At 44.6% G+C, this 72,089-nt stretch overlaps 3 protein-coding genes across 4 annotated transcripts in view; 1 reads left to right on the top strand and 2 right to left on the bottom strand.

Moving 5' to 3' along the window:
• Positions 1-5,116: 5,116 nt before the first annotated feature.
• PGAP3 (post-GPI attachment to proteins phospholipase 3) lies at positions 5,117-24,562 on the top strand. Its single transcript, XM_056547802.1, has 8 exons — positions 5,117-5,327; positions 10,041-10,138; positions 17,841-17,993; positions 18,663-18,725; positions 18,851-18,912; positions 20,765-20,901; positions 21,304-21,508; positions 23,997-24,562. Exons 1-8 carry the CDS (start codon positions 5,162-5,164, stop codon positions 24,055-24,057), a joined length of 945 nt encoding a protein of 314 aa, XP_056403777.1. The 5' UTR covers positions 5,117-5,161; the 3' UTR covers positions 24,058-24,562.
• Positions 24,563-40,466: 15,904 nt separating this feature from the next.
• PNMT (phenylethanolamine N-methyltransferase) lies at positions 40,467-67,369 on the bottom strand. 2 transcript variants are annotated; one of them, XM_056548405.1, is made up of 3 exons: positions 67,244-67,369; positions 43,677-43,884; positions 40,467-40,998 (listed from the first exon to the last, which is right to left on the bottom strand). In XM_056548405.1, exons 1-3 carry the CDS (start codon positions 67,248-67,250, stop codon positions 40,560-40,562), a joined length of 654 nt encoding a protein of 217 aa, XP_056404380.1. In that variant the 5' UTR covers positions 67,251-67,369; the 3' UTR covers positions 40,467-40,559. The 2 variants fall into 2 exon arrangements, with proteins under 2 accessions (XP_056404380.1, XP_056404379.1); XM_056548404.1 differs by lacking the exon at positions 67,244-67,369 and adding an exon at positions 46,833-47,125.
• Positions 67,370-70,972: 3,603 nt separating this feature from the next.
• Positions 70,973-72,089, bottom strand: part of TCAP (titin-cap) — a 3,480-nt gene continuing 2,363 nt past the window's right edge. Inside the window, exon 2 of the mRNA XM_056548407.1 lies at positions 70,973-72,089. This exon is cut by the window's right edge and continues 1,072 nt beyond it. The gene's annotated coding sequence lies outside the window, so the exon portion shown is untranslated.

Here is a 72,089-nt window from a genome sequence, read left to right as displayed (position 1 = left end):
ATATATATATATATATATCAGGGATGTGGAATTCCTATCGCCCGACGCCCGGGACATGGAGTTTCGGGCGCCGGGCAGGTGAATTTTTCGGACCCTTAGCCCGGCTTCGGGCAAGCAGGGCCGGACCTGACAAGTGCTGTGGTGCTCTGCAGTCTGTATAGAGTGGGCTCAGGACTCCTGCCCGCTCCATACTCTGCAGCCCCCGGCTGTGGAAACTTGCGTCCTCCGAATCAGAGCAGGGGGAGATGAGAAGCTGTGCACGTCCTATGTTCCCTGCTCTGCCTTCTTTCTGCCATGCAGACGTGCAAGGGGGAGATGAGGCGGCGTGACTTCTTGCTCCCCGTGCAGACCTACATCCTCTGCCTTCGCTCCGCACAGCTCTAGCTTTGAAGAGCTGAGGAGAGTAGCGGTCGCACATCTGCATGGATCGCAAGTTTCCACCTCACACCGCTGCTAATAACTAGCATGAGGCGCTCAGAGGGGTGTATGGAGCGGGCTCTGGACTCGTGCCCGCTCCATACTATGCAGCCCCCGGCTGATTTCAGTAGCCGGGGCCGCCGCTAATAGCCAGCATGCGGCGATCGCCGCGGCTGGCTATTAACCCTCTAGATCGCCGTTGTCTAAAGGGACCTGTGAATGCTCCCTGGTGGGCTAGTGGGGTGGATCGCCCCTCCACACTATGGATGTAGCTGGAGGGCTTTCCTCTGCTTCCTGCTGTCCCGTGGCTCTGTCATTGATAGATCCTTGTCACGATGCCGGCTGGCAGGTAGTGGATCCTCTGTGCCAGAGAGGGATTGGCGAGGACCGCGCTAGTGGACCGGTTCTAAGTCACTACTGGTTTTCACCAGAGCCCGCCGCAAAGCGGGATGGTCTTGCTGCGGCGGTAGTGACCAGGTCGTATCCACTAGCAACGGGTCACCTCTCTGACTGCTGATGATAGGCGAGGTACAAGGGAGTAGACAGAAGCAAGGTCGGACGTAGCAGAAGGTCGGGGGCAGGCGGCAAGGTTCGTAGTCAGGGTGGATAGCAGAAGTTCTGGTACACAGGCTTTAGACACACAATACGCTTTCACTAGGCACAAGGGCAACAAGATCCGGCAAGGGAGTGCATGGGAGGAGGTTAGATATAGTCAGGGACCAGGTGGAAGCCAATTAAGCAAATTGGGCCAGGCACCAATCATTGGTGCACTGGCCCTTTAAGTCTCAGGGAGCTGGCGCGCGCGCGCCCTAGAGAGCGGAGCCGCGCGCGCCAGCACATGACAGCAGGGGACGGGAACGGGTAAGTGACCTGGGATGCGATTCGCGAGCGGGCGCGTCCCGCTGTGCGAATCGCATCCCCAACGGCCATGACAGTGCAGCGCTCCCGGTCAGCGGGACTGACCGGGGAGCTGCAGGGAGAAAGACGCCGTGAGCGCTCCGGGGAGGAGCGGGGACCCGGAGCGCTAGGCGTAACAGTACCCCCCCCCCTTAGGTCTCCCCTTTTTTTTGTCCGGTGACTGCCTCCCCTGGGATGAGGACACCGGGAAGGAATGGATGGTTTCCTCAATGGCAGGCAGTACAGCAGGAGTAGGAATGGGGAGGGAGGGCAGAGGGTGAAGCTTGGCACGGGGCAGGGAGACACAAGGACGGGAGCCATGAGGGGACACAGAGGCTTGCCTGAAGGGACTGGGAGGGGGGGAGAGGCATTTTCTGTGGCAGGCAGAGTCCCTAACGACTTTAGGGGGACCGGATACAGGAGGAACCACAGGGTCACGGCAGGGAGTACTGGGAACTGGTTTAAGGCAGTCCTTGGAACAAGAGGGACCCCAACTCTTGATCCCCCCAGTGGACCAGTCCAGGGTTGGGGAATGGTGTAGAAGCCAGGGTAGTCCAAGGAGAACTTCGGAAGTGCAATTGGGAAGGACAAAAAATTCAATTTTCTCGTGATGAGGTCCGATGCACATTAGGAGGGGCTCCGTGCGGTAACGCACGGTGCAATCCAACCTGGCTCCGTTGACCGCGGAAATGTGGAGTGGCTTGACAAGACGGGTCACCGGAATGCGGAATTTATTCACCAAGGACTCCCGAATAAAATTCCCAGAAGCACCAGAGTCCAGGCAGGCCACGGCTGAGAGGGAAGAGCTGGCTGAAGTAGAAATCCGTACAGGCACCGTGAGACGTGGAGAAACCGACTTAGCATCCAGAGACGCCACACCCACGAGAGCTGGGTGCGAGCGTGCGTTTCCCAGACGTGGAGGACGGATGGGGCAATCCACCAAAAAATGTTCGGTACTGGCACAGTACAGACAAAGATTCTCTTCCTTACGGCGATTCCTCTCTTCCAGGGTCAGGCGAGACCGATCCACTTGCATGGCCTCCTCGGCGGGAGGCCTAGGCGCAGATTGCAGTGGAGACTGTGGGAGAGGTGTCCAGAGATCTAAGTCTTTTTCCTGGTGGAGCTCTTGATGTCTCTCAGAAAAACGCATGTCAATGCGAGTGGCTAGATGAATGAGTTCATGTAGGTTAGCAGGGATTTCTCGTGCGGCCAGAACATCTTTAATGTTGCTGGATAGGCCTTTTTTAAAGGTAGCGCAGAGGGCCTCATTATTCCAGGAAAGTTCAGAAGCAAGAGTACGGAATTGTATGGCGTACTCGCCAACGGAAGAATTACCCTGGACCAGGTTCAGCAGGGCAGTCTCAGCAGAAGAGGCTCGGGCAGGTTCCTCAAAGACACTTCGAATTTCGGAGAAGAAGGAGTGTACAGAGGCAGTGACGGGGTCATTGCGGTCCCAGAGCGGTGTGGCCCATGACAGAGCTTTTCCAGACAGAAGGCTGACTACGAAAGCCACCTTAGACCTTTCAGTAGGAAACTGGTCCGACATCATCTCCAAGTGCAGAGAACATTGCGAAAGGAAGCCACGGCAAAACTTAGAGTCCCCATTAAATTTGTCCGGCAAGGACAGGCGGAGGCTAGGAGTGGCCACTCGCTGCGGAAGGGGTGCAGGAGCTGGCGGAGGAGATGATTGCTGCTGAAGTTGCGACTGAAGTTGCTGCACAATGGTGAATACTTCCGACAGCTGGTGGGTTAGATGGGCGATCTGTCGGGATTGCTGGGCGACCACCGTGGTGATATCAGAGATATAAGGCAGAGGGACGTCAGCGGGATCCATGGCCGGATCTACTGTCACGATGCCGGCTGGCAGGTAGTGGATCCTCTGTGCCAGAGAGGGATTGGCGAGGACCGCGCTAGTGGACCGGTTCTAAGTCACTACTGGTTTTCACCAGAGCCCGCCGCAAAGCGGGATGGTCTTGCTGCGGCGGTAGTGACCAGGTCGTATCCACTAGCAACGGGTCACCTCTCTGACTGCTGATGATAGGCGAGGTACAAGGGAGTAGACAGAAGCAAGGTCGGACGTAGCAGAAGGTCGGGGGCAGGCGGCAAGGTTCGTAGTCAGGGTGGATAGCAGAAGTTCTGGTACACAGGCTTTAGACACACAATACGCTTTCACTAGGCACAAGGGCAACAAGATCCGGCAAGGGAGTGCATGGGAGGAGGTTAGATATAGTCAGGGACCAGGTGGAAGCCAATTAAGCAAATTGGGCCAGGCACCAATCATTGGTGCACTGGCCCTTTAAGTCTCAGGGAGCTGGCGCGCGCGCGCCCTAGAGAGCGGAGCCGCGCGCGCCAGCACATGACAGCAGGGGACGGGAACGGGTAAGTGACCTGGGATGCGATTCGCGAGCGGGCGCGTCCCGCTGTGCGAATCGCATCCCCAACGGCCATGACAGTGCAGCGCTCCCGGTCAGCGGGACTGACCGGGGAGCTGCAGGGAGAAAGACGCCGTGAGCGCTCCGGGGAGGAGCGGGGACCCGGAGCGCTAGGCGTAACAATCCTGGCTGGACCAGGCTCTATCAATGGATCGCAGAGCTGACAGATCAATTAGTTCAATAGAACTCTATTGATCTGTATGAGGAATCTAATGATTCCTCCTATAAGTCTAATAAAGTGTTAAAAAAAAAAAGAAAAAAAAAAAGTTTTAATAAAAGTTTAAAAAAACACACATTAACCCTTCCATGTTAAAAGTTCAAATCACCCCCTTTTCCTATATAAAAACATGCAAACATAATAAAAATAAACATATTTGGTATCGCTTTGTGCGTAATTGTACGACCTATTAAAATATAACATTATGTATCCCGTACGGTAAATGTATAAAAAATACCAAACCACAGAATTGCAATTTTTATAATATCCCAGAAAAAAAAAAGTTAAAAAGTGATTAAAAAGTCAGATCAACACAAAATGGTACCGAAACAAAAAACTGATTATGGCGCAAAAAATTTGCCCTCATACAGCCTGGTATGTGAAAAAAAAATAAAGCTACAGGGGTTAAAAAATGGCAATTAAAAAAATTCAAAAGAGTTCTGAATTTTTTTCTAATTTGTAAAACATGACGAAAACTATACAAATCTGGTATCTCTGTAATCAGGCGACCTAAAGTATGAAACTAACATGTTACCTCAACCACAAGGTAAATGGCGCAGAAAAGAAAAACCACCAAATCTGCAAAATTATCTTTTACTATTTCAATTTCACTTCACCTATTTTTTGGTTCAGAGAATATGTTATTGAAAAATTAAAAGGCATCATTATAGTAGGTAGTTATGGCTATTATAGGGCGAGGAGGAAAAAACGAGAGCGTAAAAGCGAAAATTGGCCCCGACAAGTGGATCGTCATGAGGTACAAGTAGATTTTGCTCCGTTTTATTCCTGTGGACAAGTAGTTTTTTTATAAAATTTCCACACCCCTGTATATATATATATATATATATATATATATATATATATACACAGATGTGAATGCAAGGTGCAGGTGTACAGCCTGGATGTAATGGGAATCTGCTCTCTGTCCGGGCATGATGGGAATTGTAGTTTTGCAACAGCTGGAGACCCACAGGTTGGAATACACTGGCATTAGTGTGTGCATATTGTAATAGTTGTCTCCATTATGTTACTAAAATGACATCACAATTCTTACAACTATTCCCCAGTGGAGGCAGCAGTGTTCAGCGTGTAAGCGGAACCCTAACGCTGGGTCCCGTTTTCCGGGGGGACGATATTGACAACCGGACTCACAGTACGGAAGTGGCTTCAGAGGCGGAAGCGCCGGTTTCCCCCGGTCATGGCCCCGTTGCTTGTATTGTTCCTGGCCGGGGTGGCAGTCGCTTCTCGGGGTGACCGGGAGCCTGTGTACCGGGAATGTGTGTCTGCCTGCGAGCAGAGGAACTGTACCGGGGCCCGGCTGCAGGATTTCCGGGCCGAGCAGCCGCTGTACATGAGGCTGACCGGTGAGAGGCGCTATGGGGAGACCTCCGGATGGGGGAGGGGGCTTCTGCAGGCTCTATACAACCTAGGGGGCAGAGCTGGTATTGTGTGCTCCTAATACTGGAAACGGGGACAGACTGAGGGGGATATTTAGCGCCACACCTGTCCTGAGGTTGTGTGTGGTATTACTACTGTGCTCCATTCACTTCAATGGAACAGAGCTGCATTACCACACGCCACCTGAGGACTAGTGTGATGCTGTTTCTTAAAGGAAGCAGCTATGTTTTCCTTTATCCTGCATAATCACTTAACCCCTTGAGGAAACAGCATTTTTTGTTATTTTTTCCTCCTCAACTTTTAACCCCTTTATGACCCAGCGATTTAATTTTTTTTTTGCTTTCCCTCCTCACAGCAGGGTGTCTCGTTGTTATGGCACGGACCCAACCCGAGGGTCGGCATCTTGTCCGCTCACCTGCCACGTCACGGGTGGCTTTTGTTTTGCGCCACCAATTGTACTTTGTAACAACACCTGTCATTTTAATTGAAAATGTTCAGCAATAATAAGTGTTATTTGTAGTGGGGAAAAGTGCTGAAAATTTTCCAAGTCCCACCCCTACAATTTAGCGATTTGGGGGATTTTTGGTTTTACACAGAGCACTTTACGGTAAAACTGACAGGTTCTCTTTATTCTGTGGGTCAATACGATTAAAATGATTTTTACATTTTGTTCCGAACGCTGGCTGCGGTGGTTGTGATGTCACAGCCACGCCCCTCATTATCTCACACCACGCCCCTCAATGCAAGTCTATGGGAGGGGGAGTGGCGGATGCCACGCCCCCTCCCATAGACTTGCATTGAGGGGGTGAGGCAGGACATCACGACGCCCGCACCCAGCGTTTGGAACAAAATGTTCTGAATGCTGGGGCAGTGGAGTACCCCTTTAATGTGCCCAGTAGGTCCTGATATGTCCTCCAGAAGATCCTTTGCAGAATTCAGTTAAATTGTGCGCAGGAGGAGGGGCTTCACCGGCTCAATTTACATATTCATTGTCTGTGACTCCACTTCACTAGGAGGATGTGGAGTAGTTCCAGCCACCGCTCCATATAAAGTGCATTGAATGGCCCTTCATGCTTGTGCAAGCAACAATCTGCACTGCATACCAAGGGGGAAAATGGGTTATAGAAGAGGCTACAAAACCTGGAGTGGCCAAAGGCAGTTCACTATGTAACAAAAGGAGGTATAGTGCCAGCCAGGGTCTCTGCCCAGTATATCAGGTGAAGTGCCTCGTGCAAAATCCACCTACATGTAGCAGAAGTAAAGTGACATGAACAGTGCCCCGTTACAATTGTGAGGTGGTATCGTGCCAGACCCAGTGTTCTATATAACAGAAGGAGCTCAAATCCCAGCAAGCATTGCCCATACCAGGGTACCCACAGTCAGTGCCCCATGTAACAGCAAGAGCTCAATTGCCATGAACAGTGCCCCGTGCATGTGTCATTCACAGTCAGGGAAAACCCTTACTAAACCCCCCCCCCCCATAAAATAGTAACATTTATTGTGTACTGTTTAAAATTTGTAAATAATAAAATGATCAGCGGTATGTAAGGGGTTAATCTGGGAGAGTAATTTGACTTCTCCACTCTGGGAATAATGTGCTGCCTATATACACACACTGTTGTTGTGCGCTCCTGACTGGATATGACAGCGCTATATCCCTACTGTTATATACCACTATGCCGCTGGGTTAAAACATGAACTGATAGCCTCCCCGACGTTTCGCTGACGAATCAGCTTTGTCAAGGGCTGTGAGGTTGTTTATGATTTAATGCCTTGGAACCTTCAGGGATCTTTCTTTTGGTGTCAAGCAAATCCACAGTCAGCACCCCATTACAACACTGTGGGGGTAAGCCACTACCCAAACCAGGACCAGCCAAAGTCATTGCCAGCCACAACTGGTGCCCTGTTACATCAGTCAAGAGATCAATGCCCAGCCATATTGCCCCAGGCCCAGACCAACCACAATCAAGGTTTTCTATATAAGTAGAAGGTGACATCCTCAGTGCCCAACCAAGGCTAATTAAGGGGTAGGGAAGGAAATACAGATGGGCAGGGTTGTATTTATGGCTGGGCGATATACCGGTTCATACCAAATACCGAAATTTTTGTGCTGCAAGATATGAATTTTAACCCATACCGGAATACCGGTTTGGCCCCTCTCCCTCGGGAATAAATGAGTTATCAGCCCAGCGCTGCGGTGTCCCCATCGGGGAACTAATCATATGTGGCCCGCGAGCGCTGTTATGTGCCCCCCCCCCCCCCCAATTAATTATCAGCCAGCACTGCTACTCACATATGTCACCTGCAAGCACTGCCCTCCTGGTCCTCCTGTTTGTTGTGACCGCTGGCGCTGACACTCTATATCAGTGGTCTTCAACTTCCAGATGTTGCAAAACTGCAACTCCCAGCATGCCTGGAGAGCCAACGGCTGTCCGGGCATGCTGGGAGTTGTAGTTTTGCAACATCTGAAGGTCCGCAGATTGCAAACCACTGCTCTATACTGTAAAAGGTAAACAAAATAAACTTTAAAGGAAAACTGTCAGATATTTTCTCCCGCACTATCTACAGGTACTGGCTGATAGTGCGGGAGACACTGATTAAAACGAGCCCTACCTTGTCCGGATCCGCCCGGCCATTGTAGTTTTATTATCCTTTTGAAATCTTCTGTAACTGGCACGGCCGGGGCTCCTGCAGGTTAACTGGCACTGACGTCAGCGGCGCTTATGAATATTCATCTCCCCTCCCACCAGTTCTCCCTCTCTTTGCCGCTCCTAACTGGGGGGAGGGGGGATGAATATTTATAAGCGGCGCTGACGTTAGTGCCAGTTAACCTGCAGGAGCCCCACCCGTGCCAGTTACAGAACATTTCCACAGATAATAAAACTACAATTGCGGGAGAACGGCGGCGCAGATCCGACTAAGGTAGGGCTCGTTTTAATCAGCATCTCTCGCACTATCCCACCAGTACCTGTGGATAGTGCGGGAGAAAATATCTGACAGTTTTCCTTTAACTTACCTTCCCCGTCGGTCCAGACTTGCTTCCCAGGGAGTGGAATGTCGGACAGCCGTCAGCCTATCACCGGCCGCAGAGATGTTCCGCCTCGGCTGGTGATAGGCTGAGCGCACTGTCATGTAAGAAGCCGGCCAGAGCTTTTTAGATGACAGTGGGCTCAGCCTATCATCGGCCGAGGCGGAACATCGCTGCGGCCGGTGATAGGCTGACGGCTGTCCGACGTTCCCGTCCCCAGCGTAAGGCTGACGTCGGAACATGTGAGTTTATTTTGTTTAACTTTTGCAGCCCGGGCATTGGGATACCGAATAGGGATACCGCACAGTATAGAGGTCAGCGCTGGCGGCCGCAACAAGCAGGAGAACCAGGAGGCAGCGCTTGCGGGTGACATGTGAGTAGTACCCCGATGGGGACAGTGCATAAGTTACAAAAAATACCGCGATACACCTATTTGGCCATACCGCCCAGCCCTAGTTGTATCTATACTAGATTATCACTTTACTGTAGAGTGACCACACAAATTAATTAGAAAGGCATGTGCAGCGAAACGCTTTTCATCTTGGTCAAATAAATATTTTCCACCATTCCTGCCATGTCCGATTTGGGTCCGTCAGCGGCATCCATATCTTGCTGCTAACCATATAGAAGCCTCTATCATTCTACTGCCACATAGAATAAGCTTGAGGGCTGCAGACAGGTCCCTACTTTCATTCATTCACCCTGATCATTGCTGTGTATGAACTACACAACTTACTGGGTAAGCGGCTGTTATCCCATATCACTTACCCTACCTCCGGTATTGTTTTACTCTATGGAGCGCTCCTCCGTTCTCTCTTAGACTCTGTAGGAAGGTTGGATGGTAAGTGACAGCTTTATGAGACAAGAAGTGAGAGCCCTGCTGGGGGCAGCAGCTCCAGAATTAAGGGAGCCCAATGATTGACAGCTTTATAATTCAGGAAGGCAAATCTGCAGTGATTAGCCCTTATGTATCAACTCTGTATAATACCTCACCAGCAGCCTTTTCACCTGACAGTGCCAGATATTTTATTCTCCTACATTGCTAACCTTACCGTGTATATCCACGTCCTCTCTAATGCATAGAACATCTGCTATTGAAAACATAAGGATCAAACCAGTCAGATTTTAAAAGGGTACTCCACTGGAAAACTGTTGGCACGCAACTGGTGCCAGAAAGTTAAACAGATTTGTAAATTACTTCTATTAAGACATCTTAATCCTTCCAGTACTTATCAGCTGATGTATGCTGCACAGGATGTTCTTTACTTTTTGAATTTCCTTTCTGTTTGACCACAGTGCTCTCTGCTATCCAGAGGATTTGCTCCTACTCTGGACAGTTCCTGACATGGACAGAGGTGTCAGCAGAGAGCACTGTGCTCAGACAGAAAATAAATTCAAAAAGAAAAGAACTTCCTGTGGAGCATACAGCAGCTAAGTACTGGGAGGATAAAGATTTGTAAATAAAAGTAATTTACAAATTGTTTAATTTTCTATCACCAGTTGGTAAAAAAAAAAAATGTTTTCCAGCGGAGTACCCCTTTAGCTTTTTCCTGATGGTATCTGACACAGTTAAAATACCAGACAGCCCATGACAGGAGTCCCTGACCCTGATTGTGGTCTTATTCATTTTGTCTGTCTTCTTTGTCCACAGGGTGGGTTTGCCTGGATGATTGCCGGTATCAGTGTATGTGGGACACAGTGTCCCTCTATGTCAAAGAAGGATTCGCTGTGCCACAATTTCATGGCAAGGTAAGTCCTGGGACAAGACAGGAATGTGATTTATAGGCTGAACAATATGCTGGATGCAGGGACAGAAATAATTATCCTAAACCAGGGATACATGCGAGATAGATGATGGCTGAATATTTATCTGTTTCTTACTTAGAGTACCTGTCATGATCTTGTAAAATGTTATAATCCTCCCAGTTTACTGCCGCTATGATTTTTTATAATTTTTTTAGTTTTATACCTTGATATTGCTCTGTATTTTCTGCTTAGTCTGTCAGATTCACAGACTAGGAAGGGGCCTTCCCCAGCAGGTGGGACATCATCTGAAGCCATACAGGGGAGAACTTCCTCCCTCACTCTGCTTCACACAGCCCAGAGCAGTTCAGTGTGAGATGAGCTATGATTGGCTGAGGCTGCATTCCCCCCCCCCGAAATGTGTGCAAAATGTGGGAAATGTGCTCTGGTCAAGTATGGAGACACCTAGTGGCAGCTTTTCTAAACACAAAACATAGAAAACTTAATTTTGTATAAGCACAGTACATTAGAAATACTTTCTTATTTACCATAAGGAGTGCAATAGCAAAAAATAGTTTTAACCTGTTAAGGACCCAGGGTGTACCTGTACGTCCTGAGTCCACTCCCGAAGTTTAACATAGCGGGTCAGGCCCAGCCTCTAACAATGGCCGGGACCCGTGGCTAAAAGCGCGCGGCATTGATCGCGGTGCCGCACGCTATTAACCCTTTAGACGCGGCGTACAAAGTTGAACGCTGCGTCTAAAGTGAAAGTATGCCGGTTAGCTCAGGGAGCTGTTCGGGATAGCCGCGGCGAAATCACGGCATCACGAACAGCTGACAGGACAGCAGGAGGGCCCCTACCTGCCTCCTCGGTGTCCGATTGCCGAATGACTGCTCAGTGCCTGAGATCCAGGCATGAAAGGTCAAGCGGCAGAATCATCGATCACTAGTTTCTTATGAGAAACCACTGATCAATGTAAAAGATCAGTGTGTGCAGTGTTATAGGTCCCTATGGGAGCTATAACACTGCAAAAAAAAGTGATTAAATATCATTTAACCCCTTCCCTATTAAAAGTTTGAATCACCCCCCTTTTCCCATTAAAAAACAAACAAACCGTGTAAATAAAAATAAACATGTGGTATCGCCGCGTGCGGAAATGTCCGAATTATAAAAATATATTGTTAATTAAACCGCTCTGTCAATGGCGTACGCGCAAAAAAATTCCAAAGTCCAAAATTGTGCATTTTCGGTCACTTTTTATATCATGAAAAAATGAATAACAAGCGAGCAATAAGTCCTATCAATGCAAAAATGGTACCGCTAGAAACTTCAGATAACGGCGCAAAAAATTAACCCTCATACCGCCCCATATACGCAAAAATAAAAAAGTTATAGGGGTGAGAAGATGACAAGTTTAAATGTATAAATTTTCCTGCATGTAGTTTTGATTTTTTTCCAGAAGTCCGACAAAATCCAACCTATATAAGTAGGGTATCATTTTAACCGTATGGACCTACAGAATAAAGATAAGGTGTCATTTTTACCGAATAATGTACTGTGTAGAAACGGAAGCCCCCAAATTTACAATATGGCGTTTTTTTTTTTTTCTATTTTGTCTCACAATGATTTTTTTTTCCGTTTCGACGTAGATTATTGGGTAAAATGACTGATGTCATTACAAAGTAGAATTTGTGATGCAAAAAATAAGCCATAATATGGATTTTTAGGGGAAAAATTTAAAATTTAAATTTATGATTTTTTAAAGGTAAGGAGGAAAAAAGGAAAATGCAAAAACGGAAAAACCCTGGGTCCTTAAGGGGTTAATGAAAGTACCTATTTAATCGTAAACATGCAAAAACCTGTCCTAGATACCTATGTCACCTGGTTATGAACAGGACAAACAAAGGCTTGGACATGCTGAGCTCCAACATGCCCATATGTGTGCCCTTTGTGATAGGGGACTAAGCATGGGTCAACCCTATTGAAATTTAACAAACTCGTCCTTCTTTCTCCTGACACCTGCCTTTTGGGGGAAAGTTGGGGTTTCACAATAAATATTCTCCAAAATCGGTGGCTTTGGCTGATTTATCTTTGGGGTCTAATCACACGTACAGTATCCAGCGCATATTTCATGCGCAGGATTTGAAGCGATGTTCAGTCATTTAGTTTACATTGAATATGCGCAGTATACTGTATGTGTGATTAAACCCGAAAGCTAGGTTTCCACTAGATTTTTTGTGTGCCAAAACCCCAATAAAAATGCCCATTCTGCCGCATGGCGTTTTTTTTTTTTTTTGTGAAAAAACACTGCGGCCATATGTTAGCTGCGAGTCAATAGGGAACTGCAAAGTGCCAGACCCATTTTTTTTTTTTTTTTTTTAAAGGGGCCATTTAAAAATAATATATTTGTTATAATTAATTTTGTTAAACTTTTTATTAATAATGTATTTTAATAATGTGTTGAATAAAGTGTGTGTTTTATTAACTTTTTTCTTAATTTTTTTACATTACATTTTTACTACTACTCCCAGCTTGGAATACACATGTGCTAATTGACAGATCGCCCCGGGTGTCACTTCTGACTTCCGTTGCGATCCTCCTGTATAATGTATAGATGCGGGCAACCGGCTGCTCTTCTATGGTCCCCTGCACTGCCGTATATATATATATATATACACACCTATTCATATTTCCCACAGAGCTGTGATTGGCCGGATGGTTCCAGCCAATCACAACTCTCTGTGGGAAATATGAATAGGTGTGTATATATACGGAAGTGCAGAGGACCATAGAAGAGCGTCCAGCTGCCCGCATCTATACATTATACAGGAGGATTGCGACAGTTGTCAGAAGTGACACCCGCTGTCATCTTTCCTTAACTGCAGATACTACTGCTTCCAACATGGAGCACACTCTGCTCTATGCTGGGAGCTGTAGTACCTACATTAATAGACAGCTCACAACAGGTGTCAGAAGTGACACTTGCTGCAATCTGTCTGTTAGTACAGGTACTATAACTCTCAGCATGGAGCAGAGTGTGCTCCGTGTTGGGAGCAGTAGTACCTGCAGTAAGGGACAGATCGCAGCAAGTGTCACTCCTGACACCTGTTGTGATGTTCCTGATCTGAATTTCGGGAATCAGCTGTGCTCACGGTTACAGAGCTGGGAGAACAGCTGATGCTGAGCAGTAGATATAGGTCGTATATCTACTGCCCAGCAAGAACTTAAAGTGAGCCTGCAATGTGTATGCAGTATACATATTGCTGGCTCACTCAACCCATTGCTGAGCTGTGAGCTGTGCACTATGCACCAGCCCATCAAAGAAAGAGTTAATTTACACTGCTGGGCAGTGAAGGTTAACCCTTTGAGCGGTATACGCTATATAAAGCTATCCCCTTACCTCCTGGGCGGGGGTGGTAACAGGCTGGCGTTATTTAGGCTGGGGAGGGCCAGTAACAATGGTCCTCGCCCACCCTGGTAACGTCAGGCTGTTGCTGCTTGCTTTGTATGTACCTGAGAATAAAAATACGGGAAACCCTACAGATTATTGTTTTTTTACCCCGCCATTTTTGCTGCTCCGGGTCTGTTGGGACCGCCACCTCTGTGGCGGTGGGTACCGGGGTAATAATTGGGGGTTAGCGCTAGCTGTTTTTGGGGCTAACGCTAAGCCCCGGCTTAGTAATGGATTCCGTCTACAAGACGACTTCCACTACTAAGCCTGAAAATTCAATTTAAAAAAAACACTCCCCCACAGCCCTCGTTAACCATTTTATTAAAAGAAAAAAAGTCTAGTTCATCGCCGTAATCCACCGAATCCGCCGCAATCCTCTGCATACACGGATCTGAAACGAGAAGAAAAAAGAAACACAAAAAATAGATTAGGACATTTTTGGCGCTTTCCGCTGGGGAGAGTGCCCATAATGCAATGTCTTCCCAAACAGAGAGCGTCCAATTGTTGCAAAACTACAGTCTTTGGCTGTCTGGGCATGCTGGAAGTTGTAGATTAGCAACAGCTGGAGTCTCCCTGTCTGGGAAGACACTGGCAGAAAGGTCTGTTCACATTATACAAAACGTACATTGTGAACACAGCCTCGTACTTACCACTCTGCATCCTGTCTGTAGCTCCGCCCCTAATGACATCATCACTAGGGGGCGGGGCTACACACACCCGACTGGGAGCGAGGGAGGTGAGGGGGGTCTTCTCTTCTATATACAATATATACAGCTATCTATAGATTGCTGTATAAAGTGAATACCGCCCAAAGGGGCTATAGGAGGAGGGAGTCCTGTCAGTATAGTGACAGGATTCCCTGCTCCAGTATAGTATACATGGGTACACTATGCATCCCTGCTATACATCACTCCTCACCTCCTTACACTCTGTGGACCGGGCGCTCAGCATCCGACCCACAGAGTGGTACCCTAAAGGCAGTGGGAAAACTGCCACAGGGGACAAATTTGACTATTTCCACCCACCAGGAAAAACGCCAGAAAAAACTGCCAAAACGCAGGAAAAAGCTGTGGCAGTTTTTTCTGGCGTTTTTTTTATGTATTTAAAAAAAAAAAGTGGAAATCTAGCCTCAAGGTGAATCAGCCAAACCCACCGATTTCATGCTGTGGATGCGCCGACAGCAGTCACAAGAGTGAGCTCTCTGCTGCGGCCGGGTAGCTGTGTGTGTTTGCTGCCATGAGCTGACACACAGAGCTACCCAGCCGCAACAGGAAGCTCGCTCTTGTGACTGCCATCGAAGCATACGCAGCATGAAATCCGATGTAGACGTGCTCCATGTGACCCTACCCGTAATAGGATTTTTCAGGGTTCTGACACCTAGTACCCTTGTCGATCAGCGGTTCAGTGAGCAATGGCTCTGGCATATACACAGTGAATGGAGCTGAATCTGTTGGCTCTGTCCACTCTCTAGTGGCTGTGGTTGGTTACTGCAGCTCAGCTCCAATTGAAGTACATAGTAACTGAGCTGTCGTAACCCAGCACAGCCATTACACACTTATGGAGCTGAAGATCCTGAATCCATGATCTGTGCTGCAGCTCGCATGAACAGTTATTGATAGCCTATCCTGAGCACAGGCCATCAAACCGTTTTCCATGTATTGGTAGAAATCAACAAGAATTATTATGAAATCTTATTAAAGGGGTATTCCAGGAAAAAACTGGCTCCAGAAAGTTAAACAGATTTGTAAATTACTTCCATAAAAAAAAAAAATCTTAATCCTTCCAATAATTATCAGCTGCTGAAGTTGAGTTGTTCTTTTCTGTCTGGCAACAGTGCTCTCTGCTGGCATCTCTGGTTGTCTCGGGAACTGCACAGAGTAGAAGAGGTTTGCTATGGGGATTTGCTTCTAAACTGGGCGGTTCCCAAGACAGGTGTCATCAGAAAGAACTTAGACAGAAAATAACTCAACTTCAGCAGCTCATAAGTACTGAAAGGATTAAGATTTTTTTTAATAGAAGTAAATTACAAATCTGTTTGACTTTCTAGAGCCAGTTGATATATAAAAAAAAAACTGTTTTTTTTCCTGGATAACCCCTTTAAAGCGCTGAACCCCATTATTTACACCTTGCAAAAGTGACAAAATAGGTTGGGAATAAAGCAGTAGTGAACTGCATTATAAATGACTTATTTATTTTTATTTCTTCTCAGCAGAAAGACACAGCAATCTGCAGTAAAGGGGGTTCTCCAATTGGCCCTTATGTTTACTTACCTTGACGATGCACTCTCCCTGCTCTTCGGATGACCAGCTGAAGCTACAGTATGTGGCTGTAGTGCAGTGTTTCCCAACCAGGGTACCTCCAGCTGTTGCAAAACTACAACTCCCAGCATGCCCGGACAGCCTTTGGCTGTCCGGGCATGCTGAGAGTTGTTGTTTTGCAACAGCTGGAGGCACCCTGGTTGGGAATCACTGCTGTAGTGGGTACAGAAAATCGTCTGCAGAACTGGGAGAGGGCGTCATCGGAGGAAGTAAATAGGGACTGGAGAAGTAACACTGGACTCTGCAAGGAAAGTATACTGTATTATTTTACACCCCTAGCAATCATTATTGTTTTTATTTAAATCCTAGAACCCCCTGCAAAGCCTCATATAAGAATGCTTTTGCAGTCAAAAGTGTTTATAAAATCTACCGTTGAATTATGAGCTTCCAGAATAATGTTTTGGGGCTTTTCTATTGATGAACTGTTCTTAAAGGGGTACTCCACTGGAAAACTTTTATTTTTTTATTTTTTATTAACTGGTGCCAGAAAGTTAAACAGATTAGTAAATTACTTCTATAAAAAAAAAAAAAATCTTAATCCTACCAGTACTCAATCCTACCAGCTGCTGAAGTTGAGTTGTTCTCTCCTGTCTGACAACAGTTCTCTCTGCTGACACCTCTGTCTGTCTCAGGAACTGTCCAGAGTAGGAGCAAATTCCCATAGAAAACCTCCCCTGCTCTGGACAGTTCCTGACACGGACAGAGGTGTCAGCAGAGAGCACTGTGGTCAGACAGAAAATAAACAACTCAACTTTAGCATCTGATAAGTACTGGAAGGATTAAGATTTTTCAATAGAAGTCATTTCCAAATCTGTTTAACTTTCTCAAGCCAGTTGATAAGAATTTTTTTTTTTTTTATGGAATACCCCTTTAACTTCACGGTCACTTCATTGTGCTGATCATTGGGGGTACAAGGGGGGGGGGGGGTCAGACTCCAATTAAACCATAGATTGGTGACCTACTCGAGAGAGAGATCAGCAGTGGAAAATCCCCCAAAATCCTTTGAAAGACACCTAATTCTCTTCACAAAGCACTTCCTTTTCTCTTTATACTAGGCAACGCAAGTGAAAAACACCCAAATAAACTGCAACAATAAAGAGTATAGTCAGTTGTAATGTTTTGTTTGAAGACTCAAATATGAAAAAAAAGGAACAGAGAAAAGCGCAACAATGTGCCGTTATTCTGGTGGTGGTATATAGATGTAGCTGTGCTCACCTTCTCGTGTTGCGCTCGGGACACAACACCGCACGTAGCTTGAATCCCTGGTATACAGGGGTCATAGGGTTCCGGAAGGGCTGCTCGCACTCCGCCGACCTTGAGGAAAGATCCTGGACGCCTGGTTTGCTGAGAAGAAATGCGAAGGATCTCTGATCCGAAAAAAGGTGGTGCCTTAGAGCGCTCCTTTCCAAAGGGGAGGGTGTGGAATTAATAGCCACACAATCGGAATGTAGATAAAAATCTGGAGATTTATTGCAGGTACAGTGCAAACATAGGATAACGCGTTTCGAGGGGTGGGACCCCCTCTTCGTCAGATCCTGATCTGACGAAGAGGGGGTCCCACCCCTCGAAACGCGTTATCCTATGTTTGCACTGTACCTGCAATAAATCTCCAGATTTTTATCTACATTCCGATTGTGTGGCTATTAATTCCACAACCTCCCCTTTGGAAAGGAGCGCTCTAAGGCACCAACCTTTTTCGGATCAGAGATCCTTCGCATTTCTTCTCAATGTTTTGTTTGATGCATAGAACTTCTACAGCATTTGCCCTTGTAGGCTGTCTGCACTTGGCATTGGTGCAAAACTACAACTCTGCATGCCTGGTAGTTTTACAACACCTGGAGGCACACTGGTTGGGAAACACTGCCTTATAGGGATATGCATATAGGTTGTGTAGACAGAAAAATCCCCTTATTACACAATTTTTGTTATCATTTGCAGTGGCCGTTCTCCCGGTTCCTGTTCTTCCAGGAGCCAGCGTCTGCCCTGGCCTCCTTCCTGAATGGAGTTGCAAACCTTCTGATGCTAAAGCGCTACCGATCCTCTGTTCCTGCTTCGTGCCCAATGTACCAAACATGCCTCAACTTTGCTATGGTAAGTACCAGCTGTGTGTCATCCTTAGCCCCCTTACAAACTACAGGTATCATCCTGCAAAAACCTCCATAATTACTCCCGGCAAAAAGTCCTGAAAACGTCCGTCAAAAAATCCCATTCATGTCATTGGGATTTTTTGACTATCCTTTTGCATCAGGCATGTCTGTTTTTACTATTGACCTTTATTTTTGGCGACACAAAAAATTTTTGGTCCGTCAAAAAAAAAAAATGGTGAAAAACAGTTAAAATTTAACATTGAAGTCTATGGGAACTGAATGTTCAAAAACAAAACATCCGTTATCATCAGTTATTGTCAGTTTTTTTTTAACAGCCGTTTTTTGTACTAAGCATGCTCAGTACACTTTTACAAAAAAGGGTTAAAAACCTGATAGAAAAAAACGAATGTTACTGGTAATAATGGATGATAACGGATGAACATCAGTTTTTTTTTTTATAAGAAACAAAACATAAAAAATAATGAATGGTGGTCATCAGTTATCATCCGTTATTACCAGTTATTGCATCAGTTTTTTTTTTTTTTTTCATCCGTTATTGTAAAATAATGGCAGTAAAAAAGCAGGATGATACCTGTAGTGTGAAAGGGGTCTTAGTAAGTCACCTTGCAGTCGAGACGATGTATTCAGTGTCCTCTTGGTTTGGTTTACACAGGTTTCCATAAATGCTTGGTTCTGGTCGACAATTTTCCACACCAGAGACACTGCGATCACTGAGGTAAACAGTGGAAGGATATGGGATCAGTGCTGTAAGGAAATGATTGCTTGCACAAATAGACTCATGCATGCGTACAGTGTCCATCTGTCAGTACCCTCTGCCACATTCACTGTCTGTCCCCACAGAAAATGGACTACTTCTGTGCCTCGGCAGTCATTCTGCACTCCATTTACCTTTGCTGTATGAGGTGAGTCCAGGAAGCGGTAAATAGATGGAAAGGCCATGTCTTTAATGCAGACTTTCTTCCCCAGTTCTTGTTGTGATCTTGTCTGCTCCCCCTCGCTGATACAGCTTCTGTAGGATCGTTTTTTATTGGAGTGAGCTGCGTTGTTCAGTTTCCATCCCCTGGCACAAGCACTGTCTTGCTTATCTGCTTTTCCTCTAGTGCAGTGTTTTCCAACCAGGGTGCCTTAAAGGGGTATTCTGGGTTTATACATCTTATCCCCCTATCCAAAGGATAGGGCATAAGATGTATGATCGCAGGGGTCCCGCGATCTTGGTGCAGCCTCTGGCATTCTGTGCCGGGCCCTGCTTTGGAGACCGTAACGTCACGCCATGCCCCCTCCATTCATGTCTATGGGAGGGGGCGTGACGGCCGTCACGCCCCCTCCCATAGACATGAATGGAGGGGGCGTGGCGTGACGTCACTAGGGTCGTGACCATGACGTCACGTCTCCGAAGCAGCGCCCTGCACAGAATGCTGGGGGCTGCACAGAGATCGCGAGGGTCCCCAGCGGCAGGACCCCCCCCTGCGATCATACATCTTGTCCCCTATCCTTTGGATAGGGGATAAGATGTATAAACCCGGAATACCCCTTTAGGGTACGTTCAGACGAGCGCATTTTCTGTGCGTATTTTGCTGCGGATCTGCCGCTGAAGGACCGCTGTATGCTGCCTTTACATGTGCCTGCTCGGAGCAGCAATATGCCGCTATGAGCAGACACACTGCAATGTGCGAGTCGCATGTTAATGAAAAATAGGCTTCTTTCTATTGTATTTTTCCCGATCAGTCCTGTCAGCAAGCATTTCTGCTGGAGTCCTAAACACTCAGAGCTGCCAGCCTGCTTTGTTCACAGCCAAACAGGCTGTGAACAAAGCAGGCTGGCAGCTCTGAGTGTTCTCCTTTGTGAACAAAGCAGACTGGCAGCTCGTAGTGTTTAGGACTCCAGCATGAGTCTGAAATGCTTGCTGCCAGGAACTGGTAGGGAGACCCCTAGTGGTCATTTCTTCAAAGTGGAAAATTAAATAGAAAGAAGCATATTTTTTTAATAACATGCAATTGTGAAGTTACTCTGCATACATTAATCTATAATATATCAAAAGTTTTTTTGATGAGAGGTACCCTTTAAAAAAATCTTAATTCTTTGAGTACTTATGAGCTGATGAAGTTGAGTTGTTCTTTTCTGTCTAAGTGCTCTCTGATGACACCTGTCTCAGGAACCGCCCAGTTTAGAAGCAAATCCCCATAGCAAAACTCTTCTACTCTGTGCAGTTCCTGAGACAAGCAGAGATGTCAGCAGAGATCACTGTTGCCCGACAGAAAAAAAACAACTCAACTTCAGCAGCTAATAATTATTGGAAGGATTAAGATTTTTTAATAGAAGTAATTTACAAATCTGGAGCCAGTTGATATAAAAAATAAAAGTTTTTCCCTGGAATACCCCTTTTAAGCTGTTTCAAAATGACAACTCCCAGCATACAGGGACAGCCTTTGGCTGTTCGGGCATGTCGGGAGCTGCAGTTTTGCAGCAACAACTGGAAGCAAGCTGATTGGGAAGCACTGCTCTAGTCTAAGCTGCCTTCCTCTTGCATGCACTTTCCCTACATTTCCCTTGCTACCTTATTTTTTTTTTTGTCTACTCTTTCCCAACCTTCTTGACTGCCTGCCTCAGCTGTTGTCCTCTTGCCCACACTTCCTCATTTGCTGCCCTCTAGCCCACATTACCTGCCTATTCGGATTTCCTTCTAAACAGTTTTGGCCATCTTGGATATGGGAAGTGTTTATTTTGGATCACTTGTAACTATATATCTCCTCCCAGGACTCTGGGACTTCGATATCCTGCTGTTGCCAATGTCTTTGGTGCTCTCCTGGTCCTTCTATTTGCCTGCCATGTGTCTTACTTGACCCTCGGACGCTTCGACTACAGCTACAACATGCTAGCCAACGCAAGCTTTGGTGAGTTGAAATAAGTTATGCATTGAGACCATCTCTTAAAGAAGACCACTTTACCATCTCCAGATCAGATATTATGTGACCGTGTATTAGGAGTTCTCCCACTGCAGGTTAAAGCTGCGGTGGAATTTCCGCAGCAGAAAATCCGCAGCAGATTACATTGACTTCGAAGGGGTCTGCGGCAGATGCAGATTTTCAGTGGGAAACCCACCGCAGTTTAAAGCCGCAACAGGAAACTCGCAGAATATGCACCCATGTGGATGTATCCTAACACTTAGTGGCCATTTACTTTGAGAAGGCTACTTTTCAGTGTCTGATTGCATTAATCTTGTATTTTTAAAGCATTTCCTATAGTTTTAAATTTGTATTGGACTCTGGATCACTAATGTCATTCTTTTTGTATAGGCATGGTTAACCTTGTGTGGTGGCTTGTGTGGTGCTTGAGGAGACACTCTCACCAGCCTTACCTCTGGAAATGTGTCCTGGTGGTTGTCCTATTACAAAGCCTGGCACTTCTGGAATTACTAGATTTTCCACCTGTCCTGTGGGTGCTGGATGCCCATGCCCTCTGGCACTTCAGCACCATCCCTTTGAACATTCTTTTCTACAGGTGAGTGACTAAGGGGATGTTGTGACAAAACTAATCAAGCCATGACTATGATATTACTAGAAGTTATACACTTACATCTAACCTTAAAATGAGTTGCATAAACAGCATAGCACCACAGGCTATGCTGTTTCTGTATTTCCCCTTTAAGGGCTCAAGCACATGGTCATATTATAACTTCATGCAACCTCTGGGTTGTATTAAAGTGGCCATACGGGTGAACAGACACTTACTGTGCCTCCAGGTGCCAAAGCATTCTATGGATATTTGTGGCCTGGTCCATTACATGTTATATTAACCGAAGCATTCTCACCTAAGATGTGCTTGTAGGGAGGAATATCTCTGTATTTATGACACCCAACAGAGCCGGCATGGAAGCACATGGAGGCCAAGAAGCATCTGCACGTGGCAGTCTTGATGTTTCACTTGCTACAGTAATTACTGATCCCCCGTGACTAACACTTTCCTCCTCCATGCCTCCACTTAATACAGATAATTGGCCTTGCTGGAATAGCATATTAATATCTGTGAGGGCTGGAGGATTCATCAAAGAAAGGCACCATGCACAGGGCTTATTTAGAAAGGTTGTACAATGTTAGAGGGATTTTCCGCCCCCCAGGGGCAGAAAATGGGAGGACAAATCCAAACATAAATACTTTACTCGCCCTTCAGAACACTTCCCTTTAATGCCACCGTCAAGCATGGGACGCTGCAAACAATGATTTGCCTCTGCAGTCATATTCCAGCCAAAGAAATGACCCCTGGAATTATAGGCCTATTAGCTTAACCTCCATTTTATGTTAAGTTATGGAGTATCTCAATAAAATGTATGAGGAATTGGTCCTGTCTGACTAACCTAAACAGCTTTTATGGGGAGGTGAGCTCAAGACGGGATCTGGGTTAATCGCTGGATGTCGTATATCTTGATACATAAAAGGTTGGTACACAAAATAAAATAGCTTGGGCTGGGGGAAAATGTTTATAAGTGGTTAAGTAATCTTTACAGATGATACTAAATTGTGGTAATAAGTGAACACAATAGATGACAGGGCACTGTATAAAGTAGATTACACAATGGAGGACAGTGCACTGTATAGAGCAGATAACACAACAGAGGACAGTGCACTGTTACGCATGGATCTGGATAGGTTGGAGGTTTGGGGTGTGAAGTGACAGATGAGGTTCAAAACTAATGAATGTAAACTTATGACACTGGGAGGAAAAATACAGGCTGGGAATATGAATTAAATGGGAAAACACTGGGGATGACTGACATAGAAAAGGACTTAGGAGTTTTATTTTACTCTAAGCTTGACTGTAGCAACTAGCAAGGAAAATAACATCATGTGGGGCATAAAAAGGGGCATAGATGCCCAGGACAAGGAAATAATTCTACCGCTGTACAAATCACTAGTCAGACCACACATAGAATACTGTGTACAGTACTGGTCAGACCACACATCGAATACTGTGTACAGTACTGGTCAGACCACACATCGAATACTGTGTACAGTACTGGTCAGACCACACATGGAATACTGTGTACAGTACTGGTCAGACCACACATGGAATACTGTGTACAGTACTGGTCAGACCACACATGGAATACTGTGTACAGTACTGGTCAGACCACACATAGAATACTGTGTACAGTACTGGTCAGACCACACATAGAATACTGTGTACAGTACTGGTCAGACCACACATAGAATACTGTGTACAGTACTGGTCAGACCACACATAGAATACTGTGTACAGTACTGGTCAGACCACACATAGAATACTGTGTACAGTACTGGTCAGACCACACATAGAATACTGTGTACAGTACTGGTCAGACCACACATAGAATACTGTGTACAGTACTGGTCAGACCACACATGGAATACTGTGTACAGTACTGGGCACCAGTGTGCAAGAAAGATATAGTGGAGCTGGAGAGGGTTCAAAGTCGGGCAACCAGGATAATACGGGGAATGGGAGGACTACAGTACCCAGAAAGATTATAAGAATTAGGGTTATTTAGTTTAGAAAAACAACAGTTTATGGATAAATTTCTGGAAAGTAATAACATTACAGGTTATGGATACTAGATCTATAGGGACAGTACATTGGTTCAGGGATTTATTCTGATTTGGAGTCAAGAAGGAATTTTTTTCTTCCTAAAATTAGGAAATTTGGTTTCTACCTCATGGGATGTTTTTACTTTCTCTGGATCAACACTATAGGGTTGTAGACCGAACTGAATAAGCATGTATTTTTTTTTCAGCCTTACAAACTATGTAACAGTGAGGTTTGTTGCAAAGTTTTTTTTAACTTTTTTTTTTATGCATGATAGTAAGAACCAAAGTGCACCTTCCCTGTAATCTTGACACGCCATTCCTATGGGCTGCTATACCGTATTCTGCCAGGAGATGGTGAACTTGTGTTTTGGATTTCAGATGAGCTCTGAGCTTTTTACACATTTACATTTTTATTTCTTTCCATATAGCTTCTTACAGGACGACAGCTTATATCTTCTGAAGGTGAACTCTGTAGAGAAACTGGACTAGACGGGGATAGATTCCTGGATTTGGATCCTACACTGACCTGCCCTGCCTGCTGTACTGGGAATGGAAGTGGCCATGATGTACCATTGTATTTTCCTCTCTGAGAGTGGGAGTCTCTAAAGTGCCTTATTGCTATTGTGAAAGTGACTGTGACATGAGTCTGGTACCCTGTGCAGTCAGTATCTATTTTCTGTGTAATGCTTACCTTGCATCTGTCTTCGGAATATATTTTGCCCACTGCTGGGACCAGTTGGTCTCAAACAAATCTTGCAGGTAATCTAGCTAGGTCTCATATCCTGTAGTAGATGGCAGATGTCAAGCTTGTGATTGTCATTTTTGCTTCTAATTAGGGACAAGCATATATATATATATATATATATATATATATATATATATATATATATATACATATATATATATATACACACACACACACACACACACGGGCCTTATTTTCTGAATTATATGGAGACTAAGTAGTCACTAACCCAAAGAAATTCTTAACTGGTGAAATATTGAAGGGTAAAATATTAATGGTTTTGCATGTGTGTGTGTGTGTGTGTGTGTATGTATATATATATATATATATATATGTATATATATATATATATTTGTGTTTGTGTGTATATATATATGTATATGTGTGTGTATATATATATATATATATATATATATATATATATATATATATATATATATATTAGGATAAAATGTAAATTTTACTTCTTATTTTATGCAATTGTTAGGCTGAGTTCCCAGCGATCAGACACTTATCCCCTATTTTTTGGAGAGGGTATAAGTTGTCCTTCACTGGACAACCCCTTTAAAGTCCCGGCGGTTGGGTCAAAACTTCCAGCACATCAATTTTGGTGTTGAAAATGCTGCAGATTTATTGTTGATTACCTTCAGTGGAAAAGTCAAAATCTGCAATAAATCCGCAGTGTTTTTGCTGCGGAAACATTGCAGCTCTGTGACAAGATCTGCAAGAGTCTGGATTACTTAAAATTTAAAGGGGTGCTCCGCTGCTCAGCGTTTGGAACAAACTGTTCCAAACGCTGGAGCCGGAGCCGCGAGCTCGTGACGTCATAGTGCTGCCCCCTTATGATGTCACACCCTGCCCCCTCAATGCAAGTCTATGGAAGGGGGCGTGACGGCTTTTCTCAGTAAAATGGAGAGTTAGTCTGGTTATTTTTTAAAAATTCTGGCGCTTTTTTTTTTTTTTTTTTGCACAGGGGTACATAACCAGAGGGTTCAAGAGAGGATCCAATATCTGTTTTCCATTTCTGTTACTTGTTTGATTTTTGTATTATTTTTTTTTATTCTTCTATAGTTGTAATCGTGTATTACTTCATGTGCTATGACAATGCATAATTCTATTTATTCCATTAGGTAAGAAGTTCTGTCCTTGTGCCATTGGGTAGAGAGTTAATTCAGGTGCCCATACATAGTGTGGTTTGCAGCCTATACTTGGTAGATGTCCCAATTTGCCAGTCTTAGGATACCCTAAGTTTACACCAGTATTTTTCCAACCAGGGTGCCCCCAGCTGTTGCAAAACTACACCTCCCAGCATGCCCGGACAGTTTTGCAACAGCTGAGGGCACCCTGTTTGGGAAACACTGGTTTACACAATGGAGTCACACTACTGAAGTTCCATAGAACTGAACGGAAGCTGAGAACTACCGATTGGGCAGAAGGGCTCATAGACCTTCTATAGAGCTAATCGTCAGCGACAGAATTCCAGTTTGTTGTAGTGATCATGTGAATCCAGACCCCCACCAATCGGAAGAATAGGACATGTTAAAAGCACAGTTACACTTTAATGGGAACCTGTCATCATATTCATGCTGCCTGAACCAGGTGTCATTAAGCTTCTCACCGCCACACCAGCCATGATTGACAGATCAACGCCAAGGCCGGCAGTGTAGCCAGAAGACATCATGGACTATCTCGGTGATTCATGAAAATGATGACAGGTTCGATAGAAGATTGAAACTCTTGTTATAGAGAAGAATGGGGAAAAAAGTTAAAGGGGTACTCCGTTCCCTTGCATTTGGAGCGGCGCTCCCCAGCGTCTGGAAGTTATTGTTCCGAACGATGTGTGTGCGGGCTTCCATGTTCAGGGCTGCCCCTCATGATGTCACGAAGGGCGGCCCTGAACACGGAAGCCCGCACACACATCGTTCGGAACAATAACTTCCGGATGCTGGGGAGCGGAGCTCCGAAGGGAAGGGAACGGAGTACCCCTTTAATGTCATTTGCCTTTGACTTTAGTTTAAACTCCACAACCACGTCTGCTATATATAAACCGGTTAGCCTAGAACATACTTTTTTCATTTTTTTTCTTAAAGGGGTACTCCGGTGGAAAACATTTTATTTTTTATTTTTCTAAAGGGTACCTTTCATCAAAAAAACTTTGGATATATTATAGATTAATGTATGCAGAATAACTTTCCAATTGCATGTTATTAAAAAATATTCTTCTTTCTATTTAATTTTAATCTCCCTACCAATCCTGGCCACAAGCCCTTTTTATAGATTTCAGACTCATGCTGGAGTCTTAAATCTCAGACTGCAGCCGGGACACAGACAAGCTCAGCACTGCTCCCTACTTGTCATTCAGACAGGCAAGAGCCAGCACTGTGCTCATAGCACAGCAGGGCATACTCCTGACTCTGCCTTACTGCATGCCCTCATTAAAGGAGATGTCCGGTGCTCACTTTTCTTATTTTATCCGTTCCGGGCTGAAAAATAAAAGAAAATAAATTTTCTCTTACCTGCCTAGGCTCCCCCGGTGCTTCAGTACAGGTGTTCGGTCCCCGGGCTGTATTCTTCTTACTTCCTGTTAGCCCGGCACGTCACGCAGAGCTTCAACCTATCACCGGCCGCAGCGATGTCACGCCTCGGCCAGTGATAGGCTGAAGCTCCGTGTGACGTGCCGGGCTAACAGGAAGTAAGAAGAATACAGCCCGGGGACCGAACACCTGTACTGAAGCACCGGGGGAGCCTAGGCAGGTAAGAGAAAGCTTATTTTCATTTTTTTTGCAGCCCGGAACGGATACAATAAGAAAAGTGAGCACCGGACATGTCCTTTAATTTTGCTATCTGAGCTCCGAGCTTTCTTCTTTCTGCACATGCAATTGTTAACAGAGAGGAGAAGATTCAGAGCTGCCGGCTGCTGTGTTCACAGCCTCTATGCTGGGCCACGCCCCCTTCCTCCCTCACACTAGGACGGCTGAATGAGCAGCCAGGAAGACAATAAAACAAGTAGAAAGAGGGGGTTTTGAATGAAAAGAAACACAGGGATAGTGTCAGTGAGAGTCAGGGATAGATGAGGGGAGAGTTTAGATCATAATAGGTACTCTTTAAATCAACTGGTGCCAGATAGTTAAACAGATTTGTAAATTACTTCTATTAAAAAATCTTAATCCTTCCAGTACTTATCAGCTGCTGTATGCTCCAGTGGAAGTTCTTTTCTTTTTTAACTTCTTTTCTGTCTGTCCACAGTGCTCTCTGCTTCCACCTCTGTTCATGTCAGGAACTGTCCAGAGCAGGAGTGTTTGCTATGAAGATTTGCTCCTACTCCTGGACAGTTCCTGACATGGAGGTGTCAGCAGAGAGCACTGTGGTCAGACAGAAAAGAAATTGAAAAAGAAATGAACGTCCTCTGGAGCATACAGCAGCTGATAAGTACTGGAAGGATTAAGATTTTTAAATAGAAGTAATTCACAAATCTGGCACAAATTTTTTCCACCTGAGTACCCCTTTAAAGCTTAGCTGATCACTGGGAAATTAATAGAAAAGATAGTTTTCTCCTAAATTTCTTGCATTTAGATTTGGGAATATATTAAAGCAACTGTCCAAGATTGAAAGAAATGTATTTTTGCATTAGTGATGTCTGGAGCTAAGCTGCAATACCAAACAGACCACGCACAGGAGTGGCGCTGTTTCTGGTCTATTCTAGGCCTCCCTTATTGCTTGAGTTCATTGTGTAGTTATGAATCTGTAAAGATGTTGGACCAAATCTTAGACTAATTTAAAAGACAAACTGTAATCTCTGTAGAAGATCAGCTATTGGGCTTTATGTAACTTTTATTAGCAAAGCTGCTTCCCCCTCATACCCTGCTATTCTCAGTATTGTAGCATTCTACTTGCTATGTCCAAGACACCCATAGGGCACAGTCACATCATTATGATTATGTTCTCTGCCTTGTAAATTCTTTATATATTTCATATTTTCTGCTAAATTTGGGAACAATATGTTACTGATCAAAAGGGAACATTTTAGATATGTGCTGTGAAAACCCTGCCTCCAGCTGCCAGTAAGTGATACGGCTTCACGCTTGTTGGTTTTTGGACCTCGATCAGCAGCATGAACTGTTCCACTTGATGTTGTGTATGTGATTTAGAAGTACAGAGAGACTTCAGCTGATCCCAGCCATCAGGACAGTTCTATATTTCCATACAGGGCTGTGGAGTCGGTAGATAAATGTTCCGACTCCGGAGTTTTCTGTACTTCCAACTCCGACTCCCCAACTCCTCTGTATTAATATGCGAATGTATTTTATACATTCCTTGAAGGAAAGAAAGGCAACATACCTGTCATTACCACAGGACTACTGGCTGGGAAGCCAACAGTCTACTGTATTGAACAGTTTGTGTGCTGATCTGCTGCTGAAGATAGGGCAGTGGGAGGATCAAGGAAGGGGCATTTATTATAGAACATGATTTCCCTAGTAGAATCCCATAGTCATGTTTAAAGGGGTACTCCGCCCCTAGACATCTTATCCCCGGAGTCCCGCTGCTGGCGACCCCCGGGATCGCCGCTGCGGCACCCCGCTTTCATTACTACACAGAGCGAGTTTGGGGGACGGATACAGAGCGATACAGTGGACAGAGCAGCGTAATGTCATAGCTCCGCCCCTCGTGCCATCACGGCCCGCCCCCTTAATGCAAGTCTATGGCAGGGGGCGTGAAGACCGCCAAGCCCCCTCCCATAGGCTTATATTGAGGGGGCTGGCCGTGACATCACGAGGGGCAGAGCCATGACGTAACGGTGCTCCAACCCCTGTATCGCCCGTCATTACGCACAGAGCGAGTTCGTATCAGCAGCGGGACCCCGGCGATCTGACATCTTATCCCCTATCCTTTGGATAGGGGATAAGATGTCTAGGTGTGGAGTACCCCTTTAAGCTAACAATCAAGTTTACAAGTTTTTATAGCCTTAGCTGAATGGCAGCAGTTTTTCCAATGGTTTACAGCTTCAGTCTTGAACTATTGACCCTCCATTCCCTTCACTTATACAAGTGTCTTTAGTCCTGCAAAAAACATATTTCCTTAACCCCTTATCAGTGAGAGGCTAGGTTACCCATGGGTTCCCTGTAACAGCAAAACACAACACTATGGAAAGTATATGTATTGCTGCTCCTAATTGTGCGTTGTGTGCCATATAGTAAAACACATGAAAAGCATGCTTCTTCACGGTCACTTAACGTGTTCGTTTTGAGGTTACGTGAGGCACTGCATGCATTGGTCTTTATTCTTAAAGTAGAGAAGTCATTAATTATAACTTTTTGTGAATTGGGACATTTAAACTTGCTTTTTTTTTTTTTTATTCCAATCTAAATTTAGTAGGAGTCGGAGTCGGTGCATTGTTTGCCGACTCAGACTCCAGGTACCCAAAATTTCGTTCGACTCCGACTCAACAGCCCTGTTTCCATATATTTTTTTCTTATCAAAGGGGTTTCCTGGGGATGATGCTTACCTGCCCCAATCCCCTGCCGCTACAGTCCTGTCGGCTCCTGCTTCTTATGTCTCCTTTTTCCTGTAATGTGGCGTCCATGCAAGACCTGCCCACTCCCTGGCTACGGCAGTGCCCCTTTCAGTTAGTGTTCGGCTGAGAGGGCAGCTCCTGAATGCACACCACATCGCCGGAAGAAGCCAAGAGGACTGCAGGGGATCAGGGCAGGTGAGTATTCTTTCTTCTTCAATTTGGCAGCACTTGGGGACCTTACTTAAAAACTTTTTCTTCCCTGGACAACCCCTTTAAAGGGGTACTCCCTTGGAAAACAGATTTGTAAATTACTTCTATTTAAAAATCTTAATCCTTCCAGTATTTATCAGCTGCTGTATACTTTTCTTTTTGAATTTCCTTTCTGTCTGACCACAGTGCTCTCTACTGACACCTCTGTCCATTTTAGGAACTGTCCAGAGCAGGATAGGTTTGCCAGAGCAGGATAGGTTTGCTATGGGGATTTGCTTCTATTCTGGACAGTTCCTAAAATGGATAGAGGTGTCAGCAGAGGGCACTGTGGTCAGACAGAAAGGAAATTCAAAAAAAGAAAAGAACTTCCTGTGGAGCACACAGCAGCTGATAAGTACTAGAAGGATTAAGATGTTGTAATTGTACAAATCTGTTAAAATTTTTGTCATCAGTTGAATAAATTTTTTTTTTTCCTGTGGAGTACCCCTTTAACTCTTGCAAGAGGTCCGACTCCCACCAATTGTAAAGTGGGGACATTCCCTAGCAATATGCACTTACTTCATGAAGAATACCCCTGAAAGCTGTAGCCTCCTATGTATGATGTTTGCACTGGTTTTAGGCTAACCGTTCCGCATACAATCCGCACACATTACATTCCTTTTTGTGTGCATATATATATGTATACACTGCTATTTGCACAACCCATTAATCCTCTGTGTTAAGAAACAATATATTTGCACTATATGTATTATTTTAACAGCCTGTCGGACTGGACTTCCGGGTTGCCAGTAGCCTCTGCGCCTGCAGCCTTGGGAGCCCCGCTCCGGGGTCTGGAGATATAGCGGGATCTGTCTTTGCCATGAGTTACGTCTGTAAATATTCTGGTTCATTTTTAGGTTGTCGATCTTTAGAAAGGTGGGGAATGCATGTGTGCCTTACTGTCTGTCAAAACCAATCATTATCCATGCTGCTGTGTAATATACCGACTGCTTCTCGTGAGTAATACAATCTACGTATTAAATGACTTTTTAATTCAACGGTATACAATGAAAAGTAATAAATTGTGATGACACGTTGACTTGCATTCTGTTTTTATGCTGAAGAATGAGCAGTGTGTGTCCTTGTGGGATCATTCGGGTGCAAAGTGAGCAGAGTTTAGGTCCCTTTAACCCCAGAGACGTACTCATACTCCGTGGGAATTCCGGCCCCTGCCGGGCGGGGACCGGGCCGTGGTGACTGCTGATATCTATCAGCAGGCACCCCGCGCAAATGCCCAGGGGGGTCATCAGACCCCCCCCCCCCATGTTGGCGAACGCCGCAAATCGCAAGTAAATTCACACTTACGATTTGCGGCTATTCCGGGTCATACAGGTCTATAGTGACCCGGAAAATAAAGGGGATCGCGGATGTCCTAGACACCTACGATCCCCTTGAAGCCATAGGAGTGAGGTGGCAGAGGTGCCACCCCTCTTATCTTTGCTATTGGTGGTCTAGACGCGACCACCAATAGCAGATCGGGGGCGGAGGGGTTTACTTTCGGTTTCCCCGTCCTGCCCACCCACAATAGGCGGGGCAGGACGGGGAAACCGACAGGGACCGACGCCGAAGATCCACTTACCCATCGGCAACGGCAGCAGACGACGATCAGCGGCGGCAGCGGGCGACGATCGGTGGAAGAAGAGGACGGCGACGCAGCTCCCTGGATCCGACGGAAGCCGGTGAGTTACTTAGCAACATCTGGAGGGCTACAGTCTGAGACCACTATAGTGGTCTCTAAACTGTAACCCTCCAGATGTTGCAAAACTACAACTCCCAGCATGCCCAAAGAGCTGTTTAGGCTTGCTGGGAGTTGCAGTTTTGCAACAGCTGGAGGTCTACAGTTTGAGACCACTGCACAGTGATCTCTATACTGTGCACCTCCAGATCTTGCAAAACTACAACTGATAGCATGCCCACACAGCAGTTTGCTGTCTGGGCATGCTGGGAGTTGTAGTTTTGCAACATCTGGAGGTCCACAGTTTGGAGACCACTGTGCAGTGGTCTCTAAACTATAGCTCTGCAGATGTTGCAAAACTGCAACTCCCAGCATGCCTAAACAGCTGTCTCTGCATGCTGGGAGTTGTAGTTGTGTACCTCCAGCTGTTGCATAACTACATCTCCCAGCATGCCTTTCGGTGATCAGTACATGCTGGGAGTTGAAGTTTTGCAACAGCTGGAGGCACACTGGTTGGAAAATACTGAGTTAGGTAACAGAACCTAACTGAAAGTTTTCCAACCAGTGTGCCTCCAGCTGTTGCAAAAGTACAACTCCCAGCATGCACGGTCTGTCAGTACATGCTGGGAGTTGTAGTTTTGAAACAGCTGGAGGTTTGCCCCCCCCCCCCCCCCCCCCATGTGAACGTACAGGGTACATTCACACAGGCAGGTTTACAGTAAGTTTACTACTTCAAGTATGAGCTGCAGCAAATTTTTTGCCGCAGTGCAAACTCCTAGCGGTAAATTCACTGTAAACCTCCGCCAGTGTGAATGTACCCTAAAAACACTACACTACACTAACACATAATGAAGGGTAAAACACTGCATATACACCCCCTTACACTGTCCCCCCCAATAAAAATTAAAAAAGTATTGTACGGCAGGGTTTCCAAAACAGAGCCTCCAGCTGTTGCAAAACAACAACTCACAGCATTTCCGGACAGCCACTGACTGTCCAGGCATGCTGGGAGTTTAGCAACAGCTGGAGGCACCCTTTTTGGGAATCATTGGCGTAGAATACCCCTATGTCCACCCCTGTGCAATCCCTAATTTAGTCCTCAAATGCGCATGGTGCTCTCTCACTTCAGAGCCCTGTCGTATTTCAAGGAAACAGTTTAGGGCCACATATGGGGTGTCTCCGTACTCGGGAGAAATTGCACTACAAATTTTGGGTTCTTTTTTTCCTTTTACCCCTTATGAAAAAAAAGAGTTGGGGTCTACACCAGCCTGGTAGTGTAAAAAAAAAAATTTTTTTTACACTAACATGCTGGTGTTGTCCTTTACTTTTTATTTTCATGAGAGGTAAAAGGAAAAAAAGACCCCCAAAATTTGTAACACAATTTCTCCTGAGTATGGAAATAGTGCACTATGTACATTTGAGGCCTAAATTGGTGATTTGCACAGGGGTGGCTGATTTTACAGCGGTTCTAACATAAACCCAAAAAAATAAATACCGACATGTGACCCCATTTTGGAAACGACACCCCTCACGGAACGTAACAAGGGGTATAGTGAGCCTTAACACCCCACAGGTGTTTGACAAATTTTCATTAAAGTTGGATGGGAAAATGAAAAGAAATTTTTTTTTTCCACTAAAATGCTGGTGTCACCCTAAATTTTTCATTTTCACAAGGGAAAATAGGAAAAAAGCCCCCCAAAATTTGTAACCCCATTTCTTCTGAGTAAGAACATACCCCATATGTGGATGTAAAGTGCTCTATGGGTGAACTACAATGCTCAGAAGAGAAGGAGCGCCATTGGGATTTTGAAGAGAAAATTTGTCCGGAATTGAAGGCCACTTGTGTTTACAAAGCCCCCATGGTACCAGAACAATGGACCCCCACATGTGACCCCATTTTGGAAATTACACTCCTCATGTAATGTAATAAGGGGTACAGTGAGCATTTACACCCCACAGGTGTCTGACAGATTTTTGGAACAGTGATCCGTGAAAATGAAAAATTTAATTTTCCATTTGCACTGCCCACTGTTCCAAAGATCTGTCAAACGCCAGTGGGGTGTAAATGCTCACTGCACCACTTATTAAATTCTGTGAGGGGTGTAGTTTCCAAAATAGGGTCACATGTGGGGGGTCCACTGTTCTGGCACCACGGGGGGGCTTTGTAAATGCACATGGCCCCTGACTACCATTCCAAACGAATTCTTTCCAAAAGCTCAATGGTGCTCCTCCTCTTCTGAGCATTGTAGTTCACCCGTAGTGCACTTCAGGTCAACTTATTGGGTACCTCCATACTCAGAAGAGATGGGGTTACAAATTTTGGGGGTTATTTTCTGCTATTAACCCTTGCAAAAATTTGAAATTTGGGGGAAAACACATTTTAGTGAAAATTTTTTATTTTTTTTTACATATGCAAAAGTCGTGACACACCTGTGGGGTATTAAGGCTCACTTTATTCCTTGTTACATTCCCCAAGGGGTCTAGTTTCCAAAATGGTATGCCATGTGTTTTTTTTTTTGCTGTTCTGGCACCATAGGGGCTTCCTAAATGCAACATGCCCCCCAAAAACCATTTCTGAAAAACGTACTCTCCAAAATCTCCTTGTTGCTCCTTCGCTTCTGAGCCCTCTACTGCGCCCGCCGAACAATTTACATAGACATATGAGGTATGTGCTTACTCGAGATAAATTGGGCTACAAATATAAGTATACATTTTCTCCTTTTACCCCTTATAAAAATTCAAAAATTGGGTTTACAGGAACATGCGAGTGTTTAAAATGAAGATTGTGAATTTTCTCCTTCAATTTGCTGCTATTCCTGTGAAACACCTAAAGGGTTAAAACACCTACTAAATGTCATTTTGAATACTTTGGGGGGTGCAGTTTTTATAATGGGGTCATTTGTGGGGTATTTCTAAGATGAAGACCCTTCAAATTCACTTAAAACCTGAACTGGTCCCTGAAAAAGAGTGAGTTTGAAAATATTGTGAAAAATTGGAAAATTGCTGCTGAACTTTGAAGCCCTCTGGTGTCTTCCAAAAGTAAAAACTCGTCAATTTTATGATTCAAACATAAAGTAGACATATTGGAAATGTGAATTAAAAAAAATAAAATGATTTGGAATATCCATTTTCCTTACAAGCAGAGAGCTTCAAAGTTAGAAAAATGCAACATTTTCAAATTTTTCATCAAATTTTGGGATTTTTCGCCAAGAAAGGATGCAAGTTACCACAAAATTTTACCACTATGTTAAAGTAGAATATGTAATGAAAAAACAGTCTCGGAATCAGAATAACTAAAAACATTCCAGAGTTATTAATGTTTAAAGTGACAGTGGTCAGATGTGCAAAAAACGCTCTGGTCCTAAGGTGTAAAATGGCCTGGTCCTTAAGGGGTCAAAAGGGGTACTTAAGTGGAAAAAAAAATTCCAATCAACTAGTGCCAGAAAGTTATACAGATTTGTAAATTACTTTTATTAAAAAAATCTTAATCCTTCTGGTACTTATTCGCTGCTGTATACTACAGAGGAAGTTGTGTAGTGTTTACCTTTATGACCACAGTGCTCTCTGCTGGCACCTCTGTCCGTGTCAGGAACTGTCCAGAGCAGGAGAGGGTTGTTATGGGGATTTGCTCCTACTCTGGACAGTTCCTGACATGGACAGAGGTGTCAGCAGAGAGCACTGTGGTCAGACTGGAAAGAACTAAACAACTTCCTCTGGAGCATACCGCAGCTGATAAGTACTGGAAGTATTAAGATTTTTTTTATAAAAGTAATTTACAATTTTTTTTAAGTTTCTGGGACCAGTCTATTTGAATACATTTGTTTTCCACATTGTACCCCTTTAAGGGGGTATTTGTAGCGTGTAATGTTCTGGAATACCACTATGATAATATAATCAGTTGAGAGGGGGGCAATTTATGCATAAATGGGCAATAATATGGGACAGGAAGGGGGTAAATACTTTGGTTTAGAGCCATGTGAATCTGAAGGTCAGTCTTAATGAAGCAGTAAAAACAAGTAAAAAGAGCAAAAAATAAGAAAAAAAACTGTGGCTTATGTAATTCCGTCAGATAGTTGGCGGGACGCCCTATGTAGATGTGGACTCCCAACTGATTTGGTCCTTGGGTTTATGCACATCATCCTTTGTATAGGGTAGGTCTGGATCGGATCTAGAGCTTCAAGTCGCCACAGCTTAGACCGGTAATCTCGGCAAGGAGACCCATATACAGATACAGTAGGAAAGAGAAGAAATTAAGCTGTGAGGTGGTGCTGCTCAGAAATGATCCTCAGGAATATGCATTGTATATTTTATATTTATATATATATATATATATATATATATATATATATATATATATAAACAATATTTAAAGGGTAGCTCCCACCATCCTATTTTTTTTTTTTTTTTGCTAGCCCGTTCCCCCCCCCCCCCCTCCCCTCCGGCACTAGCCCGTTCCCTCCTCCCTCCTTGCAGTTACTGCAGAGTCCGCCAGCGGGCGTGCAGGGACAGCGGCGGCAACGAGGCGGCGGAGATGTGCGGGAGGAGTGGCCTCCCAGCTAATGGGTGGGTAGCCAATGCGCTCGCTCCCGCCTGTCTGATTGATAGGCAGGGAGCGAGTGCAGCCTAACTGAAAAAGGACTGATTGCCACTCCAAAATCAGTCCTTTTTCAGTAGCCGGTTTTTAAATTTAAATTAAACCTTTTTAATGAAAAAAAAAAATAAATAAAAGTATATTAGAGATATGTTGTAGTACATAAGTACTACAACATATCAAAAAATAAAGTTGGTGACCGTGCCCATTTAAATATTTTATTGACTCATACATAAAATAACAAACAAGGTACAGGAAAAGCAAGACGCGTTTCGGGAGCTACTGAGGAAGAGAGGTATAGCCCCCGAAATGTGTCTTGATTTTCCAGTACCCCGTTTATTTTATGTCTGTATCAATAAAATATAATAATACATACATTAAATATAATAATCATTTCCGAGCAGCATCACCCCATCAGTTTTTCTCTTTCCCGCTGATATTGGAGTAGTAGTGGCTATCAACCTATATCTCCCCAACAGTAGCAAAACTACAACTCCCAGCATGCCCGGACAGCCAACGGCTGTCCGGGCATGCTGGGAGTTGTAGTTTTGCAACAGCCAGAGAGCCACTGGTGTAAATCTAACCTAAGGCCACGTGAATCAGTCATTTATAAATGGATTCCTAAAGGCTGATATATGGCCACGGTTGTCATGTCTTGCTGCTTTTTAACATAATGAAGGTAAGGTCTGTTTCACACAAATTTTTATGTATATTTTTGCGTCGGTGTCCCGCCGAGGGTCTAATGACCTGAACTGACGGCTGACCGTCATCGTATTATAGACCTAAAATTACCCATGAAATACACCTATGTGAAACCGGCCTCAGCTGTATGCCGTCTGCATAGAAGAGTTCTGCATAAACAATACAACTATAATAAATGACTGCATAGTATACGAGAATCAAAAAGTATCTCGAGAGGTTCAGCGTCAAATACAGTTGCACAGGATTTTAATACTAGAATTTATTAGATGATATTTGCAAATTACACTCTTTAAAGGGGTACTCCCTTGGAAAACAGATTTGTAAATTACTTCTATTTAAAAATCTTAATCCTTCCAGTATTTATCAGCTGCTGTATACTTTTCTTTTTGAATTTCCCTTCTGTCTGACCACAGTGCTCTCTGCTGACACCTCTGTCCATTTTAGTAACTGTCCAGAGCAGGATAGGTTTGCCAGAGCAGGATAGGTTTGCTATGGGGATTTGCTTCTATTCTGGACAGTTCCTAAAATGGATAGAGGTGTCAGCAGAGAGCACTGTGGTCAGACAGAAAGGAAATTCAAAAAAGAAAAGAACTTCCTGTGGAGCATACAGCAGCTGATAAGTACTAGAAGGATTAAGATTTTGTAATTGTACAAATCTGTTAAAATTTTTATCATCAGTTGAATAAAAAAAAATGTTTCCTGTGGAGTACCCCTTTAACTCTTGCAAGAGGTCCGACTCCCACCAATTGTAAAGTGGGGACATTCCCTAGCAATATGCACTTACTTCATGAAGAATACCCCTGAAAGCTGTAGCCTCCTATGTATGATGTTTGCACTGGTTTTAGGCTAACCGTTCCGCATACAATCCGCACACATTACATTCCTTTTTGTGTGCATATGTATATATATATATATATATATATATGTATACACTGCTATTTGCACAACCCATTAATCCTCTGTGTTAAGAAACAATATATTTGCACTATATGTATTATTTTAACAGCCTGTCGGACTGGACTTCCGGGTTGCCAGTAGCCTCTGCGCCTGCAGCCTTGGGAGCCCCGCTCCGGGGTCTGGAGATATAGCGGGATCTGTCTTTGCCATGAGTTACGTCTGTAAATATTCTGGTTCATTTTTAGGTTGTCGATCTTTAGAAAGGTGGGGAATGCATGTGTGCCTTACTGTCTGTCAAAACCAATCATTATCCATGCTGCTGTGTAATATACCGACTGCTTCTCGTGAGTAATACAATCTACGTATTAAATGACTTTTTAATTCAACGGTATACAATGAAAAGTAATAAATTGTGATGACACGTTGACTTGCATTCTGTTTTTATGTTGAAGAATGAGCAGTGTGTGTCCTTGTGGGATCATTCGGGTGCAAAGCGGGCATGGTTTAGGTCCCTTTAAAGGGGTACTTAAGTGGAAAAAAAATTTTTTTTCAATCAACTAGTGCCAGAAAGTTATACAGATTTGTAAATGACTTCTATTAAAAAATATTAATCCTTCTGGTACTTATTCGCTGCTGTATACTACAGAGGAAGTTGTGTAGTGTTTACCTTTATGACCACAGTGCTCTCTGCTGACACCTCTGTCCGTGTCAGGAACTGTCCAGAGCAGGAGAGGGTTGTTATGGGGATTTGCTCCTACTCTGGACAGTTCCTGACATGGACAGAGGTGTCAGCAGAGAGCACTGTGGTCAGACTGGAAAGAACTAAACAACTTCCTCTGGAGCATACCGCAGCTGATAAGTACTGGAAGTATTAAGATTTTTTTTTATAAAAGTAATTTACAATTCTTTTTTTAAGTTTCTAGGACCAGTCTATTTGAATGCATTTGTTTTCCACATTGTACCCCTTTAAGGGGGTATTTGTAGCGTGTAATGTTCTGGAATACCACTATGATAATATAATCAGTTGAGAGGGGGGCAACTTATGCATAAATGGGCAATAATATGGGACAGGAAGGGGGTAAATACATTGGTTTAGAGCCATGTGAATCTGAAGGTCAGTCTTAATGAAGCAGAAAAAACAAGTAAAAAGAGCAAAAAATAAGAAAATAAACTGTGGCTTATGTAATTCCGTCAGATAGTTGGCGGGACGCCCTATGTAGATGTGGACTCCCACCTGATTTGGTCCTTGGGTTTATGCGCATCATCCTTTGTATAGGGTAGGTCTGGATCGGATCTAGAGCTTCAAGTCGCCACAGCTTAGACCGGTAATATCGGCAAGGAAACCCATATACAGATACAGTAGGAAAGAGAAGAAATTAAGCTGTGATGTGGTGCTGCTCAGAAATGATCCTCAGGAATCTGCATTGTATATTTTATATTTTTATAGATATATATATATATATATATATATATATATATATATATAAAATGCAATATTTAATTATTTTATTGACTCATACATAAAATAACAAACAAGTTACAGGAAAAGCAAAACGCGTTTCGGGAGCTACTGAGGAAGAAAGGTATAGCCCCCCCCGAAATGCGTCTTGATTTTCCATTACCCTGTTTATTTTATGTATGTATCAATAAAATATAATACATACATAAAATATAATAATTAGAGATGAGCGAACTTACAGTAAATTCGATTCGTCACGAACTTCTCGACTCGGCAGTTGATGACTTATCCTGCGTAAATTAGTTCAGCCTTCAGGTGCTCCGGTGAGCCGGAAAAGGTGGATACATTCCTAGGAAAGAGTCTCCTAGGACTGTATCCACCTTTTCCAGCCCACCGGAGCACCTGAAAGCTGAACTCATTTATGCAGGAAAAGTCATCAACTGCCGAGCCGAGAAGTTCGTGACGAATCGAATTTACTGTAAGCTCGCTCATCTCTAATAATAATCATTTCCGAGCAGCATCACCCCATCAGTTTTTCTCTTTCCCGCTGATATTGGAGTAGTAGTGGCTATCAACCTATATTTCCCCAACAGTAGCAAAACTACAACTCCCAGCATGCCCGGACAGCCAACGGCTGTCCGGGCATGCTGGGAGTTGTAGTTTTGCAACAGCCAGAGAGACACTGGTGTAAATCTAACCTAAGGCCACTTGAATCAGTCATTTATAAATGGATTACGGTTGTCATGTCTTGCCGCTTTTTAACATAATGAAGGTAAGGTCTGTTTCACACAACATTTTTACGTGTATTTTTGCGTCGGGTGTCCCGCCGAGGGTCTAATGACCTGAACTGACGGCTGACCGTCATCGTATTATAGACCTAAAATTACCCATGAAATACACCTATGTGAAACCGGCCTCAGCTGTATGCCGTCTGCATAGAAGAGTTCTGCATAAACAATACAACTATAATAAATGACTGCATAGTATACGAGAATCAAAAAGTATCTCGAGAGGTTCAGCGTCAAATACAGTTGCACAGGATTTTAATACTAGAATTTATTAGATGATATTTGCAAATTACACTTTTTTTTTTTAATCCAGTATCCAATGTAATATTCCCCCTCCATGTCATGAAACTCATGTTCACTTTCACTTTCACTTTCACTTTGGCGTGTCTTTCTGAGCCCAAACAAAAAATATCCCACTGACGTCATCTACACCTACTTTCATGCTAGGAGTCATGGAATAGGTGGAAAACTCCCTAATAATGCACTTTGCTGTGCACAGCGCCCTCTTTACTATGTCTTCTGTGACGGGCACCACACTCAGCCGCGCCTCTCCGGCTAGGTAGTAGGACTCCTCTAAAGCCCCGATCCATAAAAAGTGGCCCTTTGGTTTCAGGAGCCCGACAACATTTTCAAGAGCCTTCTGAAAGGCCTCTAAGTCGGGGCTGCAAGCTTCAAGGCAGAAAGAAGATACCAGGCAGTCTACTGATCCGCTGGCCAGCTCTCCTCCTAGCGGACCAGACCGATGGACATCCACTGGGATCACCCGAGACACGCGTTCGCGGAGCCGTTTTTGCTTCTCTTTCCAGGGCTCTCTGCAAAGGCAAGAGGGGAAAACTGATCAGTAAAGATAAGGCCGGGTTCACACCACGTTTTTGCACCACAGTTCCCGTATACGCTTTCAATTGGAAAATCGTACGGAACCGTATTGAAAACCGTATGCATTGACTCTCCATTGAAAACCGTATGCCAAAAGATGCATCCGGTTGTGTCCATTTTGCATCCTGTACGGTTTTGTCAGATTTTTTTTCCCATACCCAAAACCGTAGCCTACCGCAGTTTTTGGTCTGGGTGAAAAACCATATTGAAATGTATAAATTTTTTGTTAACATGGGAGTCAATGGGAACCGCACAGAACTGTGTTTGCACCATACGGTTTTTGACTTTGCACAGTTTTTTTTCTCTTGGAATTTCAATCAAACAAGTGAAACTTTATTCATAATGGAGTGAAAAGTTAAAAACGTATACAGTTGTTTCTTTAAACGGATACAACTGGACATCATTTTTCAAACCGTATATGGGTTAAAATTTGTACACGTTTTGACACAGTTTAGTCCGGTTTTGAGGAAACTTTTTTTTTAGCAAAAACCTGATACGGGAACTGTATTGCAAAAAACGTGGTTTGAACCCAGCCTTATGCTGCAATCTAAAGAAAGACTGGGTCAGTCTTCTCAAGCAACAGATAAGGATCCTATGGGGATGGATATCTGTTTAAAGGAGTACTCTGGAGAAAAACTTTTTTTTTTTTTTTCAATCAACTAGTGCCAGAAAGATAAACAGATTTGTAAATTACTTCTATTAAAAAAATTATCTTAATCCTTCCAGTACTTATTAGCTGCTGAATACTACATAGGAAATTCCTTTCTTTTTGGAACACAGTGCTCTCTGCTGACATCATGACCACAGTGCTCTCTGCTGACATCTCTGTCCATTTTAGGAACTGTCCAGAGCAGCATATGTTTGCTATAGGGATTTTCTCCTACTGTGGACAGTTCTTAAAATGGACAGAGATGTCAGCAGAGAGCACTGTGCTCGTGATTCAGCAGAGAGCTCTGTTCCAAAAAGAAAAGAATTTCCTCTGTAGTTAGTATTCAGCAGCTAATAAATACTGGAAGGATTAAGATTTTTTTTAATTGAAGTAATTTGCAAATCTGTTTAACTTTCTGGAACCAGTTGATTAAAAAAAAAAAAAAAAAAAAGTTTTCCACCGTAGTACCCCTTTAATAATGAAAAAACCTATTCATCTGGATAGCAGTATAACGCCATGTATATAAGATAGTAAGGGGAATAGGTGCATTATGGGGTAAAGGTCCCTATTTACACTTGATACTGAGAGTGAGTGCTAGTGTTGATTATTGGTAGTTATCAACTACCCTCCTGGATTTTATATTTCAGATATCACAATGTTGGATCCCCTACACATTTGGGCAAGGTATAGCCGGAAAATACAGGAACTATACATGCATCATGTGGACTCGGACTTCTGTCAGCCAAAAAGAGCAACACCCAGAGCAGTGAAGACAGCAGGTCAGGATCTGTGTATAGATGCCAAAAATAAACCCCCCAAAATGGCCGTATTTTACAGCTTCAAAAAGACCCAAAAGCAAAAAAATTAAATAAAAACGCTTTGTGGGAGATTTATCAAAACCTGTGGAGAGGCAAAGTTGACCAGTTGCCCATAGCAACCAATCAGATCGCTTCTTTCATTCTTAACAAGGCCTGTGAAAAATGAAAGAAGCGATCTGATTGGTTGCTATGGGCAACTTGTCAACTTTGCCTCTCCACTGCTTTTGATAAATCTCTCCCAGCCCCCCCCCCCACCTTGTGCTTTAAAAAAAAAAAACTTTTCTTGAGATGTATAATATGGCCCAAAAACGTTGTATGCGCTGAGCCCAACTCAGAAAAGCCGCGTAGCATCAAGTAAACTGAAAGGGGTACTCCGCTGCTCAGCATTTGTAACAAACTGTTCCGAATGCTGGAGCTGGGAGCTCGAGACGTCATAGCCCCGCCCCCTCATGATGTCACGCCCCCGCCTCCTCAATGCAAGTCTATAGGAGGGGGCGTGACGGCCGTCACGCCCCCTCCTATTGACTTGCATTGAGGGGGCGGGGCGATTACGTCACAAGCTCTTGGCTCCAGCATTCAGAACAGTTTGTTCCAAATGCTGAGCAGTGGAGTACGGAGTCATAGCCCCGCCCCCTCATCATGTCACGCCCCCTCAATGCAAGTCTATAGGAGGGGGCGTGACATCCATTACGCCACCTCCCATATACTTGCATTGAGGGGGCGGGGCATGATGTCACTAGGGGGCGGAGCTATTGCATCACGACCTCCCGCCTCCAGCGTTCGGAACAGTTTGTTCCAAATGCTGAGCAGCGGAGTACGGAGTCATAGCCCTGCCCCCTCATCATGTCACGCCCCCTCAATGCAAGTCTATAGGAGGGGGCGTGAGAAATGCTGAGCAGCGGAGTACCCCTTTAAGTACATAAACAAGCTTCTGCATGTCTGGAGTGTATGTCGGCTCTTAGAATGAAATGCCATTGTGGAAGACTTTAAATGGGTCCTGTACAAATCCTTAGACTGGCTGTCCTCCATCTAATTTGAAGTATTTATGTCGAAACTGGATAGTGACGTGATATATTGTGTTGTGTGTGGCTTCTATCACTCCTGCATCTAAACGGGAAATTCATCTGACCAGCCATTGACTACCCACCCTTTGCCCTCCAGCTTACAGACGTGTTCAAAGTAGCCGCTCCAGTCAAAGGCCCCTGGTTCACTACTGAGCCACATCTTCAGTTCTTGCCGATTCACCTCCAAGTAGTCCGTCATAATCGTCTCATTAAAGTGCTCAAAGGCGCTCAGCAGCTGGTATATCGTAGGACCGGAACCAATGTCTACCAGGGTGCGCCCCTTTATCTCACCTAAAGAGTACAAAAGGGATGGCGTGTTTTAATTTTCAAGAGGCAAAAAAATACAAAAATGTTACGGTACGGCTATAACTGGATTGTGCACAGGAGGCGGGCCCGCCGGGTGAATTTGAATATTCATTGGCGCTGGTCACGTGATCACTTGCGCCTACTGTGACCAGCGCCAATGAATATTCAAAGCAGGCCTGCCTCCTGTGCGCAATTCAATGGGGAAAGAAGAGATATTTGGAGGGACACAGCTCTAGACTACAGGTACGTATTTAACTCATTGGCCCCTCATCGGTCTCCTGTTCACCCACACTGTAACCCAGCGTATTTGGTTTAGTGTGGGTGAACAAGAAGACCGTTTTTCTTAAAATAAAAAATTTGATTGCTAAAGATGTGGAAAGAATTTTAAAAAAATAAAAAATGGCCACTAGGGGGTCTCGGTCTTTTTTGTTTTGCAAACAAACCTTGGTAAGCAAGTCTTTTTGATCCAGCAACTAGATATTTTGGACCCATTTGCTGATGGGAGGGGGCAGGAGGGGTGTGGTTCTCCCCCTGCTTTGCTCCCTGCTGTGCCTCAGTGCAGTGTATCAGCTAGCTTTTATCAGTGTGAGACAGTTTGCAGTCTTTTCAGAGGAGCATAAAAAGGGTTATAAAAAGCATGCACATTAGACACAGCTGTGCAAATGTAAAAATGTTTATATTTTGGCACAAAATGCAGGTATTTCTTATGTATTTGCACCACATAGGTTCACACGGCTGCATTAGAGTTATATAGAGTATGCACTTTAGGCACAAAGCTTTGCAAATGTAAATGTTTGTGCAGACCACATGACAGGGGAGGAGGAGGGGGAAGGAAAAGACTAAGCATAGTAATACATAGTTTAAAAGGTATTTTACATATAAAAATATGCATATTACTATGTATACAGGTCTTAAGGCACATTACTACACTTTTTTTTACGTTTCTTACTAATGACAGTTACGCTTGAAAGATTCCCTTTATCTCTCTCACTCTCCTTTAGTTTAGCGGAAATGCGGCACCCCATACATGGCAATGCATTTACATGCGGACTCCGCAAAAAGTATAGACATGTCGATTCTTCCTGCGGACTCTGGAATCAGGATTTTCGCCATGCGCACAGTGCAGCAGAATCCCATTGAAATCAATAGGACTCTACCGCAGCAGAATGTCCGTGCGGAATTACCGCGTAAATTCCATTGTGTGAACATGGCCTAAGGATAGGGTCACACGTAGCTCATCTGCAGCATATTTCATGCCGGATGTACTAAATCCAGTCACTAGAGCAAGCTCCCGGTCCCAGCAGCAGCGTGAAATACGCTGCGGATGCTCTACATATGACGTTACCCTAAATTTATATTGCCAAGATTTCTGTGTTTTGTGTTTTTTTTGTGTGGTTCTCGACTTCAGTGTGTGTCATAGCAACCAAAATGATAGCAGCATTTTTTAAATTTTTTTTTTAAGCAACAGGACATAGTAAAAGAATAGTGTAATTTATGGTGCAGGTATATTAATCACATCTTTTTTTTTTTCATTGCGATTTCGCACCACTTTTATTCCATTTTGCACCAATATTTAGCATTTTTTGCGCCAATGTAAAAATCCAGAAAAAATCAGGAGGGGAAATGCAAATCACACCTAACAGGATTTTATTATTGCATTTTTAAGAGACCTCCGAGTCATTCATTAGTGGCTCGAATGAGTTCCCGCGCATATGGCAGGAATGCTTTAAAAGTCTGTGCAAAACTTTCACACCGTTACAAAGGTAGTGTAAATTTTGCACCAGAATTTTCATGTAGACCCAATTATCAGCATTTTAAAGGGGTACTCCACTGGCCAGCGTGGAACTTAATGTTCTGAACGCTGTTTTCAGGCTGCAGGTGTTGGTCACGCCCCCTCGTGACGTCACGGCCACGCCCCTCAATGCAAGTCTATGGGAGGGGGCGTGACATGGCGGTGACGAGCATGCTGGGTGTTGTAGTTTTGCAACATCTGGAGGTCCGCAGGTTGTAGACCACTGTCCTATACTTTACATTGCACGGATCCCTCAACATACGATGGTTTCAACAAACGATGGTCCATTTGGAACGGATTACCATCGTATGCTGAGGGACCACTGTATTAGGTAGTTGTGCTGGCTATCTTTCCTTCTTTTTTATTTTTTTTGCATCACCTTTCTGTTATCTGTGTTATTCATTGGAGGTGACATATACACAGTGCCACAGGCTGTCCAGGCATGCTGGGATTTGTAGTTTTGCAACAGCTGGAAGCACCCTGGTTGGGAAACACTGACCTAACACGTAAGCCATTCCTAATGTATGTAGTACACCACTGTCATCATTTCTGTTACAGCAATATCAAGTACACTTTTCTTTTTCTCCTCACATTTTCACAAGGTCCCTTGTGCTGCTTTGAAAATATGCGAGAGTTTATTTTCGTGCAAATTTTGGTTTTTTTTTTCTTTTTCTGCCACCAAAATTGCAGAGTTTGGCACCAAAAAAATGTAAATCCCGGAAATTTCCAATGGAAGCATCTTAAGTAATATTCCACAATTACTAGTGCCCAGAGAAGTGATATCTGTGTGGATGAAACATGTCTAGTACAGTGACCATAAAAAAAACAAAAACTAATATTTTAATCAATTATTGAAATATACATATTCATTATTGGCAAATGATAATAATAAAAGAAAAATTATATATATATATTTCCCCCCAAAAAAAAAAAAAAAAAAAAAAAAATATATATATATATATATATATATATATAAATTCCCTCATTTTCTTTTCAAAGAATGCATAATAAGTGAGGAATTGAAAGTCTGTCTTAGAAAATATGGTTCGTATATAGGGGGGGGTGGGGTGGAATTCATAGTATGATGCCAATAATGGTCCCGTAATAAATATACGTGATTGATAGAATGCGGAGAACTCACCCGTGGCGCACGCCTCGTGAAGTCGACGCAGTTTCCAACACATGACGCTGTCCTCGCTTGAGAAGTCGGCCCGCGGGGGCACATAGTTGTTCTGTAGGTAGGCTCTGGGGTTGAATAGCTGGTAGGACTTAGCGACGGCCTGGATGCTGCTCATATTGGAAGGGATAGATAACACTGCCCTCAAATGGGCTGCGCGCACCTTTATAAGACGGAGGTATCACTCCCAACCTATCATCAGTCTGCATTACAGGTTTGCCTCCCATTACTCTCCATTAAGACAAAGCTCCTTAGCCCCTGATAGCATCTCTCACATTGATTCACTTTTCAGTCTCGCCCCAGGGATACAAAACAGCACAAGGGTATCTAGAAATGTCATTACTTTATCTAGACAGATGCCAGCCGGCCCCGAGCACAAGCACATACATCTAGATTTCCTTTTCTGTAAACATATGGTACAGATTTCTTATATACAATACAGTGTGCCCATGAATTCTCCAGCTGTTGCAAAACTACAACTCCCAGCATGCCCGGACAGCCTTGGGCAGAAAAGGGTTGAGCGTGTTGGATTTTCACCACACAACCCCGTTGTTCTAGAATGGATAATCCGGCGTCAGAGCTGCCTGGCATGCTGGGAGTTGTAGTTTTGCTACAGCACAAGTACATACATCTAGATTTTTTTCTTATCTATATGTATATACATTTGGACCAGATATACAATACACTTTGCCAATGAATTCTTAGTGTGCCCATGAATTCTCCAGCTGTTGCAAAACTATAACTCCCAGAATGCCCGTACAGCCTTCTGCTGTCCAGGAATGCTGGTAGTTTTAGTTTTGCAACAGCTGGAGGCACACTGGTTGGGAAACACTGCTCTGAGATGCATGGAGACCTCCCAATTCTTCACAGATGATGGTTGGTGGAAAGAAGGGTTGAGCGTGTTGGATTTTCATCACAAAACCCTGTTGTTCTGGAATGAATAATCCGGTGCCAGAGCGGCCTGGCATGCTGGGAGTTGTAGTTTTGAAACAGCTGGAGGAACACTGGTTGGGGAACGCTGGCCTAAGGTGCATGGTGGCCTTCACAGATGATGTCGGCAGAGAGAAGGTTTGCACTTGTTGGATTTTCACCGCACAACCTAGTTTTTGGATAATCTGGCGCCAGAGCTGCCTGGCATGCTGGGAGTTGTAGTTTTGCTACAATAGTTTTTTGCTACAGCACAGGTGCATATGTCTAGATTTTTTTGCTTGGCTATCTGTATTAATATGGACCAGATTTCTTATATACAATACAATATGCCTATGAATTCTCCAGCTGTTGCAAAACTACAGCTCCCATCATGCTCGGACAGCCTTTGGCTGTCCGAGCATGCTGAGAATTGTAGTTTTGCAACAGCTGGAGGCACACTGGTTGGGAAACACTGGTCTAAGGTGCATGGAGGCCTCGGAATTCTTCATAGATGATGTCGGTGGAGAGAAGGTTTGAGCGTGTTGGATTTTCACCACCCAACCCCGTTGTTCTCTAATGGATAATCCGGCGCCAGAACTGTCTGGCATGCTGGGAGTTGTAGTTTTGTGCAGCTGGAGGCACTCTGGTTGTGTAAACACTGCTCGAGCCTAGGGGCTAATTCACAATTGGGTAAAATTGAAGAGAGGTGCCCGTATTGGTTGAGAATATTATTTTTTGATATATCCTATGATTAAGGGCTTGTATACAACCCGAAACGTGTCATTGTTTCGCTTGTATTTAGTGACATGTTGTCTTTAGCTTTCAAAATAATCCATTAAAATTTTGCTTTTTTATAAATTTTTTCCCGGGAGGTGGATTCAACATTTTTTCCATTGCTTTTATCTACATGGGAAGGGGGCCCATTGCTGTCCGTGCTCCAGAATCCTACTTTGTGCCATGGGACACATCTCAGTTCAGACTGGTGGTGAGCTGACCTGTGTTTTTGTTTTTTTGCATGTTATGTTTTCATATCCTATGTAGGTTACTATGTCTTGTGATGAGTCTACAGAATGAGCTCCATCATTATATTTGCTGTTGTCATCCCTTGAGGCCCTGAGTTTGCCAAGGATGACGAAAATTTGGGTAGTAAAGGTCTACCCATTCTTACCAGCTCCTACCACTAAAAGCATCAGAAGACAACATGATATAAGGTGAGGTACGCATGACCATGGCCCACATTGATACAATTATCTCCCTTTTGCACACATACTTAGGCTACAAGTACAGTGCTTCCTTAAAGCGTACCTGTCATAGTGCAAAAACAAAAGAAGAAAAGTGATATGTTACTCAGGACCCAATCCTGATCATGTGCATATAATTTTTATGTGTCTCGGACCTATATATCCAGAGATATAAGCATTTATCTGCTGGTGAGTTACTTTTTCATTGTGCAGGCTGGAGGGGGTGTGTCAGTCTGTCTCCCTCACAGGAGCAAGCCTGTGCAGTCAGCCAATCAGTACTCTCTACTCTGTAACCCTTTCCTTTCTGGCTTTATGCTGTGTCATGTTACACAGAGGAAGATGCTTGGAGCTTGCCTGCAGTAATCAGAAGACATTATGGTGAATTCATAACAGGATAAAATGTATAAATATAAGAATAGATCTTTATAAAATTAGTGCAAGGATTTTTTTTAGATAAAAGCATTTTTATGAATACATGTTCTATCTGCTTTATCTTCTCCTAGTAAAGCTGGATGCTAATCAGCATAGCTATCACTATGTGTGTCATTCATCTTTCACAGACACCTGAATGTCTGATCAACTTCTTTGTCATTCAGGAGTCCGAGAAAGCTTTGACTATTTCAGCATGCTGGGAGTTGTAGTTTAGTAACAACTGAAGCTGCAGTGTTTGTAAATAACTGTTTTAGAGCAGTGGTGCCTCCAGCTGTTGTAAAACTACAGCTCCCAGCATGTCCACACATCCTTTATCTGTAGTTTTGCATACACAATAGAAATCCCCTATATTGGATACCGGTATGCTTTACGGCCGGTATCCAGTATGCTGTAAAATCTAGACTAGTCTGTCTGGCTAAAAGACAGGCGACCCCTAGTGGTGGCTATTTTGAGCTTGAATTTCAGGTGAATTTTTTATATTTTTTTAACAGGTGTATATTGTGAAATGTCATATTATAAGGAGTCTTGCAATATATGAAAAGTTTTTAACAATGACAGTGCCTCTTTAAGTTACAATATTAATTGGTTCCAGGACGACCATTGTATGTTGAAACCATTGTATGTTGAGACCATAACTCTATGGAAACCTCGTAAAAAAGTGAGGATTAAACAAAAATAAGTAGATAACTAATATAGATAAAGCAAGTCCTTACATATAAAAGTAAGAAAGATCTGCTGGGAGCTGTAATTACTGTTTATGTAGAGGACAGGAGCTTCTTCAGGGTCTTGTACAGTACACAGTGTCCTAAAAAGTAACATGGAGCCGCCCTCACCTTGTGACCCAGGTAAAGAGTAGTACAGAACATGTAATACCTTCCAGTACTGTAGGAGGTGCTACAGACAGCCAGTCAGTGCATACGCTTCAGTAATACAGGGGTTTTATCACTGCAATGTCCATTCTAATTGATCAGTTCTTCCAGCTATTGACACGTTTCACAGTTCTGGACTGCAATAGCATTGTATGTTAAGTCTGGTTTTAAGTTACAATGGTTCAGAAAAGACCATTGTATGTTGAAACTATTGTATGTTGAGGCCAATGTAAGTTGAGGGATCACTGTATTCCTATGTTGTTGAATAAACAGAGGTAGACCAATATGGAGTATAACAGGACAAACAGGCCCTGAAAGTCGTCCCAGTCCATATAATCTGCCATTTTACATCTGATGAAGAGGTATTGGAAGCCTCGAAATGCGTTATGTTCTAACATTGTGAAGAATACAATAAAACTGTAAAAGTGTAACATATGACTTCTAAAGGGAGATAAAAGAGCGCTCTGTGGTGCTTTAAAAGACATATATATATGAATGAAAAGGCTAGGCATGAAAGCCGCTCACCCCAAATTGTTGTGTAACAGCATACACAACAATGGTATGCACATGAAGAAAGTGAGTGATCCGCAGCCCTCCGACTGGTATAGTCCCAAGGAAAGAAAGGGCTTCAAATAGGACGCCGGCTCCACGTGGCGCAGGATAAACTCAGCAAGAGACCAGGTAAAAGGAAGGTGGTTTAATCCCAAGATGCAACGCGTTTCACTGCAATCATGCAGCTTCATCAGGCATCAATGCCTGATGAAGCTGCGTGATTGCAGTGAAACGCATTGCATTTTAGGATTAAACCACCTTCCTTTTACCTGGTCTGCTGAGTTTATCCTGCGCCTCGTGGAGCCGGCGTCCTATTAGAAGCCCTATCTTTCCTTGTAACATATGACTTGACAGTCACTGATTTCTCAGGTGGATTCTGGGCCTGTTTTCCTTATTATACTTCATATGTAGGCTATGAAAAAACACAACCTTTGCTTGGCAAGGGTTTTTTTTTTTGTCTGAAAAAAAAAAAGCCACAAAAAATTGTTCTCCTCCATTATACAGTTTTTGTGGCATTTTTGTGTGTAATACTGTAGTATCGACATTTATTTTATATTCTTTTATCCCCTGCAACTTTTTCATTATAAGCGACAAAGACTTCTAGAAGGGTGAGAAACATGGAAATGTGCTTTTATAAATATACATTCATTCATGGTAAAGAAGAAATCATTGTGGTGGCAGTAAAACCTTACAATAAACAGGAAAGAAAAAAAAAGCCGACGTGTTTTTGGCTTACTGTTTTCGCTTACTCATGACATATTTATCTTGACAGGTTTGTCTTTTTAGAGTCTCTAAAATGAATCTTTTTTTTTTAAATATTTTTTGATATGCATGTGCTCGCCATTGTGAAAGCACCTGGCTATACGTGGATTTTCAAATTTTTGTTTATCCCCAATGATGTCTCTATTGTGTAAGGTGGGTTACAGCTAATGTGGCCACCGCTACAACCCCATAACAACGAAATAACTAGAACCGTTGTTGGAACACTACGCCAAAGAGACCCATTGGGATTTTGAAGACGATAGGAAACCTAACAGATGCAATCAAAAGTATCTAAGAAGAATGTATCGCTTGGACTATCCGGCCATTGAATTTCCTCCCCAAACCCTTTGTCACTGAAGTCCTGCAGCCTGAGGTCTATAGGTAACAGTATGTGATAAGTCATCTGTCAGGCAGACAAAGTGCAGACTGAAGCCCTGGAGCTTTCTGCAAAAACATTATGTCATTGAACCTCATTACACAAGAAATATAGTCCTGTCATTTGTCTCCTTCCTCTCCTCCGTTATGTCTTATCTCTACAATGCCTCAGCCTTAACCCATGTATGGTTTTCTGCTCTTCATACACAACATTGACATGTTTCTATCTCTCCTTCTCCCTGGATGGTCTCTTTCATAGAACAAAATGGTAATGTACTAAATTGTACGATCCTACCGCCAGGACCCCTACTGATCTCAAGGATAAGCAGGTCCTGTCCTATCCTGTGTGTGTAGTCACACTCTCCGTCAATACCATGAAGACAGAAGTCGATGGACATATGTGCGGTACCACGGGTGGTGTAGGGAAATACCTTATCACTTTGTGATGCCAGGGCACCGTTATCCTATACACGGTCCGAGGTTGGAGGCAGCTTCTTCTGGGCCACAGATAACACCAAAAGGAACACACCAACGTTACGGATAACTGCCTTTACTGACCAGTTCGGCTGTCCGGGCATGCTCAGAGTTGTAGTTTTACGACAGCTGGAGGCACACTGCTGCGGAAACACTGCCTTAGACAGTCACCTAAAGACTATGAGTTTCTCCGACTTTAGTCTAAGGTGCATGATCACCTTAAAGGGGTACTCCACCCCTAGACATCTTTTCACGCCCCTTACCATAGACATGAATGGAGAGGGGGCGTGATGTCACGGCCACCCGAAACCGGCGTTCTGAACACAAAGGTTCAGGGTGCCGTTCCAGCCCCTGGGTGCAAAAAAATAAAATTAAAATAAACATATCCACCATACCCATTACGACTTTTGCTTCTATTATGGCTCCATACTCTCTCTATTAAGAGACTTCTGTGATGCCAGAAAAAGCCCTTGGCCTTAGGCTTCTATGCTGCATGGCTAGTGGGATCGGGGTAGCTCCACTCTGCTAAACATCTATAGGGGGTAGTGTTGTAGCTATTGGGGGGTGCTGCACAGTTGCACCCAGACCCTACATGATAGAACAGCTGTATTACACTTGAGAGGTCGTGGTCTCTGTATAGGGGTCCCAGAGTACATCCCCAACCAATCATCTCTTAATAATCTCTTAATATTTACACATCCCCTTAAATTATAGGCCCCATGCAGTGTTTTCTTCTACTTTTATATTCGGTCCCAGAATAGTAACATCTCCCGTGTCAGTGCTGTTGGTGTATCTAATGGCTGGCTCTCTATTAACAGTAACATAGTGTATGATGGGGTATTAAGTAGGTCAATCTGACTGTTTACAGGGTTTCAGATTTAGGAAGGGCTTTGATGCATACAAAAATAACAGCGTAAAATAACAGCGTTCATAATTGACAAATGGAAAGTTATCGTAGAGACTAGACCTAAATTCATGGTACATTAACTATAGCAGACTAAGGGAACATCCACCTCTGCGTGACTCCCAAATGTGTTGGGTGCCAGCACCAGAAGTGTAGCAATAAATCTATGGTAATTCTCCATACTATCTGTCTTGTGACACGTCTGATTGGCCATTCATTCCCAGCAAGTATTTTCCACCTTCAAAGCTAGATCTGGATTATCTTTCTATATATGTCTTTCTCAGAAACATCTTCCCTTCTACAGTGAAGGAAAAAAGTATTTGATCCCCTACTGATTTTGTATGTTTTCCCTCTGACAAAGGATCATGAATCATTCAGAAGTTCATTGGCAAACTCCAGATGGGCCTGTACATGGGCTTTCTTGAGCAGGGGACCTTGCGGACACTGCAGGATTTCAGTCCTTTACGGCGTAGCGTGTTACCAATTGTTTTCTTGGTGACTATGGTCCCAGGGGCCTTGATATTATTTACAAGATCGTCCTGTGTATGTTCTGGGATGACTCCTTGCCGTCCTCATGATCACTGAATCTCCAGGAGGTAAGATCTTACATGGAGCCCCCGTCCGAGGGAGATTGACAATTATTTTGTGTTTCTTCCATTTGCAAATAATGGCGCCAACTGTTGTAAACTTCTCACCAAGCTGCTTAGCGATGGTCTTGTAGCCCATTCCAGCCTTGTGTATGTCTACAATCTTGTCCCTGACATCCTTGGGCAGCTTTTTGGTCTTGGCCATGGTGGAGAGTTTGTAATCTGATTGATTGCTTCTGTAGACAAGTGTCCTTTCTACAGGTAACATGCTGAGATTAGGAGCACTCCCTTTAAGGATATGTTTACACTGCGGAATCTCCACCCGAAGATATTCCAGGTCGGATATATTCCATCTGAGCAGCCGCCAGTGAAAGAACTGTGTGGTCCTGCGCCAAAACCATTGACGGCAATGCAGACCACGCATAATTCCGCCGTAACAATGAACATTTTCATTCTTTTGGTGTGGGAATTTCCACTGCAGAATTTTCTGCCACTGAAATTCCACAGTGTGAATGGGTCAGCGGAAGACCCATTCACACCAACGCTAGTTTAGTGCAGTGGAATCTCAGAGCAGAACCTACCCTAAGTGAGTGCTCCTAATCTCAGCTTGCTAATAAAAGATACCTGGGAGCTGCCGGAGCTGACTAATAGGGGATCAATACTTGTTTCTCTGAGTAAAAGGCAAATCAATGATTAAAGGGGTACTCCGGTGGAAAACATTATTTTTTTTTTTAAATCAACTGGTGCCATAAAGTTAAACAAATTTGTAAATGATTTCTATTAAAAAATCTTTACCCTTCCAGTACTTATTAGCAGCTGTATGCTACAGAGGAAATTCTTTACTTTTTGAATTTCTTTTTTGTCTTGTCCTCAGTGCTCTCTGCTGACACCTCTGTCCGTGTCAGGAACTGTCCAGAGTAGCATAGGTTTGCTATGGGAATTTTCTCCTGCTCTGGACAGTTCCTGATACAGGCATCAGGTGTCAGCAGAGAGCACTGTGGACAAGACAAAAAAGAAATTCAAAAATAAAAGAATTATTTCCATAGCATACAGCTGCTAAAAAGTACTGGAAAGGTAAAGATTTTTTTTTTATAGAAGTCATTTACAAATCTGTTTAACTTTCTGGCACCAGTTGATTTAAAAAAAAAATGTTTTCCACTGGAGTACCGCTTTAACTACAATCAGTTATTAACTACAACTCCCAGCATGCCCGGACAGCCAAAGGCTGGAGGTACCCTGATTGGAAAACACTGTCGTTACTAGTTGCAGAACTAATGGCATGGTTTTCTTCAGTTGGATATATTGTATTTATTTCCTTCCCTTATTTTCTCGCTCTAGGATTCGTGTGATATAATATTACGTGTTTTGCTAATCCCCGAATCCAAGTCTGACAGCTGTCCCCAGCATGTGTGATAGGACAAGCTGTACTGTTTGCTCTGGACTTCTTCCTGAGTACAGCACATCTATCTATTGGCTTCTGTACTGTAACAGGGAACTTTTAAGACGGGTGCTAGATTTCAAAGCAAAATACCCCGGGACATAACACCAGGATGCGGCTTTATATATCACTAGCTGAGTACCCGGCGTTGCCCATTTTTTCCTTCCTCATCCTTGTTGGGGAGGAAAATGAACAAAGGAGGAAGCTTTCAACTTCATATCCCATCCCCATATATTGTTATCATATACCAACCTCATATCTCGACCTCCTATCTCGACCTCCTATCACGTCCTTCTATCCCGACCTACTATCTCGACCTCCTATCCCGACCTCCTATCCCGACCTCCTATCACGACCTCCTATCCCGACCTCCTATCTCGACCTCCTATCCCGACCTTCTATCCCGTCCTTCTATCCCGACCTCCTATCTCGACCTCCTATCCCGACCTCCTATCCCGACCTCCTATCTCGACCTCCTATCCCGACCCCCTATCCCGACCTCCTATCTCGACCTCCTATCCCGACCCCCTATCCCGACCTTCTATTACGTCCTTCTATCTCAACCTCCTATCCCGTGATATGAACCCAGTCTTATGCATTGCTGCAATCGGCGGGTCCTGATCCATTTGAGTTGACCTTTGAGAAGTGGGCAGCGGACCTGGCGGGTTTAATGGGGGAGCAAGAGATTTTACCCTACGGTGGTCAGTACTAGAGATTTACTTATTCAGGTGAGACTCATCCTTCGGTTATATTATACTCCAGTTAGACTATCTCGTATGGGGGTCTCTACTTCGGATGTGTGTTTTCGATGTCAGGCAGATGTGGGTACTCTTCTTCATTCTATGTGGACCTGTCCCTGTGTGGACCCTTCTGGAGGGTGGTGCTACAGTTCTTGTCGGATCACTTGGAATTCCTCTATGTGTTTTCCGGTTGTCTATCTGCTCGGAGTTATTGATGACTTAGCCTCGGGCTCCCATAGGCACCTACTTATTAGATTTCTTTTGTTTTGTGCTGGGAAGGTGCTGATTATGGCCTGGAAAGATACTTCCACTCCCCCCCATTTCACGCTGGTTCAACCTGGTTAACAAGTATGTACTGCTGTACAGGTTGTTGTATATTAGCCGTAAATGTCCTAAGAAATTTGACAAAATCTGGACGCCCTGGCTCCTTAAAGGAGAGTCGGTTATCCCCCCGGAATGTGAAGGTTCTCCTGGGTAGAATGATCAGCCCTGTCCTGGTCCGGGAAGTTGGGGATCCTCCGGGACTGTGTGAATGTGTGGGTGTGTCTGTGTCTTGTTTCTGTTTAGTGTCAGCTGGGGGGTGGGGGCGGGGGGTGGTGTCGGTGGTCGTTGTGGTTCTCCCAGTCTGCCTGCTATAATGGTGATGTGCTGTGGTTCACTTCTTTCTTTTTTTGGGGTGGTTGGGGTTCTCCAGTTGAGGGTTATTTTATGTAATGTGTTGTTGTAACATAAAAGTTGTAAAATAAAACCTTTAAAAAAATATATATATCTTTACCCTTCCAGTACTTTTTAGCAGCTGTATGCTACAGAGGAAATTCTTTGCATTTTGAATTTCTATTTTGTCTTGTCCACAGTGCTCTCTGCTGACACCTGATGCCCGTATCAGGAACTGTCCAGAGCAGGAGAAAATCCCCATAGCAAACATATGCTGCTCTGGACAGTTCCTGACACAGACAGAGGTGTCAGCAGAGAGCACTGTGGACAAGACAAGAAAGAAATTCAAAAAGAAAAGAATTTTACTCTGTAGCATACAGCTGCTAAAAAGTACTGGAAGGATAAAGATTTTTTAATAGATGTAATTTACAAATCTTTTTAACTTTTTGGCACCAGTTCATTAAATAAATAAAAAAGTTTTCCACCGGAGTACCCCTTTAAGTAATTTGGACATTTGGCTTCTCCCCAACCCCTCCAGCCTTGAGTTATAGATCTCTTCCTGATTGCGTATAGGGAAAGATCCATCAATCAAGGCTGGAGGGGTGGGGAGAAGCCAACCGGGACCACCCTGATGACTCGGGGATCATGTAGCATGAAAGTGATGACAAGTTCCCTTTATAGGGGTACTCCGGTGGGGGGAAAAAAGTTTTCAAATCAACTGGTGCAAGAAAGTTATACAGATTTGTAAATTACTTCTATTTAAAAAAATCTTAATCCTTCCAGTACTTATCAGCTGCTGTATGCTCCAGAGAAAGTTGTGTGGTTCTTTCCAATCTGACCACATTGCTCTCTGCTGACACCTCTGTCTGTATCAGGAACTGTCCAGAACAGGAGAGGTTTGCTATGGGGATTTGCTTCTACTCTGGACAGTTCCTGACATGGACAGAGTTGTCACCAGAGAGCACTGTGGTCAGACTGGAAAGAACTACACAACTTCCTCTGGAGCATACAGCAGCTGATAAGTGCTGGAAGGATTAATACTTTTAAATAGAAGTAATTTACAAATCTGTATAACTTTCTGAAATTTTTTTTCCCCCCCACCGGAGTACCCCTTTAAGCCTTCTGTTTCCTAAGGTTATTAACATGCGGTGTCCTAGAAAGTGGAGCTGCAGGTCCACCTATGTATCAAGGCCCACCAATATCTTTCATGATACCATCTTACTCTTGCACCCTAAGAACCCCGAATCTTAAAGGGGTATTCCAGTAAAAAAATAAAAAATAAAAAAAAAAATTTTTTTTTCATATCAACTGCCTCCAGAAAGTTAAACAGATTTGTAAATGACTTTTATTAAAAAATCATAATCCTTCCAGTACTCCTTCATATCCTGAAGTTGAGTTGTTCTTTTCTGTCTGACCACAGTGCTCTCTGCTGACACCTCTGTCCATGTCAGGAACTATCCAGATCAGGAGAGTTTTGCTATGGGGATTTGCTCCTAATCTGGACAGTTCCTGAGACAGACAGAGGTCAGCAGAAATAACAACTCAACTTCAGCAGCTGATAAGTACTGGAAGGATTAAGATTTATTAATAGAAGTAATTTACAAATCTGTTGAACTTTCTGGAGCCAGTTGATATGAAAAAGAATTATTATTTTTTTTTTTTTACTGAAATACCCCTTTAAAGGGGTACTCTGGTGGAAAACTTGTGCCAGAAAGTTTAACAGATTTGTAAATTACTTCTATTAAAAAAATCTTAATCCTTCCAGTACTTATTAGCTGCTGAATACTATAGAAGAAATTATTTTCTTTTTGGAACACAGAGCTCTCTGCTGAATCACGAGCACAGTGCTCTCTGCTGACACCTCTGTCCATTTTAAGAACTGTCCAGAGTAGGAGAAAATCCCCATAACAAACTTATGCTGCTCTGGACAGTTCCTAAAATGGACAGAGATGTCAGCAGAGAGCACTGTGCTCGTGATGTCACCAGAGAGCACTGTGTTCCAAAAAGAAAATATTTTCCTCTGTAGTATTCAGCAGCTAATAAGCACTGGAAGGATTAAGATTTTTTTTATAGAAGTCATTTACAAATCTTTTTAACTTTCTGGTACCAGTTGATTAAAAAAAAAAAAAAAAAAAAAAAGGTCCAACATAGTACGTTTCACATTTTGAGTTGTCACATGCTGCTGTCACGATGCCGGCTGGCAGGTAGTGGACCCTCTGTGCCAGAGAGGGATTGGCGTGGACCGTGCTAGTGGACCGGTTCTAAGCCACTACTGGTTTTCACCAGAGCCCGCCGCAAAGCGGGATGGTCTTGCTGCGGCGGTAGTGACCAGGTCGTATCCACTAGCAACGGCTCACCTCTCTGGCTGCTGAAGATAGGCGCGGTACAAGGGAGTAGGCAGAAGCAAGGTCGGACGTAGCAGAAGGTCGGGGCAGGCAGCAAGGATCGTAGTCAGGGGCAACGGCAGAAGGTCTGGAAACACAGGCAAGGAACACACAAGGAACGCTTTCACTGGCACTAAGGCAACAAGATCCGGCAAGGGAGTGCAAGGGAAGTGAGGTAATATAGGGAAGTGCACAGGTGAAAACCCTAATTGGAACCACTGCGCCAATCAGCGGCGCAGTGGCCCTTTAAATCGCAGAGACCCGGCGCGCGCGCGCCCTAGGGAGCGGGGCCGCGCGCGCCGGGACAGAACAGACGGGGAGCGAGTCAGGTAGGGGAGCCGGGGTGCGCATCGCGAGCGGGCGCTACCCGCATCGCGAATCGCATCCCGGCTGGCAGCAGGATCGCAGCGCCCCGGGTCAGAGGACGTGACCGGAGCGCTGCAGCGGAGGGAGTGAAGCGAGCGCTCCGGGGAGGAGCGGGGACCCGGAGCGCTCGGCGTAACAGTACCCCCCCCCTTGGGTCTCCCCCTCTTCTTGGAGCCTGAGAACCTGAGGAGCAGACTTTTGTCAAGGATGTTGTCCTCAGGTTCCCAGGATCTCTCTTCAGGACCACAACCCTCCCAGTCTACTAAAAAAAAATTTTTCCCTCTGACCTTTTTGGCAGCCAAAATTTCCTTGACCGAGAAGACGTCCGAGGAGCCGGAAACAGGAGTGGGAGGAACAGATTTGGGAGAAAAACGGTTGAGGATGAGTGGTTTGAGAAGAGAGACGTGAAAGGCATTAGGGATACGAAGAGAAGGAGGAAGAAGAAGTTTATAAGAGACAGGATTAATTTGACACAAAATTTTGAAAGGACCAAGATAGCGTGGTCCCAACTTGTAGCTAGGGACACGGAAGCGGACATATTTAGCGGAGAGCCATACCTTGTCTCCAGGGGAAAAAACGGGGGGAGCTCTTCTTTTCTTATCCGCGAACCTCTTCATGCGTGAAGAAGCCTGTAAGAGAGAATTTTGGGTCTCTCTCCATATAATGGAAAGGTCACGAGAAATTTCATCCACAGCGGGCAGACCAGAGGGCAAGGGGGTAGGGAGGGGGGGAAGAGGGTGACGGCCGTACACCACGAAAAATGGGGATTTGGAGGAAGATTCAGAGACCCTGAAGTTATACGAAAATTCGGCCCATGGAAGGAGATCTGCCCAGTCATCCTGGCGGGAGGAAACAAAATGTCGCAAATAATCACCCAGGATCTGGTTAATTCTTTCTACTTGTCCATTGGACTGGGGATGATATGCAGAGGAAAAATTTAATTTAATCTTGAGTTGTTTACAGAGAGCCCTCCAGAATTTAGACACGAATTGGACCCCTCTATCCGAGACAATCTGCGTAGGCAACCCGTGAAGACGAAAAATGTGTACAAAAAATTGTTTAGCCAACTGAGGCGCAGAAGGAAGACCAGGAAGAGGGATGAAATGTGCCATTTTGGAGAATCGATCAACGACCACCCAAATAACGGTGTTGCCACGGGAAGGGGGTAAATCAGTAATAAAATCCATACCAATCAGAGACCAAGGCTGTTCGGGGACAGGCAGAGGATGAAGAAAACCAGCGGGCTTCTGGCGAGGAGTCTTATCCCGGGCACAGATAGTGCAGGCTCGCACAAAGTCCCCAACATCCGTCTCCAGAGTCGGCCACCAATAGAAGCGGGAGATGAGTTGCACAGATTTCTTGATGCCCGCATGACCTGCGAGATGGGAGGAGTGACCCCATTTGAGGATTCCGAGGCGTTGGCGTGGAGAAACAAAGGTCTTTCCTGGAGGAGTCTGCCTGATGGAGGCAGGAGAAGTGGAGATCAGGCAGTCAGGTGGAATGATGTGTTGCGGAGGGAGATCAACTTCTGAGGCATCCGAGGAACGAGAGAGAGCATCGGCCCTAATGTTCTTATCGGCAGGACGAAAGTGAATCTCAAAATTAAATCGGGCAAAGAACAGAGACCACCGGGCCTGGCGAGGATTCAGCCGTTGGGCCGACTGGAGGTAGGAGAGGTTCTTGTGGTCGGTGTAGATAATAACAGGAAATCTTGATCCCTCCAGCAGATGCCTCCATTCCTCAAGTGCTAATTTAATGGCTAGAAGCTCTCGATCCCCGATGGAGTAGTTCCTCTCCGCTGGAGAGAAGGTCCTAGAGAAAAAACCACAAGTGACAGCATGCCCGGAAGGATTTTTTTGTAGAAGAACAGCTCCAGCTCCTACTGAGGAGGCATCAACCTCCAATAGGAAGGGTTTGGAAGGGTCAGGTCTGGAGAGCACGGGAGCCGAAGAAAAGGCAGACTTGAGTCGTTTAAAGGAGTCTTCTGCTTGAGGAGGCCAGGACTTGGGATCAGCATTTTTCTTGGTTAAAGCCACGATAGGAGCCACAATGGTAGAAAAATGTGGAATAAATTGCCTGTAATAATTGGCGAACCCCAAAAAGCGTTGGATAGCACGGAGTCCGGAGGGGCGTGGCCAATTTAAGACGGCAGAGAGTTTGTCTGGATCCATCTGTAGTCCCTGGCCAGAGACCAAATATCCTAGAAAAGGAAGAGATTGGCATTCAAACAGACATTTCTCAATTTTGGCATAGAGTTGGTTGTCACGAAGTCTCTGAAGAACCATACGGACATGCTGGCGGTGTTCTTCTAGATTGGCAGAAAAAATTAGGATATCGTCCAGATATACCACAACACAGGAGTATAACAGATCACGAAAAATTTCATTGACAAAGTCTTGGAAGACGGCAGGGGCATTGCACAGTCCAAAGGGCATGACCAGATACTCAAAGTGTCCATCTCTGGTGTTAAATGCCGTTTTCCACTCGTCCCCCTCTCTGATGCGGATGAGGTTATAGGCGCCTCTTAAGTCCAATTTAGTGAAGATGTGGGCACCTTGGAGGCGATCAAAGAGTTCAGAGATGAGGGGTAAGGGGTAGCGGTTCTTAACCGTGATTTTATTAAGACCGCGGTAGTCAATGCAAGGACGTAGGGAGCCATCTTTTTTGGACACAAAGAAAAATCCGGCTCCGGCAGGAGAGGAGGATTTACGGATAAAGCCCTTTTTTAGATTCTCCTGGACGTATTCGGACATGGCAAGAGTCTCTGGGGCAGAGAGAGGATAAATTCTGCCCCGGGGTGGAGTAGTACCCGGGAGGAGGTCGATAGGGCAATCATAAGGCCTGTGAGGAGGTAGAGTCTCAGCTTGTTTTTTGCAGAAAACATCCGCGAAGTCCATATAGGCCTTAGGGAGACCGGTTACTGGAGGAACCACAGAGTTACGGCAAGGGTTACTGGGAACCGGTTTTAGACAGTTCTTGGAACAAGAGGACCCCCAACTCTTGATCTCCCCAGTGGACCAATCCAGGGTTGGGGAATGAAGTTGAAGCCAGGGAAGTCCAAGGAGAATCTCCGAGGTGCAATTGGGGAGGACCAAAAGTTCAATCCTCTCATGATGAGATCCGATGCTCATAAGAAGGGGCTCCGTGCGGAAACGTATGGTACAGTCCAATCTTTCATTATTTACACAATTGATGTAGAGGGGTCTGGCGAGACTGGTCACTGGGATGTTGAACCTGTTGACGAGAGAGGCCAAAATAAAATTTCCTGCCGATCCAGAGTCCAAGAAGGCCACTGTAGAGAAGGAGAAGGCAGAGGCAGACATCCGCACAGGCACAGTAAGACGTGGAGAAGCAGAGTAGACATCAAGGACTGTCTCACCTTTGTGCGGAGTCAGCGTACGTCTTTCCAGGCGGGGAGGACGGATAGGACAATCCCTCAGGAAGTGTTCGGTACTAGCACAGTACAGGCAGAGGTTCTCCATACGGCGTCGTGTCCTCTCTTGAGGTGTCAGGCGAGACCGGTCGACCTGCATAGCCTCCACGGCGGGAGGCACAGGAACAGATTGCAGGGGACCAGAGGAGAGAGGAGCCGAGGAGACGAAACGCCTCGTGCGAACAGAGTCCATATCTTGGCGGAGTTCCTGACGCCTTTCAGAAAAACGCATGTCAATGCGAGTGGCTAGGTGAATAAGTTCATGTAGATTAGCAGGAATTTCTCGTGCGGCCAGAACATCTTTAATGTTGCTGGATAGGCCTTTTTTGAAGGTCGCGCAGAGGGCCTCATTATTCCAGGACAATTCTGAAGCAAGTGTACGGAATTGTACGGCATACTCGCCAACGGAAGAATTACCCTGGACCAGGTTCAACAGGGCAGTCTCAGCAGAAGAGGCTCGGGCAGGTTCCTCAAAGACACTTCGGATTTCCGAGAAGAAGGAGTGTACAGAGGCAGTGACGGGGTCATTGCGGTCCCAGAGCGGTGTGGCCCATGACAGGGCTTTTCCGGACAGAAGACTGACTACGAAAGCCACCTTAGACCTTTCAGTGGGAAACAGGTCCGACATCATCTCCAGATGCAGGGAACATTGGGAAAGAAAGCCACGGCAAAACTTAGAGTCCCCATCAAATTTATCCGGCAAGGATAAGCGTATCCCAGGAGCGGCCACTCGCTGCGGAGGAGGTGCAGGAGCTGGCGGAGGAGATGACTGCTGAAGCTGTGGTAGCAACTGTTGTAGCATAACGGTCAGTTGAGACAGCTGTTGGCCTTGTTGCGCTATCTGTTGTGACTGCTGGGCGACCACCGTGGTGAGGTCAGCGACAACTGGCAGAGGAACTTCAGCGGGATCCATGGCCGGATCTACTGTCACGATGCCGGCTGGCAGGTAGTGGACCCTCTGTGCCAGAGAGGGATTGGCGTGGACCGTGCTAGTGGACCGGTTCTAAGCCACTACTGGTTTTCACCAGAGCCCGCCGCAAAGCGGGATGGTCTTGCTGCGGCGGTAGTGACCAGGTCGTATCCACTAGCAACGGCTCACCTCTCTGGCTGCTGAAGATAGGCGCGGTACAAGGGAGTAGGCAGAAGCAAGGTCGGACGTAGCAGAAGGTCGGGGCAGGCAGCAAGGATCGTAGTCAGGGGCAACGGCAGAAGGTCTGGAAACACAGGCAAGGAACACACAAGGAACGCTTTCACTGGCACTAAGGCAACAAGATCCGGCAAGGGAGTGCAAGGGAAGTGAGGTAATATAGGGAAGTGCACAGGTGAAAACCCTAATTGGAACCACTGCGCCAATCAGCGGCGCAGTGGCCCTTTAAATCGCAGAGACCCGGCGCGCGCGCGCCCTAGGGAGCGGGGCCGCGCGCGCCGGGACAGAACAGACGGGGAGCGAGTCAGGTAGGGGAGCCGGGGTGCGCATCGCGAGCGGGCGCTACCCGCATCGCGAATCGCATCCCGGCTGGCAGCAGGATCGCAGCGCCCCGGGTCAGAGGACGTGACCGGAGCGCTGCAGCGGAGGGAGTGAAGCGAGCGCTCCGGGGAGGAGCGGGGACCCGGAGCGCTCGGCGTAACAGCTGCGGTCTCTTGGACCATCTCCAGGATGTTGTAATGGGGAGTTTTTTCTGGTGCTGGACTCTTATATATTAAAGGGGTATTCCAGGGAAAAACTTTTTTTTTTATATATATATATCAACTGGTTCCAGAAAGTTAAACAGATTTGTAAATTACTTCTATTAAAAAATCTTAATCCTTTCAGTACTTATGAGCTTCTGAAGTTAAGGTTGTTATTTTCTGTCTAAGTCCTCTCTGATGACACCTGTCTTGGGAAACGCCCAGTTTAGAAGCAAATCCCCATAGCAGACCTCTTCTAAACTGGGCGTTTCCCGAGACAGGTGTCATCAGAGAGCACTTAGACAGAAAAGAACAACCTGAACTTCAGAAGCTCATAAGTACTGAAAGGATTCAGATTTTTTAATAGAAGTAATTTACAAATCTCTTTAACTTTCTGGAGCCAGTTGATATATAAAAAAAAAGTTTTTTCCTGAATAACCCCTTTAATTATTTGCTGTATGTAATGTATGGGGCATTGCTGTGGATCAGTGTCTTCCAACCAGGGTGATAGCTGTTGCAAAACAACAACACCCAGCATGCCCGGACAGCCAAAGGCTGTCCGGGCATGCTGGGAGTTGTAGTTTTGTAACAGCTGGAGGCACCCTGGTTGGGAAACACTGATTTAGACAGAAGACGAATATCGTGCCATCAGCGCTTCTCTCATATACGAGCCTTCTGACTTTATCCCGTCTGACATTCGCAGTTGTGGGATCCTTCACGGAAAGTTACTTTATTCGTGATGCTCCTAGATATCCGAGGAGCTGTGGGGTTTCTGATTACCTCCATTGGCGCTTTTCATATGTCTCCGACGTTGTCTAAACTGAGAGATATCCAAGTTGTGATGTGTCCGACTGTTTTAGGATTTCGTTTTTTCTTTTTTTGTGCATACACAAGTGTAGGGTTACAGGCTGCTTTTCTATGGTAGAATCTAGTGGTGGCTTTTTCCCTATCCCCACTGTGGACACGCGCACGCTCAGCCAAGCTTAGCATGCATGTACATTTGTAGGGGTAGGGTCAGGTTAGAATAGCTGTGTACTGATCAAGGTTAAGGTACGGTATATAGTTAAGCCAACTTTAGGGTAGGGTCACATGTGCTGTATTTTGCTGCGTATTCTCCTACCCGTTGAAGTCAATGGGTAGCAAATTATGCAACTGATTTTGCTGCCCATTGACTTCAACAGGAAAAAGAACCCCAGCAAACTACTGCACGTGCGACCCTACCCTTAGAGTTGGAGTTACGCCAGGGCTACACTGCAATGTTTTGATGCGCTATGAGATTGACTGACAGCTGCAGTCCACATCATTGCTTACAACTGTATTGCTGTGGACTGCAGCTGGTGCCACCCTAGACAATAGCTAATTTTGCCGCCCCCTTTACTCCACCCATTGTCCTGCCCTTTGGCACACCCCACCTTACTACTGGGGTGACACACTGTAACAAATCTCTTCCTCATGCTTTTGGCTGGGCGTTTTTTTTTGAGGCAGCCAGAGTGGCGCCCCAATCAAAAGGGCGCTCTAGGCGGCTGCCTATTTTGCCTATAGGCAGTGCCGGCCCTGAACACACCTACACTGGTGGTTTGCAAACTGTAGATCCCCAGTAGAGATGAGCGAACTTACAGTAAATTCGATTCGTCACAAACTTCTAGGCTCGGCAGTTAAAGACTTTTCCTGCATAAATTAGTTCAGCTTTCAGGTGCTCCGATGGGCTGGAAAAGGTGGATACATTCCTAGGAGACTCTTTCCTAGGAATGTATCCCCCTTTTCCAGCCCACCGGAGCACCTGAAAGCTGAACTAATTTACGCAGGATAAGGCATCAACTGCCGAGCCGAGAAGTCCGTGACGAATCGGATTTACTGTAAGTTCGCTCATCTCTAATCCCCAGTAGCTCCTGGCTCTCAGTGCATGATGGGAGTTGCAGTTTAGTAATAGCTGGTGGGATCCCACTGATTTTTCCCATCATGTCTCCGTTTTAAGGGTACGGTCACACGAGCGGATCCCCAGCGTATTTTACTCTGCGGATCCACCGCTGAAGGACCGCTGTATGCTGATGTGCTTGCTCGGAGTGGCAATACGCAGCTACGAGCAGACACACTGCGATGTGTGAGTCGCCGCGCATGCGTGCTGCCATGTGCGAGTATACTGCGCATGCGCGCTGCGACTCGCACATTGCTTTGTGTCTACTTAAGGCGGCGTATTGCGGCTCCGAGCAGGCACATGTAAAGGCAGCATACAGCGGTCCTTCAGCGGTGGATCCGCACCATAAAATACGCTGGGGATCTGCTCGTGTGAACGTACCCTAAAAGTGTATCTACAATGTCCCCGCAGTGCACAGGGGGTTAATATCTATTTCTCGCCACCATGTGGTTTCTAATAAAGAGCATGTTAAATCCCCCTCTTGGCTGAGTACATTCCGCTAGGTGCGAATTCCAAACAGCGGCCAACTTTCCAGCCGGCCGCTGGGACAACACATGTAAACAGTGGGATTAAATATATCCCTCCCCTCCCCCACGAGTTATCTTTTCATACAGGACATTAATAGATCAATTATTCCCACATTGAAATTTTCATCATCTGGCATCTACTTACTGTACATCAATGGCGCTGTCTTATGTACGGGGATTATTGCAACCTCTGCACATCTTGTGCTGTTAGCTGCTCGGAGAGATGAGCGAACTTACAGTAAATTCGATTCGTCACGAACTTCTCGGCTCGGCAGTTGATGACTTATCCTGCATAAATTAGTTCAGCTTTCCGGTGCTCCGGTGGGCTGGAAAAGGTTGATACAGTCCTAGGAGACTCTTTCCTAGGACTGTATCCACCTTTTCCAGCCCACCGGAGCACCTGAAAGCTGAACTAATTTACGCAGGATAAGTCATCAACTGCCGAGCCGAGAAGTCCGTGACGAATCGAATTTACTGTAAGTTCGCTCATCTCTAGCTGCTCGCTTCATAGGGATCTGTATTTTGGAGGAATCGGCATGTGACAGACTTGGGTATTACAGAAACAACCTAGGTTACATATCCTAAAGCAACCGATATATTACAATATATTACAATATATTACAAATCTATAACCTAAAGGTTATAGGTTATAACACATAATACGTAGCACGTTGCTTTATTTGCTGGAGATATAGATTTGGGATATGTTGTCAAAAACTTTGTTCTTATGAAGCCGAATAAGAATATTCTCCTATGAAGAACTTCTCTGTGAAGTTGTATCTACGATGATTTATTTCTAAGACGAAAAGAAGATAGAGGAGCACTCACCAGGTCAGCAGAAGGCTTCTTTATTGATCAGATCGACCAGTCGGGATACATGCAGGGGAGGATGGAAAAAGACGTGGGGGTACAAGGAGCGGCGACGGACCGTAAGCGGTCCGTCGCCGCTCCTTGTACCCCCACGTCTTTTTCCATCCTCCCCTGCATGTATCCCGACTGGTCGATCTGATCAATAAAGAAGCCTTCTGCTGACCTGGTGAGTGCTCTGCTATCTTCTTTTCGTCTTATATCACCTGCTGTTTATGTTCGGCGTGGTAGCACCGACGAGGTTGAATCTGCTGGCTTCCAGGGACTGTGTGGATCAGGTGTCCATTCATTGCTGTTTAGTGTTGAGCGGCATAGGCCATATTCGAATTCGCGAATATTCGCGAATATATGGACGAATATTCGTCATATATTCGCGAATATTCGCATATTCGTGATATTCTCGTTTTCTTTTCGCATATGCGAAAATTCGCGTATGCGAAAATCAACATATGTGAATATTAGCATATACAAAATTAACACACGCGAAAATTAGCATATGCTAATTTCCGCACGCCAGTCTCACACAGTAGTAATACAGCCTTCTTTACACCACACAAGCTGGAAGCAGAGAGGGGTGATCACTGTGATGTGTACTGTGGAAAAAAAAACAAAAAAAAAAAAAACGAATATTCGTAATTACGAATATATAGCGCTATATTCGCGAAATTCGTGAATTCGCGAATATGCGATATTCGCGAATAATATTCGAATTGCGAATATTCGTGAGCAACACTATTGCTGTTCTGGGCAACGTGTGGGAAGGTGCTGAAACCAATCTTCTATGTCTATGTCATTTATTTCTAAGTTGTGCTCTGAACCAGTGGTCCCCAACCCAGTCCTCAGGACCCACCAATAGTCCACTTTTTTACTCCATTGGAATAGAATAGGGAAACATTCAAATCCTGTACTGTTGGTGGGCCTTAAAGGGGTAGTCCAGTGCTGATAAACTTATCCCCTATCCTAAGAAAAGGGGATAAGTTTCAGATCGTGTGGGGTCCGATCGCGATGTCCGGTACGGGGCCCCGGCTCGCTGGCCAGATAGCGTGTGTTGACCATGAAGCGACGGCTGACACGTACCCTCAATACATCGCTATGGCAGAGCCGGAGATTGCCGAAGGCAGCGCTCTGGCTCTGCTATAGAGTTGTATTGAGAGGGCGTGTCAGCCGCCGCTTCGTGCGGTGGTCAACACGCCCCCTTCCAGTGGGCTTCCAGGGTCCTGTATAGGAGATTGCTGGGAGCCCGAGCTGTCGGACCCCCCCCCCGATCTGAAATAGGGGATACGTTTTTCAGAACTGGATATCTCCTTTAAAGGGGTACTCCAGTGGAATTTTTTTTTTTTTGTAAATCAACTGGTGCCAAAAAGTTTAACTGATATGTAAATTACTTCTATTTAAAAAATCTTAATCCTTCCAGTACTTATCAGCTTCTGTTTACAGACAGAGCTAATTATGTAGTTCTTTCCAGTCTGACCACAGTGCTCTCTGCTGACACCTCTGTCCATGTCAAGAACTGTCCAGAGCAGGAGAGGTTTGCTATGGGGATTTGCTTCTGCTCTGGACAGTTCCTGACATGAACAGAGGTGTCAGCAGAGAGCACTGTGGTCAGACTGAAAGGAAAAAGATTTAAAAAATTTGATTAATTTTTTCTTCCACTAGAGTACCCCTTTAAGGACTGGTGAGGACCTCTGCCATAAGGCTAGGCTTTCTTTGTTGTATACAATCTATTGTTCCCTGTTTTTACCCATTTCATGCAAATTTATAGTGTAAAAAAAAGTCTTCTCATAAGACAGTATATTAAATCTAGTTAGCAGGTTTTAGTTTTTTTTGCATAGTTGTGTTCAAGATACAATAGCTTATTAAGCGATATAGTCAGGGGGGTGCGGCCTCTGGAGCTTGGACTTGGACGTAGTTTCGGCCAATATGGATCAGGTGCAGGATGAAAAGAAAAATGGCAGATACAAGGCGAAATCCACTTCATTGTTTACATCTATTAAAGAGCCAAGTATTAGCCTCGAAACACATCCTATTGTTTTGGCACTTATAAGAAAAACTGTACAGTTTTAATGTGGAACACCGGAGAAAAAATTGTTTTCAAAACAACTGATGCCAGAAAGTTCTGCAGATTTGTAAATTGCTTCTATGTAAAAATATCCATCCTTCCAAAGTTGTGTAGTTCTTTCCAGTCTGACCACAGTGCTCTCTGCTGACACCTCTGTTCGTGTCAGGAACTGTCCAGAGTAGGAGAGGTTTGCTATGGGGATTTGTTCATGTTCTGGACAGTTCCTGTAACGGACAGAGGTGTCAGCAGAGAGCACTGTGGTCAGACTGGAAAGAACTACACAACTTCCTCTGTAGCATACAACAGCTGATAAGTACTGGAAGGATTAAGATTTTTAAATAGAAGTCATTTACATATCTGTATAACTTTCTGGCCCCAGTTGATTTGAATTTTTCTTCCTCCGGAGTACCCCTTTAATGCTTGTCAGTCATCTCTATTGACTGCTTTGGTGGATCGCGCCGTGTACTCCGCTGCTCGACGTTTGGAACAAACTGATCCGAACGCTGGACGTCATAGCCCCTCCCCTCATGACGTCACACCCCACCCCCTCAATGCAAGTCGATGGGAGGGGGCGTGACAGCCATCACGCCCCCTACCATAGACTTGCATTGAGGGGGTGGGGCTATGACATCACAAGCTCCCCGCATCGGCTCCAGGGTTCAGAACAGATTGTTCCAAACGCTGAGAAGCGGAGTACCCCTTTAAGTAGAGGAGAGGCTGATCTTAGTGTTGTTCAAAATCCTTGTCCCCAATGATCTCAACTTTATTCCACGTATCTCCGCCCCCGAGGATCTCTGTGTACATACATATGTGTCATACATATTCACTGCGGCATATGTTGGGTTACTCATAATCATGATGTTTGATGGGAATTGGATCTTACAATCAGAAGTGAACTAAGACCGACACTAAATAAATATATAACCATTTTATTATATCATAAAAGTGACAATCATTACTACATTACACACAAACATATAATACAGAAAAATAGACTTTGTCTTATAATGACATATAAAACTGTGCAAAGTATTTGTTATCTAAAGCGACGTGTTACCTGTGTGGATGGTCACACAGGATTAACCTCTTTAAAAACCAGAGGGATTTGCAGTTGGTAGCTTATACTTTATTTGACAGACCAGTCACTGGCGGTGGAATTCACTAAACACCCACCCGGGGTGCCCCCCAAAAGTCTAAAGACCCTTCTATCAGGCCTTTCTACTTTCTCACTCCCCTGTAACTAAAATGGGACCAACAACAAGCTGTAGTTTATTGGATAATCTTTCAACAAAAAACATCCTATTCTTTAGCGAAAATGTATTGCATCTATCCTTCAGGAACCAGTTATAGAACCATAGCCTTCCGGAACCAGTTATAGAACCAAATCCTTCAGGAACCAGTTATAGAACCATAGCCTTCAGGAACCAGTTATAGAACCATAACCTTCAGGTACCAGTTATAGAACCAAATCCTTCCGGAACCAGTTATAGAACCATAGCCTTCCGGAACCAGTTATAGAACCATAACCTTCAGGAACCAGTTATAGAACCAAATCCTTCCGGAACCAGTTATAGAACCATAGCCTTCAGGAACCAGTTATAGAACCATAGCCTTCAGGAACCAGTTATAGAACCATTTCCTTCAGGAACCAGTTATAGAACCATATCCTTCCGGAACCAGTTATAGAACCATAACCTTCAGGAACCAGTTATAGAACCATAGCCTTCAGGAACCAGTTATAGAACCATAACCTTCAGGAAGCAGTTATAGAACCATAGCCTTCAGGAACCAGTTATAGAACCATTTCCTTCAGGAACCAGTTATAGAACCATATCCTTCAGGAACCAGTTATAGAACCATAACCTTCAGGAAGCAGTTATAGAACCATAACCTTCAGGAACCAGTTATAGAACCATTTCCTTCAGGAACCAGTTATAGAACCATATCCTTCAGGTACCAGTTATAGAACCATAACCTTCAGGTACCAGTTATAACATCATGTCCTATAGGAACAAAGGAACCATTAATAACAGCCTAACCTCTAGGAACCAGTTATAACATCTTG

Source organism: Hyla sarda, chromosome 12, assembly GCF_029499605.1.
Source record: "Hyla sarda isolate aHylSar1 chromosome 12, aHylSar1.hap1, whole genome shotgun sequence".
NCBI classification, from domain to species: Eukaryota; Metazoa; Chordata; class Amphibia; order Anura; family Hylidae; genus Hyla; species Hyla sarda.
Note: the sequence above shows the minus strand (reverse complement) of the source record. Positions and strands in the feature narration are given on the sequence as shown.

Coding starts and splice junctions, on each gene's coding strand:
- PGAP3 (XM_056547802.1), top strand. CDS start 5,162: ATGGCCCCGTTGCTTGTATTGTTCCTGGCCGGGGTGGCAGTCGCTTCT. Junction 5,328..10,040: donor GCTGTACATGAGGCTGACCG/GTGAGAGGCGCT, acceptor CTTTGTCCACAG/GGTGGGTTTGCCTGGATGAT. Junction 10,139..17,840: donor TGCCACAATTTCATGGCAAG/GTAAGTCCTGGG, acceptor TATCATTTGCAG/TGGCCGTTCTCCCGGTTCCT.
- PNMT (XM_056548404.1), bottom strand. CDS start 46,986: ATGAGCAGCATCCAGGCCGTCGCTAAGTCCTACCAGCTATTCAACCCC. Junction 43,885..46,832: donor TCACGAGGCGTGCGCCACGG/GTGAGTTCTCCG, acceptor TGTACTCTTTAG/GTGAGATAAAGGGGCGCACC. Junction 40,999..43,676: donor TGTAAGCTGGAGGGCAAAGG/GTGGGTAGTCAA, acceptor TTGCCTTTGCAG/AGAGCCCTGGAAAGAGAAGC.